Consider the following 72,089-nt stretch of genomic DNA (forward strand, 5'->3'; position numbering starts at 1 on the left):
TCCCTAAACCAAAGGTGGGAAAAGGGGAATTTCTACACTTGGTTCAGACCAATCAGATTCATGCTCTGGGGCTGAAAGCAGGGTCCAGAAAAAAACTGGTTTTACACAGATGAGGGAGAGGGCACAGTTATCGGGTGAGCACCCATTCCATTTACTCACAAGGAAACTGAGGCCCAGGGAGGTGAGGTGACACACGTACAGTCACACCACCACTTCTGACAGCCCAGGCCACGTTCTTCTCTGAGATAAGGTCTATCAGTGCAGGAACTGACAATGCTTTCTCTTCCTGGAAATAGGATTTCTCTTCCTCCTTCTCTTGTAGGACTCCTCTACTCAGGATGCAGTAGGAAAGAGAAAGGCCCCGGTTATGACTCAGTGGTCTTGTCCACCAGCCCCAGCCCAAAGCCACACCTCACTTCCCCTTTCGCTTCTTTCCATCCCAGTGGCCCCAGGGATGCTACCATGATATAATTCCAAGTTTTAAGATAAAACTCACAATATATTGAGTTGTCTCCTGTATGTGTGGCACTTCTTGGAATAAATGATGACTTGCTCCTAGATGGTTCTCAAAAACCCTGTTTAATCTGTAATGTTTCTGAAGTTTAAAACTATGTGTATGTGTGTATATGTGTGTGTATATATTTATTTATATATATACACATATATATATACCTACTGTGTATATAAATGTGAAAGTATGTATACACATGTGCACACATACTATGTACATAGTATAAAGGTATGTATACACACGTGCGCACGCTATGTACATAGTATAAAGGTATGTATACACACGTGCGCACACTATGTACATAGTATAAAGGTATGTATACACACGTGTGCACACTATGTACATAGTATAAAGGTATGTATACACACGTGCGCACACTATGTACATAGTATAAAAGTATGTATACACACGTGCACACACGTACTATGTACATAGTATAAAAGTATGTATACACACGTGCATACACGTACTATGTACATAGTATAAACGTATGTATACACACGTGCACACACGTACTATGTACATAGTATAAAAGTATGTATACACACGTGTGCACACGTACTATGTACATAGTATAAAAGTATGTATACGCACGTGCGCACACGTACTATGTACATAGTGTAAAAGTACGTATACGCACGTGCACACACGTACTATGTACATAGTATAAAGGTATGTATACACACGTGCGCACACTATGTACATAGTGTAAAGGTATGTATACACACGTGCGCACATGTACTATGTACATAGTATAAAAGTATGTATACACACGTGCACACACATACTATGTACATAGTATAAAAGTATGTATACACACGTGCACACACGTACTATGTACATAGTATAAAGGTGTGTATACACACGTGCACACATGTACTATGTACATAGTGTAAAAGTATACACACGTGCGCACACTATGTACATAGTATAAAAGTATGTATATACACGTGCTCACACGTACTATGTACATACTGTAAAAGTATGTATACACACGTGCACACACTATGTACATAGTATAAAGGTGTGTATACACACTTGCACACACTATGTACATAGTATAAAGGTGTGTATACACACTTGCACACACTATGTACATAGTATAAAGGTATGTATACACATGTGCACACACACACTATGTACATAGTATAAAGGTGTGTATACCCACGTGCGCACACTATGTACATAGTATAACAGTATGTATACACACGTGCACACACGTACTCTGTACATAGTGTAAAGGTATGCATACACGTGCACACACGTACTCTGTACATAGTATAAAGGTGTGTAGACACACGTGCACACACTATGTACATAGCATAAAGATATGTATACACACGTGCACACACGTACTATGTACATAGTATAAAGGCGTGTACACACACGTGCACACATACTGTGTATGTAGGTATACATGTCCTTGGCTCTTCCTCATCACTTCTGGTCTGGCTCTGGCCTCTCATTAGTTCTAGGTGGGCCCAAGTGAAGAAAGCCGTTGACTTCCTCCCTCCTGAATTGTCAGGGGAGCCTGACTCATGGGTCACCAGCCCTTCCTTGTATGTCAGAAAGGAACCTGTAGGCCTCTAGCATACAATGAGAGCTTTATTTCCAGGCCAATCAGTGGTTTCACGCCTTAAGGACTTCACACCACTCCTTCAGTACTGGTTTCTCTGCCTCATTCTGTCATCGTCAGTTATTCTTATTATTAAGATCTGTTTGGGGTTGTTTAAAAAGATTGTGCCCCAAGGAAGATGACATTAAGGATGCAAGTAATTGAAAAATTAAAAACAAAAGGAGAATATCTGTCTGACATTGATACTGTCCATGTTATTTCTTTTTTTTCTTTTTTTTTTTAAAGAGGATGTTGGGGGTAGGAGTTTATTAATTAATTAATTTATTTTTGCTATGTTGGGTCTTTGTTTCTGTGCCAGGGCTTTCTCTAGTTGTGGCAAGTGGGGGCCACTCTTCATCGCGGTGCGCGGGCCTCTCACTATCGCAACCTCTCTTGTTGCGGAGCACAGACTCCAGATGCGCAGGCTCAGTAGTTGTGGCTCACGGGCCTAGTTGCTCCGTGGCATGTGGGATCCTCCCGGACCAGGGCTCGAACCCGTGTCCCCTGCATTAGCAGGCAGATTCTCAACCACTGTGCCACCAGGGAAGCCCTCATGTTATTTCTTAAGCTTATCTAGAGGTGACATAAATTGATCTTTCCACATATGACTTGTCTCTTTAATGCAATTTTGTGAGGAGGGGGACTAACAGCATACAATCTCCACTCTTTTCCAAACATTCATCAGAGGTCATTTTCAAGTCATGTGAAAGACAACAGAACCAGTTGGTCAATTTTAAAGGTTTTGAATTGATAAAGCTAAAACTGGTGGATGCTGGGCCTAATGCAGTCTACCTATAATTTTAAATTTAAGCTGCTATTCAGTATCAGAGTTTTACAGACCAGTTGTTGATGTCTGTGTTCAGGGACAGGAGTTCAGGCAGAGAAGTATCCACAGAACCAACCCAGAGAGAGAGGTTCTTACATCTCTGAAAACTGACATTTTGGTAAAACTCTACCCAGATAAACAAAGCCCTGAAGCCCTTTGGTGGCATTTAATTCCCTACTTCTCATTCATTCATTAAATATATACTAATTGGGCATCTGTGTTTTAAAGTTTCCTAAAATTAGGAATAACTCCTTTCTCTGAACTAGACCATCTTTTGACTGTTTTACCAACAAGGAAATAGAAATTTCAGGACTAGAAATAGAAATCTACACGCAAAGATCCATGAAGTGCTTTCACAACCCTTTTAATCCCTTTTGAGAGCAATGCCTGCACTATGGGGGGATGGAGAAGGCTGGGGTGAGGGTGAATATAAAGAAATGAATAGAGAGTTCTGGTTTTGCCGTGTTCAACTTGAGATGCCTGTTAGACAACCAAGAAGTGAAGTCAAGTTGGCAGTTATCTAAGGTTAAGGAAGAAGTCAGAATTACAGATGTACGCTTGGAAACCACCAATACATGTGACATTTAAGCCCATGGCAATGGTTGAAAGGCCTTGGGAAGGCTGAGGACTGAGTTCAAGAGCATTCCAAGAAAGACTAGGAAAAAGAGACCAGAGAGATCAAAGGAAAATAATGTAAGTGTGGTGGCTGGGAAGTCAAGTGTTTAAGGAGATGTAATCAACTGGTTTGATGCTGTTAAGAGGTCAAGTGAATGTGGATTGAGAACTGTCCACTGGACTTGGTCAGATAAAAATGGTGCAGGATGACATTGTCAAGGGTGGTGTCTACAGAGAGGTGCAGGTGAAAACCTGATAGGGACTGAGAAGAGAATGGAAGATGAAGAGCTGGAAACGTCAAATATGGATGATTCTTTTAAGAAAGTCTGCTATAAATCCAGCAGAAACTACCTCTAGGAGATGGTGTCTCTTACGAGGGCATGATCCTTCAATTATTCCTTCTAATCTGAACAGCTGCTTTCTTAAACCAGCTTCCTCTTGTTCTGTTTGCCAGGATAAGGCACTCTTTTTTTTGTTTGTTTTGTTTTTTGCGGTATGCGGGCCTCTCACCTTTGTGGCCTCTCCCATTGTGGAGCACAGGCTCCGGACGCGCAGGCTCAGCGGCCATGGCTCATGCTCCACGGCATGTGGGATCTTCCCGGACCAGGGCACGAACCCGTGTCCCCTGCATCGGCAGGCAAACTCTCAACCACTGCTCCACCAGGGAAGCCCATGGATAAGGCACTCTTAAACACCTCTCTTGTTGGTGGGTCTCTTCCAGGCTGGGTCCAAACTAAGCAATAAATCCTTCTGGAGACAGAAATCTGAACACAGTGGCTGTCCCTGAATAAAGCTATTTGTCCATCACCCTTCCTGGCTGCAGGGTTTCATTTTGAACCACTTCATGCTTAATGTCAGGGCCCAAGGTAAAACAGGATTGAATTTGTTTACATTGTTGTTGTAAACGAACAAGATTTTATGTGAATTTAAATACTTTCTTTTCTAAATTCAGTTTGAGGTAGAAATTTGAGTTTAGTATTGCTACAGTGCCAAAGCATAAAGTTAGGCTATAGAGTTTATCTTCTTCTAGAAGGGAAACTTCCAGCTGTGCATTAGGCTTCAGGACAGGAAAGTGAAGTCCTAAAGACCCTGTGAATGCTTCCCAGGTGACGTACGGGTTTCGGAAGTGCCGTCCTCCTGTGGATAAGGAAGCAATGAGCGGGTTTAGAGGGACAGGGTTCTTGGACACCTGACAGTAACCACCGCCAGAAAACCACCCAGGGGTGTCCATGTCCCCCAAACCCACCCGCCCCGCACCTTTTATACGAACACAGCTAATGAAAGACCAAAAACTGAGATGCCTTTCTCACTTTTGAGCAGTTGGTCCTGTTAGAAGAAACCTAAGTGTTATTCAGGATTGAATTGAAAACGCAGCCAAAAACAAAACAACAAAAAAATCATGCCCATTATGGAAAGGGAGCCAGGAGTGTAGACCCACAGGAGGCTAGAGCTGAGGAGGGGATGCCCTCAGAAATCATCCAGCCCAGCCCCTCATTTCACAGGGGGACGCTGAGGCTGGAGCTTCCCCAGAAGGCAGCCCCCAGAGAGCAAGATGAGACACCTGCTCTCGGCGTCTCTGTAAAAATCCCATGACGGTCATCTTTCCCTCTTTAAACATTTTTAAAATTGTGAACTATATCGTATATTCCAAAGAACCTACATAACATATGCATACTGTTCCCTCCTTCTTGTCTTCTTTTTTTTTTTTTTTTTTTTTGCGGTACGCGGGCCTCTCACTGCTGTGGCCTCTCCCGTTGCGGAGCACAGGCTCCGGACGCGCAGGCTCAGCAGCCATGGCTCACAGGCCCAGCCGCTCCGCGGTATGTGGGATCTTCCCGGACCGGGGCACGAACCCGCGTCCCCTGCATCGGCAGGCAGACTCTCCGCCACTGTGCCACCAGGGCAGCCCCTTTCCTTGACTCTTCACAAGCCCTATGATTCTCATGGGTAAAATGGAGTCACTGTCCCCAGTGGGCCGGGTGCCCTGCACAGCTGCCTCTTCACCCCTGGGCTTGGCACAGAGGCTCCAAAAGCACCTTCCTGCCCCAGTGCTCTTGACTCCCGGGATACTTCCAGGCTCCATCTCTCCAGCTCACTTGCATCTTCTCTGTGGCCAAACTTTCCCTTCGAATCCACCTGGCACCTCTGCCTTGTGAGCACAGTCCCCTTCCTCACCCAGGCCCATTTCCACTTGGCTCCAGCAGCCAGGCCAAAGCCCAGACCCACCTTCAAGGGTCGGGGGAAGGATGACAATGAACGTCTCACACTCCAGACTTCAGGAGTCTCCATCCTGTCCCCAGACACGCTCCCCCAGCGTGGCCTCAGGGCTGGTCCGGCTGCTCCCTCGGGAGCCCCACCAGGTAGCAATATACCAGAGATGAGACCCTGCTCTTGCCCTTCACTGTTCTAAGCAGTAGAACAGGTCTTTCAGGGCAGTGTTCAGGCTCTAACTGCAGCTGAGGGAACGGTGGCTGGAGATCAGAAGCCACCAGAACGGCCCCTCCAGCGTCACCACAAGCAGCTTCATCTCTTCCACCCCCAGAGATATGCACCATGGCCTGAGGCCCTCCTGCACTTTCTGCTGGGCTTATATTAGCCACATTCATGTCCAAGTTTGTGAATATGAGCTGGGGACAGAAAGGGGTCTCTCATAGGAACACTCCAGGAGGAGGGCAGGCATTGTCCTGGCTGCCCGATCATCAATCTGGAATGTTCTCGATTCTTTACTCCCGTTGCCACATGACTGTGGAGTGGATTCGCTGGGGCAGAGTGTGCTCTCCCCGGGGTAGAGGTACGTGTGGGAGCCCAGGGGTTGGGGAGGAGCAATCAGCCTCGTTGCCCACCTAGTACCTCCGCTTATGCCCTGGTCGGCTGCTCTGGGACCCTCCTGCTCTGGCCTCTACCAAGAGCTCCTTGGTTTTTCTCTCTTTTGTGGAAGATGCCTCTGCAGTTTCCTCTACCACTTCTAGGGCTGCTGCTTCCTTTAATCTGCTCCACTTGAGTTCTCAAAACTTGAAAGATTTGTGTCATCAATTGACCCTTTGTCTTATAGCTCAAATCACTAACTGCTCCTTATACAGACTTGTCAAATTACATCAGCGAGACAGTTTTCCAATAAAGCACTTAAATAGACCACAACTTTGTGTATAATAGCAGAGAGCAGTGAATACATTTCTATGAAAGGAGAAAGCAACAAAGGAAATAGGATTTCTAAATATATATCAGTGTAATTTCAAAACCCATTATAGCAAAGGTTTTGGTTTTTTTTTTTAATACAAAAGTGATACAGTTCCAAAGTGTGTTAAACCCTGCCAATGTACAGACATTTGCAGACACATGTGTGGTACTCAGGCAGGCCTGGGCAACTCTTCCCCAGCATAAGCATCTCACAGACAAAAGCCCATTTACACCAATTCAATATATATGTCAAAGGCAAATTCATTCCTTTGCAGGTTTAAAGAAAAATTATTCCGGGACAGTTTAATCTTGCTCTCCAAGACAGATTCTTAGTGGGTGAATTAACTCTCTTGGAGTAAATTAGACACATTTTGGAAACTGCCTTAAACTCTCATGGGTGTGCCACCTGTACAGTTGCCCAGGGCCCACACTCTGGAAGAGCCTGCTCCTGGTTTAATGCTTTGCTCTAGGAGTCTTGGAATTCTTAATAAGTTTGGAACAGGGGCCTGCATTTTTCAGCTTGTACTGGGCCTCACAAATACTGCGGCTGACCCTGCTTTCAGGTCCTTATAAGAAGAAAGAGGTTCTAAATAGTCCTTTAGTACTCTTGTTCTCTGTCGAATGATTTGTTAATTTACATGAATTCCTGGCATCTGCTTTGGTGACTGAAACCCTCTTCCACAGTATACTGACCTTTTAGAAACCATCTTTCACCTCTTTTAATTGTGGCAGGAATGGTCATGGGAGTGGGCCTGACGTCACTGGTTTTCATGGCCAGTTGGAATATCATATTCCCTCCTCAATTCAAAACACACACTTCAGTTTATGTTTGCTGTCCCAAGCCTGATTTCTGCTGCCTGCCTTCTTCCCAGGAATAAATGGTGAGAATTTGCTCTTTGGGGGAAAATGGCCAGTTCAGCCAACTTAAGTTCATTCGCATTTGTGGCAATGGTTTAAAAAGGAAACCCAAAAGGTAAAAAGAACATGGTAGGCCGTGCAGAGCCTCAAAGGACAGTTGACTTGCAACATGGGGTATGGAGGTGGGACAGGAGATGGCTGGCCACCAGTGGGCGGCTCCAAGGGAGATTGATGTCCCTCCCCTGAAGAAGAGAGAGACAGCTCACCTCCTTGCGGAAGAGTGCCCGTTAAGGATGTGGGATTGTGCTTATGAATATTTAATTTGTGCCTTTTAATGGGTTAGAGTTTATCATCTTTCTTATTTAAAAATAATTCTGACTTCATTCCCCCCAAAAAAGGTAAATGAAGGCAAAATAGTGCTGAGAAAGCATCTCACAGGGCTTCCTCATCATTTTGCTTGTTTTAATGCCCAAGTCTCAATGCTCCTTGGGTACACTTGAGGTTAAAAAGATTCTCTGAAGTGCTCCACCCTTCCTTGCCCTCCTCCCACAGTTCCTGTCCTTCACCTTTTACTGGAAGACCATCTGAATGATGAATTACCAAAGAGAAACTGGATTAGTCCTGGATCTTTAGCCTTCCCCACCCCAAATATTGAGTATAATTATCGAGACAGTTCATCTCATGGATGACGGTGGTGCTGGTTCTTCCTCAACAGCAATAAACGGCAAGAGGTAATTAACCTGTTTGCCAAACTGGTAACTCGTGGGCACAACTACCTTCTGAAAGTCACTCAAAGAGCGACACAAAACGAATGGAGAATAAGCACTTCTAGGATAAACTGCCAGTGGTGAGAAATATTGAACAAAAGACAATATTTAACCCTCTAAACTGTCCCACCATGACCTGGCCCTAACTTGGGCTCAGCAAGTCAATAGGAGCTGACATTGATGCGGTTCCCTACTGATTATTATAAGGTGCCTTTCGGGACATTATCCTATCTTCAAGTCCCTGATCTGGGAAAATGCAAAAGGGTGACTTCCCACTGGAGAGACTCATTACAGACTTGGAAAATATATAAAGAAGATAAGAGCTTTATTCATATAAACATAGTGTCTGAAGAGGCAGTGACGGCTTGACAGTAATACCAGCGTTACTGCGGTCACTCCTCTTCTGCAAAATTGCCTAATCACTGGGGTTTCCTCCACCCTTCTTGGCTCCTTCCCCCTGTTTTCTGTACTGTTCTTCCACGTTTAGGCTCTAGCCCCTCAGTCTGTTCAGTGGCTGACTTCCCACCCCTCCCCGCCTGGACCTTAGTGTTTGGTTCGCATTGCTCTCATCCCATGCAGGACACATCTCTCATGTCCAAGCGAGGCCTTTGACCACCCGGATGACGTGGGCCCGGCCTCATCCCCCTCCTCTCTCTGCCTCACCTCCGAGCGCTGATAACACTGCCCACAGTGGGTAGCTCTCCGTACACACCGCGGGTTTTCTCACCTCGAGCCTCTGCCCTCAGTGTCCTTTCTACCTGAGCTGAAGGTCAGCACGTAATCTCCCTCAAGGACCAGAGAGTAAATATTTGAGGATTTGCCAGCCACACAGTCTCTGTGGCAACAACACAACATGCAAGCAGCCACAGACATAAATCAGCATGCTGGGTTCTAGCAAAACTTGATTTAGAGACACAGAACATTGAAATCTCATGTCATTTGCATATGTTGTGAAATATTCATCTTCTCTTGATTTTCCTCGCAATCATTTAAAAATGCGAAAACTATTCTCAACTATGGGTTGTATAAAAACCAGGAGCTGCCTGGATTTGGCTCACGGGATGAAGTTTGCCAATTCCTGACCTAGATTAGATTAGCTCTTCACAGCCATGTCAGATGGTATCTCCTTCAGGAAACTTCCCTGAACTTTGGGCATGTTTGACAAAAAAATCCTTCATCTGTGCTCCCATGGGACCCAGTTCATATTTTTTTCAGTTCTTCCCATAGCATTTTGAAATGACCTGCTTCTGTGCCTGACTTCCTACTAGCAACTCAGTCCCCTGGGACAGGGATGGAGTCTCCCTCCTCCTGGGCTCCAGGGCCCAGCCTGGTACGCCCAGCCTGGTACTCCCAGCTGGGTCAGGGCTCAGTCTTTGAGAGGTCACTAAGTGGAGCTGGGCATTCTGGGGTGACGTCTGAACCATCTCCCCTGATTTGCTTGGGCCCTGCAGGGAAACAGACCACTGTAAGTAAGAAAGGGGCATGTGGACTACACTGTGGACCAGACTGTTACCTGATCTGGAGAGAAGGAAGCAGTGATTATGGGAAAAATGTGCAAGGTACTTGGAACATATGAGAGCTCTGGAAAGAATGGACCCTTGAAAGGTGGGGCGTGTGAAGGGGAGGGCATTTCCCTGCTACAGAGCTCTTCTAAGGGCCGGAGGTGTCCTTCCGCCTCAGAATCACCAGCCTCACCCCAAGCCTACAGCTCAGAATGGCCAGGGGAGCTAGGGGATCTGCATTTTAAACAGCACACCCATCCCCCAGGGGATTCTTCTACACACTGCCACTAGCGGACCATGTTGTACTGCTTGAGCACAGACTACCTGGCTGCCTCTGAAGACTGATTCAGGCTGCATGCAAGTTGGGGAATGTCTTAGTCCCAGCTGCTATAACAAAATACTATAAACTGGGTGGCTTCTAAAGATCGAGCATTTATTTCTCACAGTCTGGAGGCTAGAAGTCCAAGATCAGGCAACAAGCATGGTCAGGCTCTGGTGAGGTCCTCTTCTGTGTTGCAGATGGCCAGCTTCTCACAGTATCCTCACATGGTGGAGAGCAGAGAGGGGAAGCAAGCTAAGGCACTAATCCCATTCATGAGGGCTCCACCCTCATGACCTCATTTAAACCTAATTACCTCCCAAAAGCCCCACCTCCTAACACCATCACATTGTGGGGTACAATTTCAACATATGAATTTTGGGGGGACACAAACATTCAGTCCATTACAGGGAAATTAGGGAAAACAGTAGTCTAGAGCCCATGTAGCTTTAGCAGGGAGCAAACACACTCCAAGTGTTTCCAGAGGTCACAGACAGCTCAGGCTATCACGTGGACATAAAAAGCACTGCAGACCACTGGGCATCAATACAGGTGAGCTGAGCAGATGTGGGCAGTGGCTGAACTGCAGCTGAAGTGGAGGGCAAGACACAAGAAGGCATGGGGGAGGGAATGGAAGGGGAGGGGATGGCGGAGGAAGGGAGAGTTTTAGTGTGCTAAGGCTGACATAACAAATACCACAGACTGAGTAGTTTCAACAGCAGATATTTATTTCCTCATAGTTCTGGAGGCTGGAAGTCCAAGATCAAAGGGTCAGCAAGTTTGGTTCCTTTTGAGGCCTCTCTCCTTGGTTTGTAGATGGCCACCTGCTGGTCATGTCCTTACATGGTCTTTCCTCCGTGCACACGTGCCCCTGGCATCTCTTTGTGTATTCAAAATGTCTCTCCTTATGAGGACACCAGTCAGATTAGATTATGGCCATCAAGAATCTGCAGGCCAGTAGGACCCACGGGGACTATGTGCCAAATTGGTGCTAAGTACACAGTTGTTGAACTGCATTCAAGTGACTTCAGGCCAAAACCCAAGCCCTCACTGCCCAGGCTCTACTATGCTCCAACACTGCCCCTCCGCCTCTCTTGGGGCCTCAACTCTTAATAGAGAAGTGTGGTTGACTTCAGGTAGGCATAACAGCCAGAATGATTGAGATATCCAGCTTCTGGAATTGTACCAACCTGATTCCAAATACTGGACTCTGCCATTTAGTAGAACATGATCAAGCTGCTTAAACTCTCCAAGAGTATATTTTTTCATCTGTAAACATGGCAATAATCTCAAGTATGAGATTCTTGTGAAGATTTACATGAATGATAGTCTACTTAACTAAATGATCTCTTCTTCTCAAAAAGAAAATCAATCTAGTTAAGGTTATTTATGCATTAATGAACTCAACCTGGTTGAAGTGGCAGTATTTTTATGAAAAAGGCTGGATCCCCGAATGGCTGTATGGAGCAGGGCTCCCTCCCTGTCTCCTGAGAGACCCATGTTGAGCTGTGATGAGAATGAGAAATAAACCTTTATTGCGTTAAACCACTGCACATTCAGGTTTTTGTTACTGCAGCCAGCATTTCTTTTTGTGACAAATGCCAAGCACAAATCCTATGTAAATCTTTGCCATTCTAGAATTGAACGTAATTTTTACAACACTGAATCCATGTCTACGTTCTTTCATATTTGTGTTTTCTCATAGGACATACCATTTTTTAAATAATAAGAGCACCAAAGCCCCAGAACATGGTGCTAAGGTGCAAATGCATAATGTCACAACTTATTACATGACACCTGGATCAAAAAAACAGGAAGGTAAGGTTTAAAAATAAAAGTAAATAAAGGGTTATTAAAAATGCAATACTATATAAAATTGATTCAGTGTATTCAAAACTTAAAAGATCTCTACCTCTTCATAAATGTCAAAGGACCACAAGGCTCTTTTTTATCCCAAGGACTGAACCAACAACAAAAAAAATTCTTTAACCATATACTTCTAGAATTAAAGGTCATCTCTGGAGACTTCAATAACAGACTTATAAATAGTTTGTAAAGTGTTGTTGGCATAATCAAGAACTGTTTCTCAATCCTTTTCTATAAAAAACTAGACCACACCCTTTTTGTGTGATTTAGACTGTTACTTTTTGTCTTCTCCTTGTGGAGAGTGAGTACCATAAGAAAATCGAGGAAAGCATGGTCAGTGTGTCCACTTTATCCCACTCATCTTCCATCCTCTGGGGTCGGGTCTGCTGTCCCTACATACCACCCGCTCCAGGGGTCACCACCACCTCAGGGGGTGTCTCCTTCAATTCCATGAGATCCCAAACTCAAACACTTCTTGGGACAGCAGCAGGGTCCCAGCCAAGAGGTGGACCTCCCAGCCCCCAGGCTGTCCTGGCTTCCCACTGCTACCCAGGTAGCCTCTTTCTGGCCACATTTGCGGCACTGTGACCTCAGGCTAAATAAATCTCATTTCTCTCTTCTTGCCTCTAAGTCTCTTCCATTAATTCCCTTTATTGGCTCTGAACTTGCTCCAAACTTTTCCTCAGGCGGCCTGACTGTGTCTAGCTCTAGAGGGGGGTGCTGGCTGGGGTGGGGCGTAGACTGGGAGATGGCGTATCTCAGTGACCACAGGACAGGCTCACTAACATGCTTCAGATTGCTGCTTCAGATTCTTGCTGTGAATAAAATGTTTCCCTCCTCTCTCTCTCACTCTCTCTTTTTTTCAAAAGACAAAGACAAATAAAGCTGAGTAAAGAGAGCAAACATTTGCTTTGTGTCTTAAGACATTTCTTTAACACCTTTCCAAAAGCTAAGCCCCTTAACACATGCAAAATAAAATGAGGGTTAGGGGATTGCTAGAATATAAAAGAAAATTTTCAGTACATTAAAGATAGTAGTTTTCCTCTCCATCAGTATGTGTAGAGAAGAGAAGAGACTCAGGCCACTGATGTAACTGTATGAAAAATAAAGGAATGTGTGGCAAAGGAATAGTCAACATACTTAAACTGAAAACAAAGGAGAGTGACCATTTTTACAGCCCCGCCTTAGACACTGAACAGTTGATTTGGATGACTAGCTCTAGCACATCTGTATTTACATGATCTGGAAGACATAAATTACTAACACACAGGAAAAGTCTGGGGGGAGGCGGTGGGAGAAGTAAACTGTAGCTCTTTAAGTATCTGATGAAGTTATCTGGTGAGATTCACTGTCCTCACCTATAAGCAGGTCTTGATCCAGCACGCGTGTGCCCTCTAGTGGATTCACAATAACTGCCTTGAGCTGGAAATGTCAATAGATTCGGTTCAGAAAGGTGCTTTGAATTTCCCATCAACTACAAAGAAAGGGGGTTGAAAGAGTATTTCTATGGCATCCACATGTAACTATTTCCAAATTACGTAAGCCAATTATGGAGTGAAAGCTCATGAACTTCACACAAAGTCCCGATTTCATCATTTAAAAGCATTCACTCAAACGTCGAAGTGTGTATTGTGTCTGGACACCAAAGACACCAACCAGCTCTGTAGACGGTCCCCGACCTCCAGTTTAACTGCTGAGTAGAGAAGCTACAGACTTCTCTTTCCTTCTGTTTATAAGGTACGAAGAAGTAGTGATAGTACTAGCAACAACTAATAAAGATACAGAAGGGTCCCCAAACGCAATAGCCATCCTTTGAATAACCAAAGGCTGATGTTCTTCACAAAGCAACAACATTGACTGCTGAATCTCTTGCTCTGAAGTGGTGATGATGTTTGCTAACTTTTGCTCGAACTGTGAAGCCTCCCCACACCAGCTCTGGCTCTCTCTTTACCTGGAGTCTCCCGCTCCCTCACCTGTGTTATGGAGGTCATCAGTACCCGCCTAAAGTTGTCCCCAGCCCTCAGATTTCCCCAGTTCTGCGAAGTTCTCGGATCATCCATTTACACTCTCGACTGGGAGGTTCTGTGCCAACCGCGGTGAAAGAGTCAGAAGAAACTCAGGGAAGAAAAAACAGAAAACTTCCAGAGTTCATTTTACAAGTTGCTGTGGAATGATGACGCATTTCATACAGATCTATAAAAATATATGAATGTACAGAATGGTAAACTAGCTGAGATGAGAAGGAAGCGAGGCTGGGGCAAAAGCCTCTGCATCCTTGGGAAACATTGGTAAAATTGAAAGGTGTCTAATTTTTAAAACACAATCTACTCTTGAAACTAGACTATTCCAAATAGTTGATAACATTTATCAGTTTATTTACTGTTTTTGTTGTTTCTGTTGTGGTTGAGATACAATTCACATTATGTAAAATTGACCATTTTAAAGCATTTGGTCATTCACAGAGTTGGGCAACCATCACCTCAGACTAATTTTAGAAGATTTTCATTACTCCCCAGAGAAACCCCATACCCCATGCCTCCCTCACTCCCTGTCCCTCTTCCCACGCCAGCCTCTGGCAACCAATAATCTACTTTTTAGCTATACAGATTTGCCTATTCTATATATTTTATATAAATGGTAACATACAGTATGTGATCTTTGATGTTTGGCTTCTTGCACTTAACACGTTCAAAGTTCATTCACCTTGTAGCGTTATAGTCCTTAATTCCTTTTATGGCTGAATGGTAGATAGTCCATTGTATGACTATGTAACACATCATTTATTATATATTCAGTAGTTAATGGACACGGGTTGTTTCTACTTTGGGCTTTATTATGAATAATGCTGCTATGAACGTTCATGTCCAAATTTTTATAGAAACATATGTTTTCAATGCTCTTGGGTGTATACATGCATACATATATACATATGTAAAGTCAAGTCTAATCTGGAGCCAGAAAGCCAGTCACCATGAGCTTTATGAAGTCATGACTTTCATGTAGAAAAGAGATGAAATGGTATTGTAACGTGCCACTGAGAACATCCATTTCCTTATTGGCATCCACAGATTTCTGCTGGTGATTAATACCTTCCCTTCAAAAGTGACTCACAAGGGAATAATTGTCTCGGAGAAAGGAGCAAATGAGCTGGGACCAAGGAGGGTCTTGTGAGGTCTTACACATGCGTTTCTAATGCTTTTTTTCTTGTATTCAAAGAAAGGATGCAAAATTACAAAATGTAAATACTCACTAATACAAAGTGCTGGATTCATGTGCATTTTTATGTTCTCAATACTAGCCTACATTTTTCAAATGACCAAAATAATATTTCAAAAAACAAATTCATAGATGTTTGGACATTTTGATACACGTGAAACCACTGATGCCACAGTTCCTTTTGACATGGCTAAAGGAGGCGGGTCACAGATTTCATATTTTATCACAACAAAGTTAACATACATCAGTAAAAACATAATTAAAAAACCACTTCAGAATGGTTACCATAATGTTCATAGTTTCTTCTAGGAGAGCAATTCACCTTCCAGCGCTAGAGGAGAGAGGGAATACCTAGGGTTGCCTGGGCTCCGTGGACTCCACACAGGAGCCTCAATAAAAAGCTTCTGTTTGAAGAGCTAGGCCATTAGGAAATGAACTCATACAAATTCTTAGTGCTGCAAATGTACTGCACATGTTGGCAACTAGGAAGAAATAAAGCAAATGGTTCACAAAGATTATTTCTAAGTTACAAGGTAACGGGAGATATCTTTTCCTACTCTTTATACATGTTCCAAATTTTCTACAGAAAGAAAAAATTTATTTTAATATATCCTCTTTTGTCTTCCACTGTTTTAATATTCATCTAGAAGTTTATATGCTCTAACACAGTGATACTCTTAAACACTATTGAAGTTGCAAGCACTTGATTTTTTTTCTTTTTAAACTTTTAATTCATGCTAATAATTTAAGGATGGGCAGGTACTATTAAGCATTTTTTTAATCATTGATTTTAGGTGGTAGCCATAGGAGCCTGGCTTGAGGGAAAGAGAAAATTCACCATTTCATTCAAACAACTGGTTAATTTGAAAACTAGTGCTTAGAAACTGGTGATAGGACTTAAATCAACCAATTCTTTTAAAGTAAAACATTTTGGCTAAATTAAACTATTTCTCCCCCTTCCCCCTTCCCTTTCCATTAACTTTAGAATATAGATACAACTTTTATTTATTTATTTGAATTTTATTTTATTTTTTTATACAACAAGTTCTTATTAGTTATCTATTATATATACATCAGTGTATACATGTCAATCCCAATCGCCCAATTCATCCTACCACCCCCACCCCCGCCACTTTCTCCACTTGGTATCCATACGTTTGTTCTCTACATCTGTGTCTCTATTTCTGCCTTGCAAACTGGTTCATCTGTACCATTTTTCTAGATTCCACATGTATGCGTTAATATATGATATGTGTTTTTCTCTTTCTGACTTACTTCACTCTGTATGACAGTCTCTAGGTCCATCCATGTCTCTACAAATGACCCAATTTCATTCCTTTTTATGGCTGAGTTATATTCCATTGTATATACGTACCACATCTTCTTTATCCATTCGTCTGTTGATGGGCATTTAGGTTGCTTCCATGACCTGGCTATTGTAAACAGTGTTGCAATGAACACTGGGATGCATGTGTCTTTTTGAATGATGGTTTTCTCTGGATATATGCCCAGGAGTGGGATTGCTGGGTCATATGGAATTCTATTTTTAGTTTTTTAAGGAACCTCCATACTGCTCTCCATACTGGCTGTATCAATTTACATTCCCACCAACAGTGCAAGAGGCTTTCCTTTTCTCCACACTCTCTCCAGCATTTGTTGTTTGTAGATTTTCTGATGATGCCCATTCTAACCAGTGTGAGGTGATACCTCATTGTAGTTTTGATTTGTATTTCTCTAATAATTAGTGATGTTGAGCAGCTTTTCATGTGCCTCTTGACCATCTGTATGTCTTCTTTGGAGAGATGTCTATTTAAGTCTTCTGCCCATTTTTGGATTGGGCTGTTTTTTTAATATTGAGCTGAAGAACTGTTTATATATTTTGGAGATAAATCCTTTGTCCATTGATTTGTTTGCAAATATTTTCTCCCATTCTGAGGGTTGTCTTTTCGTCTTGTTTATGGTTTCCTTTGCTGTGCAAAAGCTTCTAAGTTTCGTTAGGTCCCATTTGTTTATTTTTGTTTTTATTTCCATTTCTCTAGGAAGTGGGGCAAAATATCTTGCTGTGAATTATGTCAAAGAGTGTTCTTCCTATGTTTTCCTCTAAAAGTTTTATAGTGTCCAGTCTTACATTTAGGTCTTTAATCCACTTTGAGTTTATTTCTGTGTATGGTATTATTGTTTATCTTCTCAAAGAACCAGCTTTTAGTTTTACTGATCTTTACTCTTGTTTTCTTTGTTTCTATTTAATTTTTTCTGCTCTGATCTTTATGGTTTCTTTCCTTCTACTAACACTGGGTTTTGTTTGTTCTTCTTTCTCTAGTTCCTTTAGGTGTAAGGTTAGATTGTTTATTTGAGATTTTTCTTGTTTCTTGAGGTAGGATTGTATTGCTATAAACTTCCCTCTTAGAACTGCTTTTGCTGCATCCCATAAGTTTTGGATTGTCGTGTTTTCATTGTCTTTTGTCTCTAGATATTTTTGATTTCCTCTTTGATATCTTCAGTGATTTCTTGGTTATTTAGTAACGTATTGTTTAGCCTCCATGTGTTTGTGTTTTTTATGCTTTTTTCCCTGTAATTGATTTCTAATCTCATAGCATTGTGGTCAGAAAAGATGCTTGATATGATTTCGGTTTCCTTAAATTTACCGAGGCTTGATTTGTGATCCAAGATGTGATCTATCCTGATGAATGTTCCATGTTCACTTGAAAGTATAATCTGCTGTTTTCAGATGGAATGTCCTATAAATATCAATTAAATCTATCTGATTTATTGTGTCATTTAAAGCTTTTGTTTCCTTATTTATTTTCTGTCTGGATGATCTGTCCATTGGTGTAAGTAAGGTGTTAAAGTCCCCCACTATTATTGTGTTGCTGTTGATTTCCCCTTTTATAGCTGTTAACATTTGCCTTATGCATTGTGGTGCTCCTATGTTGGGTGCATATATATTTATAATTGTTACATCTTCTTCTTGGATGGATCCCTTGATCATTATGTAGTGTCCTTCCTTGCCTCTTGTAACATTCTTTATTTTAAAGTCTATTTTATCTGATATGAGTATTGCTACTCCAGCTTTCTTTTGATTTCCATTTGCATGGAATATCTTTTTCCATCCCCTCACTTTCAGTCTGTATGTGTCCCTAGGTCTGAAGTGGGTCTCTTGTAGACAGCATATATATGGGTCTTGTTTTTGTATCCATTCAGCAAGCCTTGTCTTTTGGTTGGAGCATTTAATCCATTCACATTTAAGGTAATTGTCAATATGTATGTTCTTATTACTATTTTCTTAATTGTTTTGGGTATGTTTTTGTAGGTCCTTTTCTTATCTTGTGTTTCCCACTTATAAAAGTTCCTTTACCGTTTGTTGTAGCGCTGGTTTGGTGGTGCTGAATTCTCTTAGCTTTTGCTTGTCTGGAAAGCTTTTGATTTCTTTGTCGAATCTGAATGAGATCCTTGCCAGGTAGAGTAATCTTGGTTGTAGGTTCTTCCCTTTTATCACTTAAAATATATTGTGCCACTCCCTTCTGGCTTGTAGAGTTTCTGCTGAGAAATCAGCTGTTAACCTTATGGGAGTTCCCTTGTATGTTATTTGTTGTTTTTCCCTTGTTGCTTTTAATAATTTTTCTTTGTCTTTTTTTTTTTTTCTGCCAGTTTGATAACTATGTGTCTCGGCATGTATCTCCTTTGGTTTATCCTGCCTGGGACTCTCTGTGCTTCTTGGACTTGGGTGGCTATTTCCTTTCCCATGTTAGGGAAGTTTTCGACTATAATGTCTTCAAATATTTTCTTGGGTCCTTTCTCTCTCTCTTCTCCTTCTGGGACCCCTATAATGCGAATGTTGGTGTTTTTAATGTTATCCCAGAGGTTTCTTAGACTGTCTTCATTTCTTTTCATTCTTTTTTCTTTATTCTGTTCTGCAGCAGTGAATTCCACCATTCTGTCTTCCAGGTCACTTATCCGTTCTTCTGCCTCAGTTATTCTGCAATTGATTCTTTCTAGTGTACTTTTCTTTCAGTTATTGTGTTGTTCATCTCTGTTTGTTTGTTCTTTAATTCTTCAAGGTCTTTGTTAAACATTCCTTGATCTTCTCGATCTTTGCCTCCATTCTTTTTCTGAGGTCCTGGATCATCTTCACTATCATTATTCTGAATTCCTTTTCTGGAATGTTGCCTATCTCCACTTCATTCAGTTGTTTTTCTGGGGTTTTATCTTGTTCCTTCAACTGGAGCATAGTCCTCTGCCTTTTCATTTTGTCTGTCTTTCTGTGAATGTGGTTTTCGTTCCATAGGCTGCAAGATTGTAGTCCTTCTTGCTTCTGCTCCATTTTCTGGAGCTTTGTTGGAAGATAGCTGAGGACTACAGGGATGCTTAGGAATCTTCTCAGGACAAGAGTCCTTGTGTTGTTCACCAGGCTCTGTTCCATGGTCCTTAAGTGTGTTAACTCCAGAATCCTTATAATAATCCTCTGCAGTAGGGATGCTATGATTCTTTCCACAAATGAGAACACTCGATGGAGAGGTCTACAGGAGCACGTGGTTAGGAAGTGGGCCTGGAACTTGGACCCAGGTTGCTGGGCTCTGGGTCCTACACTCCTGCCAGCCAGGCCCACTGCTTCTTCAGTAAGATGGGGAAGTTCATCGGCAGTTTCCATGGAAACTTTGGGGGCAGGAAGTGAAAAGCATCAGTTCCTCATTGCTTTCAGGGCTACCAAGGACATTCTAGTTTTTACTTTTAATTTTAAATGTGCTATTTTCTTTTCTAGAAATATTAGTAGGCACCAGAAAAAAATTTTTTCCCTGTTTGAAAAATATTTTTTTTATTCTTCTTAAAACAAAAATAGGGAAGAAAGGAAGGAGAGAGGAAGGTAGAAAGAAGGAAGGAGAGAGGAAGGTAGAAAGGAAGGAAGTCTCAGCCAATGAGAAGCACTGGTGGGAGTTTGGAGGGTCGGAGGAAAGACAAAGTCAGAGTACTTCTCTGTCTTTGTCTCAGACGGTGTCCTGGCTGTGGACGCAAAGCCCTGTGGTCCCTACCTGGCAGGCCATCTGTGTTCCCAGCTTCCTCCAGGTGGTCCCTCTGTGGAGACCCCTCCCCAGCCCCCCAACTACTGGGAAAGGGAGGGTAATGGCTCATCCACCATTGCCTCAATGTCTCCTTTGGTTTGTCAGTGCACCCATCAACTTTGCAACCAATTTTTTTTTAATCCCTTTATGGAAACAAATGGTCTCTGTTTACCTGGCTGGACCTGTCTAATACACCCTGTAATACCTTTCTTGGAATGCAGCAGCATGGGTGGCATCCATCCCTTCTAAGAGCAGAGAATGGGTGTAGGAATAGCCTTTCAATTCCTTTTTCAGTCCAAAAATCTATATTAAACTTGGTGTTTAGTAAGCCCTGAGTTCCCAGTTTGTGAACAGAAATTAAATTATAAGCTCAGAGTGCCAAAGAGTGAAGAGGTTGCACTTAGTTTAATCCCATCCTGCCACCTGCCTTCCAAATACCTACCCCTACTCTGCCCATAATTATGTGGGTTTTGTTGTAGCTTATTTCTCTCACCACCAAATCTGAGAGACCCAGGCTCTTCTTTTTATTCCAAGAGTGCAGAAGATATTTTGGTGAAGTCTCCCAATCACCCACTGATAGCATCAAATTGCAGGGATTCCCTGCAGTGTGAATCCTCTCAGACAATAATTACCAAGCAACTACCATAGTCCAGGCCATGTGCCAGGTGCCCAGGGGACAGCAAGCTGAACTAGGCTTGGTTCCTTCTCTCTGAGAGCTAAGAGTCTAATGGAGGGCTTGACCTGAGGAGGAGGATGGCCAAGTGCCATAGGAAGGGACACCATGGATGCTCGAAAGAGGGATGAGCCCAGCCTTGGTCTTTGCATATGGGAGTCTGATGGGAGAATCTGGGGGGACTTCTTCAGCAAAGTGACGGAAAGTTGGGCCTTAAAGGATGGGAGGATAAAGCTGGGAGAAGGAAATGGAAAGGTTGTCTGGGTCTGAGCAGGGAGGGTAACCATGGGGGATTGAGGGCCCAGAAAATGGTCCAATTTGACTAAGCAGCAATGGTGGGACACCCCAGTGCTGGATTCTTGGGCTAGTTCTCTTTCATATACTCTGAACAAAGGCTCAGAAAAGCACTCTCTCTCTCTCTGTCTCTGTCTCTCTCTCCAGGCATCTGAGTCTGGCAGAGCTGGTCCTCGGGGAGCACAAGACACGTTACTGCCTCTGTGACTCCCACTCCCAGCCCCTCTCTGCCCCCATCCCGCGCTTCCCGCTCCCTTTCTCCAACTGCCCGTCTTCAACCCCACTTTGGGGGTTTCATTTTCTATCCCTTCAGTGGCGCTGCTGTCTGCTTGCTTACTAAGTGATATATCCACTCCAGACTGAATCTAAGGCAGAGTGCAATGAAAACCAAATGCAAATCGACTAGAAAGAAAGGCCAGAATAAACACAAACTTCAAGACTTCAAGCTAACAGTTTTCAAAGCTGAGTGTGGGTCTGAGCCATCCTCCAGGGCTCTGAGGCTCAGCCCAAAGCCCATCTCTGCCTCACGAGGTCTGCCTCATGAGGACGCATGGGGAGCTGGAGGGAAGGTGTCTGGGCATTCCTTCTCCACCTTTGAAAAGTTGGTGTCATCTCAGGGCTTACACAGGGAACCTCTGCTGTGTCAGCATTCTCTCTGCCAATGGAGTGTCCTGTTCCCCCCCCCCACCCTGTCCCCTCTGTCACCACAGCCCCTGTCGTCCCCAGCAGCTCTTGGAGTAGATGCTAGCCTTCTGAAGAATCTTCAGGAGCCACACCTCCTACCTCCACTGGGCACGTGTGTCCGGCTCGCCCCAGCTCAGGCACATGGAGAGCCCACTGGCTGTCAGTGTGAATTCACTCCAGACTTGCTTCCTGGGTACAGAACTTTGGACCCATAGCTCAAGGGACTGTGCTTCCAATAGCTGCTTCCTCTTTGGCGTTAGGGAGTAGCGGCCTGAGCTCAAATCCCAGCTTCGTCCTTAAGACATTTTGTAACCCTGGACAAGTTACTGCACCCCTCTGGGTCACCATCTCTTCAGCTAGTCAACAAATATTCATGTTACAGCCACTGTTCTGGGCACTGAGGACATAGAGGTGAGCACGAGAGATAAGACGTCTTAGAATTTAAGTCTGGTCGTGGGAGATGATCAATAAATGAGTTTTAAAAATCTGGGGCAGGGGAACCTTAGGAGAACAACTTAGTTGAAATATCTAGTTGAAATATGAATGCCCTTTGACCCAGCAATTCTCTGCCTAAGTATATACCCTCGAGAAATTCTTAAGACATTTACACAAGGAGAAAGAATGAACATGAAAGAATTTAAATGTCAGTTTGCAAGAGAATGAATAATGTGGGACTTATTCCTACGGATGGTGCAGAGTAGTGGAAAGAAATGAACCAGAGTTGCACATATCAAGGTTGACTGTCTCACAGACATACCGTTGGCTTAAAAAAGCATGCCACAGGGCTTCCCTAGTGGCACAGTGGTTGAGAATCTGCCTGCCAATGCAGGGGACACGGGTTCAAGCCCTGGTCTGGGAAGATCCCACATGCCGCGGAGCAACTAGGCCCATGAGCCACAACTACTGAGCCTGCGTGTCTGGAGCTTGTGCTCCACAACAAGAGAGGCCGCGATAGTGAGAGGCCCGCGCACTGCGATGAAGAGTGGCCCCCGCTCGCCGTAACTAGAGAAAGCCCTCGCACAGAAACGAAGACCCAACACAGCCAAAAATAAATAAATAAATAAATATTTTTTAAAAAAAGCATGCCACAGAAAAATATGTAATGTGCAATACCATCTATGTGAAGTTAAAATATGCAAAATAATGTTACATATTATTGAGTGACAAAGCATTTTTTAATGCACGGGAATGAATAACATCAAATTCATTACACAGGGAGGTTAGTGCTTCTGTGGAAGGAGAGAAGAGGATGGAGGTGGGGAGGGGGAAGTAGTGGGCATCAACTGTGCTGATGATGTTCTGTATCTTAGCCCAAAGTTGTGGTTACGTTGTTATTCCTTATAATATTCTTTAGATCATGTGCGTATATTTTAAATGTTGCCTTAATTTTAAAAACTTATTAGATAATGACAAGTGTTATGAAGAGAATAAAGAACGACCAATGTGGTGGTATTTGGATTGGATGGTCCAAGAAAGCTGCTCAGAGAGGTAAGAGTTGAGCTGAAAATGTGACTGGCATGGAGGAGCCAGCCGCGATGATGCCTGGAGCCTTTGAGGTCGAGAGAACATGTAGTGGAAAGTGTCAAGAACCGTGAAGGGCCTGAGCGGGTACCCTTCTTGCATGCTAACAAGGTAGCCTGCCAGTTTTGTGGGTGCTGGTCGAAGACCCGAGGCATCTGGGTCTGATCAAGAGATTTTACTATTCTCGGCAGCAGGCAGAGTGACATTCGTGCTCACAAGGGTTCTCAGTGCTCACTTCCTGCAGGCAACACAGAGGTAGAGTGGGTAAGACTTGCTGATGACTCTGGATGAGGGGGATAGGAGAACGACAGAAATTTAGGATGCTTTCTAGATTTGGGGCTGCATCTAAAGGAGAATGAATTGAGGATCCTAGCAAGGGGCAAGAAAGATTCAGAATAATTACTTTGAGCATGGAAGCATCTAAGATGCTTAATAGCCATCAAAGATGAGATGCCTAGTAGACATCTTAATAGATGCTTAATAGACATCCAAGAGGAGGTGCAGAGGAAGCAGTTGAGTGTAAGTGTCTGGAGTTTAGGGAAGAGGTCAAAGCTGGAGGTAGAGACCTGAGAGGCACTGGCAGAGGGTAGGTACTTAGAGCCCTGGGATAGAGGAGCTTGTTAGAGAATGCTGTTCATGTTTACCAGCAGAACCACTTGGAACACTTGTCAAAAACATAGATTTCCAAGTCCCATTCAGATCTTGCATGTAAGCTTTTTTTTATAATGTAGATATATTTTTTGCATAAATTCAGTGTTTTCCCAATATTTATTGTGTGCCTATTATTTCAAGTACTGTGCTTGATTGTGATGAGGGAAGCTATATCAGTGTCCTGTGGTCATAAAGAAAGGCCAGGAGAACCACTGAGATTTTGGCACTGATTTCATGAACCCTGGACCTGCTTCCAAACTTAACATTATGAGGGAAAAATACCCCCCTGTTTATTTAAGCCACTATGGTTGGGGTTTTTTGTTTCTTTCTTTCTGCCAAAAGCGTTCTAACCTGATACACATGTTGTATTATTATATTTAATAAAGTCTAGTACATTTAAATAAAATAAAACTAATCACTTCGGGGAAGGGGGGCTTTGATTAATGCTTGATTAACTCAAATTGAATAACCAAGTTCCCTTAAACCATCAGCCTCCTTGACAAGCATCATTTATTAAAATCTCTTAAACGTTTTAAACTCCTTGTATGGACCTAATCATAGCTGATCTTCTGTTTTAGCACTTCATATAACTGACCTGGCAAGTTTACCGCCAATTAAGCCAAAATGTTCTCATATACTCAAACTGCTCTTCTAAACCTAATAAGTTAAATTTATAAATACAGTGAATCTATTTGAATACTGTTAATGAGCTAAGTCAAATTTTCTTACACCTTTCAACATAAAATTAGAAGTCTAAATCAAGTTCACATTTTAAATTGGAATCATACTTTTAAAAAAACACATTTAAATTACTTAAATAAGAAACATATGCAAGATTATTCCTGACATGAGAGTATCAATATTATGGGTTTGATTTATTTCATCACCTCCATATTCGATTCTAAACATTCTCAGATTTGGGAAGTCACTTATTCAACAAAGGAACAGATTTTCGACCTCAAGGGAGTCCAAGTCACTCGTGACCACAGCATGGTGGAACCTCAGAGAAGCTGAGGGCACCGAGGAGCGAAAATCAGAAGGAAAGCGAGCCCCCGACCCTTTCTGTAGTTGCTGTGACAACAGGGGACACCTTCAGAGGCATTTGATTTTAGAAGCTTCATTCCAGTTACCTCTCAGTTATTATTCTTTATTTTTCATTATTAGAGTAGAAGGAAGGTGGCAACTCCACCTCCACCCAGGTTAGCTAACTTCCTCTATTACTTTATTGGCTTCTATGTTTGCTTGGCCCTCTGCAGACATTGCTGACATATTTCCATGTTGCTCTAAGGACGTTTTAATGCTGTTGAATTTAATCCTGAACATTTGGCTCTGAACCATGATTTTGAAGTCATGAGACTAACACAAACCATTCCCCTTCCTTGTGACTTTTCAGGAATTCCCAGAATGAGATCATAGCATCTCACAGTTCATTAGAACCACTGGATTTAACTCACAGGATCTCTGCTCCAGGTACTGTTCTTCCTGGAGCCTGTACGTGCTGGATGTCAGCTGAGGCCACCCAAAGGGGATGCAGATCTGGTCCCAACCTCAGATGCATCAGCCCATTCAGCCCACTGCAGCACAGGGGGTCTCCTCACCATCCCCACCTCCTGTTCTCTTTATTCGCTTCTCTCTAAAAGGTAGAGAAGTTCCCCCTTTTTCGAACGTCTGGTCTTTTGTGTGTGTGAAAGTGAGGCCACCACATTAGAGCTGGAGCAACATTTGTTTTAGATTTTTCATTATTTATAGATATGTGTGGATTGAAACATTACAATTGGTCCCATTTCACCAAATTCTAAGGGAGTACTCTGCAGATATCTGGCAAAATAAGTTATATTCCTCGTGCCTCTAAAGAGAAATATTCATTGATAACTATATTTTCCTTAGGTTATAGATACTCCTAAAAATGCTTACAGAAAATTTTTTTAGTATCATATCAGTTCAAATACTTTTTAAAACTCCAATATTTAGAGAAATTCACTGTTAATCATCTTTCTAAGGTGAATAATCACTTGTAATTTGTACATTTGGCTTAAAATGGAGGATACTTTGTTGGGTTTGAACTTGAGCAATAAGCCTTTTTTCCAATTTCTCCAACCAGAGAAGTCCCTCTTCCTCCATAGAGATAAGCAAATAACGTGGAAATAGGGACTTTCCTTCAGTACTTCTGAGATAGAAGTTTCCACTTTGTAGGCAGAGGCAGGAATGTTTAGGAAGAAGGGAATTTTAGTTTCCTTCTCTATATATTTAAATTGATTTTCTTGGCCCAAATGGTTGCTATATTTAAAAGCTGTATCAGACAAATATCAACCAATCTTAACGTTTACCTTTCAGAAGAGAACCTTTATGCCTTTCATCATCCTAATTCTAATTTCATCCATTTCTTCAGCCTTCCTCTCCGCACATTTTTTGTTGTATCCAAGTTTATTTCCTAAGTTCCAAGTTACTTGTTTGGGGGAAAGAGACTTTTAATGCTTACTCCCATCTCAGTCCCCTCTTTTGCCAGACACAGGAGGGTTACATTTCCTGACCTTCTGATGAGGCCATGTGACTTAGTTCTGGCCAGTGGGTTGTGAGGGTGAGGAGGTCACTCCTGGGCCAAGGTATGTAATCGCTGGGGTGAACACCTCCAATTTTCTCTTCCCCCATTGTAATTTTTAAATAAAAATGTTTAAAACGCGTGCAAACAGTAACTACCCGACTGCATATCGAATTGATAGCATTAATTATAACAGAGGGAAAAAAAGCCTTTCAAACTCCCAGTGGTGTCTGCTGAGAAGCTCTCTGACCTGGTGTGGCTGACCCTCTCTGGGCCACCTCCACCTGGCCTACAGCTGCCGCCCAAACCCCAGCCAGGCTCCTCCCCTGCAGGGAGGGGGACTCTTGCCCATTCTTCTTACCTTTGCCCACCTGGAACCTAAAGCAGGGCTGCCTGACAATGACAGTGGTATCAACCATGACCACCACAATATGACATCTATCATTTAAAAGTGCTGTGTACCAGGCACTGGGCCAAACCCCACAAGGTAAAGATGATTAACCCCATTTTACACGTCAGATAATAGCCTTAATTAAGCAGCTAGTTCAAGATCACCAAGGAAATAAGAGTTTTTTCCCCTTAGATCCCTGGCAGAGCAGGGATATAAACCCAGGCTGGGTGACTCCTAAGCTCATGTGCTCAACCATTATACCCACTGTCACCACTGTCTCTTGGACGTGACCTTGATGGTGATACTGACATACGAAGCTACGTTGTCTCCTCCCCTCTCCCCAACCTGCTAAGAAAGGTCTCTCCTCACCTGTCATTATTAGGCTTTTATTACCAGGATCAGAATAATGTATGGGGGAGGGGGAGTGGCAAGAACAGAAAGCCAGAGAGGCCAGCTGGCTTTACAATGGTGACAAGTGAGAAGAAAAAGAATATGGAATCTAAGGGGGAAAAAAGGGTCATGAAGAAACTAAGGGCAAGACGGGAATAAAGACACAGACCTACTAGAGAATGGACTTGAGGATATGGGTAGGGGGAAGGGTAAGCTGGGATGAAGTGAGAGTGGCATGGACATATATACACTACCAAACGTAAGGTAGATAGCTAGTGGGAAGCAGCCGCATAGCACAGGGAGATCAGCTCGGTGCTTTGTGACCACCTAGAGGGGTGGGATAGGGAGGGTGGGAGGGAGACGGAAGAGGGAAGAGATACGGGAACATATGTATATGTATAACTGATTCACTTTGTTATAAAGCAGAAACTAACACACCATTGTAAAGCAATTATACTCCAATAAAGATGTTTAAAAAAAAAGTTAGCTCAAAAATCTCCCCCCAAAAATTAAAATAAAATAGATACAGAGGCCTGAGAGGAGCAAAGTCTATAAGAGAGCCTTCATGGGGTGAGTTTGTGACAAAATGTTGAGATGATTTACAAATGGGGACAATATATACCTTGGGGGCAGCTGTCATATGTCGGTTAGATATATATTTAGAGAGAGAGACAGATGGGAAAGAGGGTTTTCAGTTTTGGAATCTTCCTTTGCTGCATTCTCAAGAGAAGGCAGTAAAGATATTAATTGCTGATCTATGATTATTGCACAAACAAGAACCATCTGATGTTTCTTTGAATGCAACCCTACACATAAGTGGGTCAAAGGGCTGGGCTGTAGCCCCATCACTGAGAGATCTTCAGGGAGCAGTTATTTTGTTGGCTCCAGCTCCCTCTGCCCTGGAACCTTAGTGAGAGTCTAGGACTTGGTATCTGAGGGGCAGACTCTAAACCACATTTATTTATTTATTTATCTTTTTTTTTTTTTTTTTTTTTTGTGGTACGCGGGCCTCTCACTGTTGTGGCCTCTCCCGTTGCGGAGCACAGGCTCCCGGACGCACAGGCTCAGCGGCCGTGGCTCACAGGCCCAGCCGCTCTGCGGCATGTGGGATCTTCCCGGACTGGGGCATGAACCCATGTCCCCTGCATCGGCAGGCAGACTCTCAACCACTGCGCCACCAGGGAAGCCCTGAACCACATTTAGATTTGCCCCTTTTTTCTGACGCTGATTGTCATCATAGGATCTTACTATACGTCTCCAGTCTCTCTTACCTGAAAATAAGTTTTCCAAGGAGCCTTTTCCTTACTATTAAATAAATCTCAGTTTATAGACCTCACTATTAAATAGACTCTGAGGTCCCATCCAGAGGCTCCCAGAACCCACCAGAAGCAGCCAAGTCATCCTAAATCCTCAAAACAGCTCAGGCTCAAGCTGAGATGACAGAACACCTTTCTTTTACATTTTAAGATGACTTTGTGCATTAAGGACAAGACTCTTAAAGGGTGTCATTTTATTTTTTAATTTTTGTGGTCAAATGTGCACAGCACATGGTAGTAATCATAGTGAAAATAACACTAAAAATAATACCAAGAGCCCCAAATTAACACCATGTGTCACCTACCCTATGCCGGAAACTACGTGTGAATCATCACACTCAGTCTCCACAGAAGCCCTGAGGTAAGCACTGCATTTATCCTCATTTTACAGCTGAAGAAAACGGGGCTGAGAGATTCAGTTCTCCACAGCCACCCAGCTGGGGAGCAGCAGAAGGGAAACTTGAATCCAGGCCCATCTATGCTGTGCTGTCCAGATTAAGAATTACTAATAATTCCATCCCCCAAAGAGAAAGCTGGCTGGAGCACCCCCCAAATCTGTACCTTTGCAAGTGTGTTCAGCATCCATGAGAAATCAAGGCTGTGTTTCTGGGTGGCATGATTAGAAGGTGACCAGATCAACCCTTTGCTCAAGGGCCCTAACCCATGTGATAGGACTTCCACTTTCCTCTCAAGTGGTTCTGTACTTGAACAACTGCATTCAGACCCCCACCAGTGGCCGGATTCCTTCTCCACCCCACACCTGGGGGCAAGGTTCTCCCGTACCCGCAGCTCCTCAGCAGGGTGCCCTAAAACTAGCAAAGAGCTCTATGGGCTCAAACAGCTTCAAAACATTAGAAATAGAAGTTCATAAATATAACTTCAATTTCTTTGCACCGTGATGCCAAAGTGTTTATTGTTCTGCTATTGGAACTCAGAGTATCTTTTTCCTATTAAAAACAACTTGAGGGCTTCCTTGGTGGCGCAGTAGTTGAGAGTCCGCCTGCCGATGCAGGGGACACGGGTTCGTGCCCCGGTCCGGGAAGATCCCACATGCCGCAGAGCGGCTGGGCCCGTGAGCCATGGCCGCTGAGCCTGCGCGTCCGGAGCCTGTGCTCCGCAACGGGAGAGGCCACAACAGTGAGAGGCCCGTGTACCACAAGAAAAAGAAAAAAAAAAAAAAAAAAAAAACTGGCAGAATATCCATAAAGCTCAGGAAAAGTGCATCTCAAAAGTACATCCTTGCCTAAAAGCCACCAGAAAGCAAGGGGCAGAAAACCGTTTGATCAGTCTAAATTTAAATTTAAAAATCATCACATAGCTGATTTCTTGGGACTATATTCAATTTTCTGATGACTCTTTCCTCTTTGAGTTTTTAAAGAGTGAAAGAAAAAATCACCCGTGATTTTTCTGGAACAATTAAAAAACTTTAAAAACCAAGGGCATATTCTTAGCAAAAATATAATGCATTTCCAAAGTGGATAAGAAATGGAAGAGAACATACCTATTCATCTCTTACTCGGTATGGTTCAGCTAATCACACTATCGGAAGCAGGGCTTCTCAGACTCAAAGTGCTGTGGAAAGTGCAAAGGTTTCTTCACACGCAGAGAGGCCAGCCCTGTGGAGTGGAGTGCCAGGGAGATGGGACACCCAGGGAGAGAGCAGCCTGTACTCCCAAAAGGAACAGGAGAAAGGAGTGGGGGGCATCACCTTCCAGCATGTCCCTGCCTGTGTCCTGCCTACACAGTCACCATGATCTGATCCAGAGGTTTCCGTGAGACGTCAGGCACCGTGGCCTCTTTGCTGGGGTACCCCACAGGGAGCAGTATCAGCAGCTTTTCATTTGCAGGGCGTTTCAGAAGCACCCTCAGACGGGGGCCACAGTTGAGAGGAGTGGTCGTGACAGTCACCAGTCCCGCGTTCTATGACAGGAGAGGAAAAGAAAACGTTTTAAAGTCAGAAGGCAAAATCCCAGCTCTGCTTCTAGCCTGGGCATGTTCTAGTCCCTGTAAGATTTGCTTGTCCCGTCATTTCCCTGAAGCTGGGCGGCAAAGAGACGACCAGCTTGGGCCATGGTGTCTTGAATCTTACCTGCCCTCCTCGACCTCCCCAGACCCCACCTTCTCTTAACCAAACAGTGGGAAGCTTCTCAGAGAAGAAAATACCAGTCATTTTTCACTGATGCTTAAGAAATGGGAATGGTTATTTCATGGAAAGAAATTTGGGGAATCCAACTACATCAAAGGAATGGAAAAACAAAAGGCAGTTCCTGTGGCTATATAACCAACCGTGGAAGCGGAGCATCCTCCCCAGCTGAAGATACCTATGTCCAGTGATGGAGGACCTAGTGGCCAAGGGGTATGTAAGAGGTAGAGGAAATACTCCACCAACCTCTTCCCAGCCCGCTCGAATAATAAACATCCAATAAAAATCACGTGGAGCTTCAAGACACTTTCCCAGTTGGCCCTCTCTATCCCCTCCTGCTTTTCCCGTCAGATGCTCATCGCTAAGCCTGGACCAGAAGGAGGTTCTGGAACTGCCTTTGGGAGTCGAGCACGCCTCCAGTCTGTGTGCAATCTGCCCAGACAAGGGCTTCCAGAAGATTCCTTCCTCCGTCACAAATCAAGACCTACACTCAGACTTATGCCTTACAGAAAGCTAGAGGGCAGCAAAGTCCACAGTAAAGTGGGAAAAGTTGCTGATTGAAATGCACAGAAGCCACAGGTGAAGGGAACCCACGCCAAGCCTAAGCTGCCTCTTCAGGAGCCCTATCTAGGACGGGGATGGTGCCCTGCGGTCTGACTTAACACAGCAATTCCTTTATCTGTTACAGAGTCGGGAGGTAAATAAGATGCCAGCTCCTTTGCAACAGTTTTTCAAGTCATCTAAAAACACATTCCTCTTTTATGTCACGATGACTATTTTGCAAGTTTTCAGCAAACACATTTTTCTTTGAGATAACGAAGAAGCACATAGTTTTTTGGACTCTACTGTCCCTTGAAAGTAGGCTCATTCGCTCTTATAATCCTGTTTGTTTTATTTATTTCACGTGTTTACTGTCACTCTCTACCCTCTCCCAGGACCGCAGTCCCCACCAGAACGTACAGTTCACGAGGTGACTATTCCTGGTGACTCCTGGGATCTGCCACATAGAAGGATCTCAGAAAATATCTGTTGAGCGAATGACTTGAATCATGTGAAAGGCAGACCTCAGTCCTGCTCTGTTTCACGCTTAGCATGGCTGTAGCTACTATGCAGATGGAATTTTTTTAAGCACATGGACATCTTTCTAATGCAATACGATGTAAACTCAACTTCTGAGGACAGGAGCTCTATGGTAGAGTTCCCCTTATAGCTATTGAATCATCCCACTGGCTCAGACAGCAGGAAACACAGCTGAGAAGCCAGGCCCTGGAACTTTCAGGCTCTGAAGCTCTTCATGTGTATTTACTAAAGCCCTTAAAGCTTCATGTCATTACAGATGAAGGCAAACACAGCGACCGTTTTTTGACGCTTAAATAATGATATAAGTAAATTTCCAGGAAGGATGCCAGCTTGTTTGAAACATCATCCTCACCAATCCAGGTTTCCAGAGGCAGTTTTTACATCAGAGTTCCCTTACTGAGGAATTCCTGTCCCTGAACTAGAAACTCAGCTGAAATTTGCAAATAAAACCACAGTTGGCCCCCAAGTATTAAGTCTCTCTCTTGGGCCCAGTGGGAGGGTGACATACCTGCAGGGCAGCTAGGAGGATGCCACAAGCGATGGAAACACTGATCTCATTGTAGTAATGGATCTTTTTCTTGCCCTTTGCAGCAAAACCGTGTACTTGTTTGAAAATGAGAATCAAAACAGGTGCTGTGTCCAAGTACTCCTTAATCCAGTTGGTCCTAAAGGGGAAAAAAAAGATATTCAGAAGAATATTTTCTCTTAATGGTTTTTTTGTTCCCTGTTTACCACCTTATATACATTAAAAATAGAAACATTTACTTGTCTTTTATGTTTAAATTGGAAAAGAGTAGGATTTTTGTTCACGTCATGTTTACCTTTTTCTATCCAAAGTCAGTAAACAGGTATTAATAAGGGCCTAATATAGCAAGACACGTGAAATGCTGAAAGATAGAAAGATAGATCCTATAACTCAGAGGGCAGTAAGCCAAATCTAAAACCTGGTAAGTGTTATTAAAGAAATATAAGACAAGGGCCTTAGGAGTCCAAAAATAAAATGTTAGTTTTGAATAAGATTGTCAGAATATTTCCAAAGTTTCTCTTGAGGCGGGGCACTGAAGACCAGCTAGAGAAGGGGCATTGGGAAGGACAGCCCAGGGAAGACATGAGAAAAGGGCAGAGTCAGAAGGAGAATGCTTGGCCGGACAGGGAATTTCAGAAGCCTGGTAGGCTGGAGGATGGTGTGCGTGGTGCGGCACGGGTTGGGAGGCTGGCAGTTTTCATACAGATTTTGCAGGGTCCTGGACTTTGTTCAGCGGGTGATGGAAAGTTATCAAAAGCTTCTGAGCAGAAGCATCACACAATAGGATCTGTTTCAGAAAGAGACGGATTGGTGTGGGCAAAGGACCAGCTCAAACGGGACCAGATAGGAGACAATGGCAATGGCCCAGGAGAACTTGGGGAGTTGTAGAGGCAGGAGCTGAGAGATCTGGCACAGGAGTGCACAAGGGAGAAGAAGAAGGTGACGGTGAGCTTGAACCGAAATTCCAGGTAGGCAGATGGTAACGTTCTTAGCCTAGTTATGGAGAAAAGGAAGGAAACTTTTGTGGGAGTGGGAGATAACTCACAGGAGGTATAAATGTTAAGTTTCCATTTTTATTTTCCAGATAAGAGCATATCTTTCTCTGTTTCATTACCCTGCCCATACATTTTGGCAAAAGCTTCACTCTAGCACAGATATTCAAAGGAAAGATACTCATGCAATGCTATATATTGGAATTTTTCCTTAGGGTAAATTATGTCATCAATAAGCAAGAGATAGTCACCACTCATTTCATTCTTAGCCTAGTTATGCTTCCTTGTTTTAAAACACATTAAACCCACGTGTGTATTTTCTACAGTTCCTTGTACGCTGCTAGTTTCTATACATTACATTCTCAAAGCTACTTTACCATACTTCAACCAGCTTATTCACATTTGACTAGTATCAGTTCTTTTTCTCTTTACAAAGCAGGAGAATGTTAATAGTTTACAAAAAAAATCTGGAGTCAACTAGCTTTGCCACGTTGGGCAACCACTCACCTTCTCACAGCTCAGTGTCCTCAAATGTAAAATGTACTATTGTACACTCACCTCAAATGGTTACTGTGACAGTAAAATCAGTCCAATAGATCAAGTGCTTAGAATAGTACCTAGTACATAGTACCATGTATGTGTTAGCTAATATTATTATTATTACTATGTATTATTTTACAGTGAATAATTCAAAACAATTGTTAAATATGAGGTGAAGAATAAGCAATTTACTAAGTCAGAGGCAGGTTAGTAATTTTTACTAATCTTTGTACTTATTTTGCCTAGGCATACATTGGTAGCTAGTATTTTGAGTTTGTTCAATTTTACAAGAATGTATCATGACATCATATTAGAGCTAATAAAAAGATAGCAACGTGCCGAGGCCTGTTAAGAAAGGACAATTAGCACCTTCCACCTGGGGTGAAGGGTCTCACGCCAGCAGCAGGAGAAGAAGGCTTGATGGGTAGGTTGGACCAGATTGTACATCAAGCCTTTAATGACAGCTATGAGTTTCAGAGTTGACTCAAACTGGCTATCAGGACATATGTTCATTTGTGATGCAATTTAACAAACAGTTATTTAATTACCTACTATGCATCAGCACTGTGCTAGATGCTACAGTATAAGACTTTTTTAAACTGGAGGTCCCTGGACCCTAGAGACACTATATATATATATGTATGTATGTATATCTGTGTGTGTGTGTGTGCGCACGCATATTGTCTGCAGAGAAAGTCTATACTGTTAACTGGATTCTCAAGGGTATCTTGGTGTACCACAAAGATTTCTAAAGTATGGCCTATAAAATGAGAAGAAAAGTAGGCCAATAATTAAATAACTATGTGGTAATGGCTATTGTAAACGCCGGAAGGTGTGTATTAGGTGCTTTGGGCATAGAGACAAGAGACCAACTGATGCTGCCTTCTTTGGGGAGTGACGGGGCTGGCAGCGTTTTGCAGGTGCTGCACACACAGAGCACAGCATGTCTCTAAGAAGAGAGACTCGACTTTACCCATCCGTTTTGTCTCATGAATATGCAATGAGATTTATATATTCATTATTAATATCCTGCACTTATTCCACAACACAGCCATAAGTTACCATGCCAATTGACATCAATTTCAACAGGGTTTAAATATCTCAGGAAAAAAATTGTCCTTTGGGGCAAATAACTGAGACAGGAGTAGGACTAAGAGGCCATCCTTCTCACCACCCAGCCCTGGCTACCGGAGAAGAAGTCCCACTTTACCCCACAAGACGGAGATCCCACTGCCTTTTCTTAGGCTTGTGTCACAGTGGGTATTGGATGGCTGGTGCTGGAACTGGCCGCTAAAGGCCCAGAGCTGAGAGCCAGAGGCATGAGTACCTCTACATTCTACGTGCCAAGAACTCGAGCTGGCTTCCCCTCAGGGCCTTCTGAGAGGTCTGTGCCCCATCCCTCCACATGCTCAGCCTGAGAAGGGGTTAGAAGGGAAAGAGATGCCTCTGTGGGGAGGGCAGTATTTGTAAACAGGACCCTGTGACCAGCGTTTTAAAATGACAAGGCTGAGCCTGAAAAAATTGGAAGTGACTGTTTTAACTACAAAAATGACTGAGAAATTATGGAATCCATCCTAGATATTGTGTAGGGTGACTGGTCCTCGATGGGAAAAGTGGGATTAACAAGCATAGTTACTTGTAGTTTCCAGAAAAAAAATGAAACCTCGCACGTGTCTACCCGAATACGCTGAAGTCTCACGGTAAAGCCAGTTACACTGAATTCCAATCTGCTTCTTTCCTGGAGATAAAGAAGCCTGCAAAGTTACTAATGCCTAATGAACATTATACCTCTACTAAATTTGGACTTTTACTAAACATGTACTAAAATGAAAGCCTGCTGAGTGAGATCATGTACAAGACTATTGATAGGAAAATGTAATTTACTTCACTCAAGATCCTGAGAAGTATTTCACAATTTACTAATAATTATTTGGGTCATAGCCTATTTACTTACCAGATTCATATGGCCCTTACTATGTGCCATCACTGTTCTAAGTGCTTACAAATTCATCTAATTTTCATAATGAAGTAGATACTAGACTTATTCCCATTTTACGGATGAGGAAACTGAGGCACAGATAGGTTAATAAGTGGTAGACCTCATATTTGAACCCAAGCACTCTAGCTTCTAAGGCCCTACTCTTAGCCTCTATCTTATTTAATCCTGATACCAAGTTTTTAACATTATCGTTTTGGGTGAGAAAACAGAAGTGTGATGGTTGGTTTTATGTGTCAACTTGACTGGGCCACAAGGCACCCAGATAGCTGGTTAAACATTATTCTGGGTGTGTCTGTGAGGATGTTTCTGGATGAGATTAACACGTGAATTGGCAGACTGAGTGAAGCAAATTGCCCTCCTCAACGTAGGTGGGCATCATCTAAACCGCTGAAGCCCTGAATAGAACAAAACAGGTGGAATAAGGGAGAATTTTCTCCGTCTGCCTGACTGTCTTTAAGCTGGGACATCAGTCTTCTCCTGCCTTTGGACTCAGACTTGGACTGCAACTTACACATTGGTTTTCCTGGTTCCTAGGCCTTTGGACTCAGACTGGAACTATTCCATCAACTCTGCTGGGTCTGACTCTGCTGGGTCTTGGGACTTCTCAGCCTCCATAAAGACTTGAGCCCATTACTTATAATAAATCTTTTTCTCTCTATGTTTCTATCTCTCTCTGTCTCTCTCTCTCTGTCTCTCTCTCTCTCCATTGATTCTGTTTCTCTGGAGAAACCAGACTAGTGCACTTAGAGGGAGTAAGCAAATGCCTAAGGTCTTGCAACTGGAAACCCAGAGTTAAGATGTGAACCCAGATGGGATTCCAGTCGGCATCCCTCACCCCTGCGCAATACGTGTGCTCAAGGCAATTTAGCGGTGAGGCCCGATTTAATTTCCATTATTTCTTCCACAGGTAAAATGAGACTTTTTAACACCTAAAACAAAACCAGAAAACTGAAGTCATAGTTATTTCATTTTAGGAAGCCAAACCAAACATGCCTAATTCTATCCACTTTCGTACCTCAGTTTCTTCAGGTCTGAAACCCATCGAGGTCCCATCCTCTTCAAGTAGTTTATTTCCTCTTCCTCCTCAACGATCTCTCGAATCTTATGCTTCACGTCTGGGTCCTTCACAACCACAAAGGTCCAGGGCTCTGTGTGGGCCCCACTTGGGGCTGTTCCTATCACCCATTAAATTAAAATCAGAAATTAAAACTGCAAGAAAAATCTGAGTCTGTGCATTAAGAATAAATGTAACTCAAATTTGCTCAAAATGAAGTTAGATCACCTGACACACAAAATGCCTGGCAGTCGCCTCTGGGATGTTGCTGCCAGGCCCGTTTTGTTCAGCATCTCTGTCAGGGTCTCCAAACCAACTAACTGAGATCAAAGCCAGTAGTTCCTAGGTTTTCGGAATTTATCACTGCTTCTCTAATCATGTGAGAGAAAACATCCCTAGGAACTACTCTGTGACCAACAAGGGAACACAGATGGGAAGCTCTGATAGCCAAAATCCTCCAAAATTCTGTTTGTTTTGATATTCTTGAAAAATGATCAAGTCATGAAGTTTAATGGAAATGGCAAAATTTAAATGGCAAATGGTTTCAAAGCATCTCCAAAAGGCAGTTGAGCTATAAATTGTTTAGTGCCTATAGCGAAGTTCTGAGTGTGGCACTGTGGGGTTTGTGGCCCTGTTGTGAACACATGAGAACTCTTGGCCCTGGGCACTCAGACACACAGCAGAGTGTCTTCCAGCTCTCACAGGTTTTGGGAAACCTCAGCCCACCCTTGGATCAGTCCCAGTATCTCGGACAAAGCTTCATAGTGCATCACGGGACCCAAGGAGCTTAAGTTCCCTTTAAGATTCCAGCCGGCAGCACTTCCCTGGTGGTCTCGTGGGTAAGACCCTGTGCTCCCAATGCACGGGGCCTAGGTTCAATCCCTAGTAGGGGAACTAGATCCGACATGCATGCTGCAACTAAGAGTTCGCATGCCACAACTAAAGATCCCACATGCCACAACTAAGACCTGGCACAGCCTAAATAAATAAATATTAAAAAAAAAAAAAAAGATTCCAGCCATGGCCTGGCCCAGCTTCTGATCTGGGTGTCACCCCTCTGTCTTAGAAATGGCTGTTTCTAGAAGTAGACCATGGTGACCCACTGGTGGTATATTTCAGAAGCAAGTATTCCTTTCTTCCTAGTGAGTAGTTCAATGGCATAAACTCTACAGGAGGGGTCTCAGGCCTGCCAGCCTTGATGAGTTTGCCATCCACCAGTCCCCGTGGTAGAGAGGGCATGAGTGAACTCTGAAAGGCAAGTCAAATCTAAACATAAAGCCCTAATTTCTGAACAGAGGGATTCCAGTTCACTTTGTACACGTCGTCTGTTCACTAAATACTGGTGTCACCAAACACAAGAAATAAATTGCCCCTTAATGTTTTCAATTATGCCAGACCTCTCTGAATGTCATATGCACACACCCACATATTTAGATACAGATCTATACACAGAAGAAATTTAGTAACTTCTATTAGTTAAAGAACTCACCAATCTAGTGTATTTGTGTTCTTAACTGAAATGAACTGTTTTATTCTTACTTCCTTTTAATTTGGGCAATGGGTTTATAAGAGTCATGCAATAATTTCTGCAAATGAACTTAAATGTGATTTATATAGGAATAAGAATCCAATCAGGGGAGACTCCCAAATAGGGGGCTTTCTCATATCTCCTCTCCCTTTTTCTATAATTCTCATCTATTCCTCTGGGAATAGATATTAATTTACATTGAAAATGCATTTGGGGGACTTCCCTGGTGGTCCATTGGTTAAGAATCTGCCTTCCAATGCAGGGGACGTGGGTTTGATCCCTGGTCCGGGAACTAAGATCCCATATGCTGTGGGGCAACTAAGCCCGCGTACTGCAACTACTAAGCCCCGGTGCCACAACTGAGCCTGCTCGCGGCAACAAAATATCTTGCACGCCGCAATGAAGATCCCGCGAGCGCAACTAAGACCCGAAGCAGACAAATAAATAAATAAATAAAAAGCAAAAGAGGGGGGGAAAACGTTTGCCTTGCTTTGATTACTTTGCGAATTCACATGAATAAACTTTGCTAGTTCATTAGAACACAGTACTAGACCATCATGGTGTGTAATATAAGACATTCGGTTCCCAAAAGAGAAATGTATAAATGTGAGTAAGTGAGTGTGTGTGTGTGTGTGTGTGTGTGTGTGTGTTTTAAGGGGAGGTGAAAGCAAGGATGCTTCTTTTCTGATGTATAATAATGTGTTCAGAAATTTTCATTCTTCAGCCATTTTATAATGTTGAATAATTTCGGAAGTTTTGAACTGATGTCACATCTGCTCCCGAGAAGTCTGTAATAGTTAAAAGTTTGTAGAGGGCTTCCCTGGTGGCGCAGTGGGTGAGAGTCCGCCTGCCGATGCAGGGGACGCGGGTTCGCGCCCCGGTCCGGGAAGATCCCACGTGCCGCGGAGCGGCTGGGCCCGTGAGCCATGGCCGCTGAGCCTGCGCGTCCGGAGCCTGTGCTCCGCAACGGGAGAGGCCACAACAGTGAGAGGCCCGCGTACCGCAAAAAAAAAAAAAAAAAAAAAAAAAAAAAAAATGTTTGTAGAAAGTGGAAATCATCCTGTGCCTGGCAGTCAGTCAACACCTGGGTAAGACTTTACAGGTAAACGTATCATTCCAGGCTTTATTACTGTGTTTGAACTTCAACATTGCTCCACTATTGTCACTTGTAGCGGATGTTCTCAAAGACCCACTGTGCACTTACAGACCTGCTGCTTTGATGACATTATCAATCACTTCCACTGGGACTTGCTCATTACTTATGAATCTAACAGACCGTCTCTTATTGAGAAGTTCATAAAATTCCTGGGATCTCTTAAGCATTTCCTTCTCAGGATACCGGGTGTGGGAGAATGGGATGTGCTCCACCTCTTCCTCCGACACTTGCCATTCGTCAGCGTCTGCCAGTAAGAACAAGGAAGATAGCAAATTAGAGGATCTCTCTTGGTCCTGAAGGGGAGTGCAATATGCCCCTCCCCCAAAATATGTCTCTTTAGCATAAGAATTATTTTGAGTTGACTATTTTTAGGAAACGCAGACATAGGAGAAGTTCTGAGAACCCGAATAGAAATCACCCTTTTGTAAGAGACATTTACATTTATAAAGGAAATCTCTATTTGGAAGTGTTTCCCCCTCTGTACCAGGAAGAGAGGATGATTCTAAATCACAAGAAACTCTTGTCAACAGAGAAGGTGTGGACTTAAATCTCTGTAACAATCTTACCCTCGTTTGCTCTGCTTTTCCTGACAACCTCCCCTAACTGGCTCTCCCCAGCCCCCAACGCCTTTCTTCTGTCTTTATCCGAAGATGGATTAAGGTGATGGCTAAGGCTGTTTGGGGGAGTTACTCAGTTTTCCTGGGTCTCTCCCATGTACACAAGAGATATACATGTTATCAAACTTCTGTTTGTTTTTCTCTTGTTAATCTGTTTTTATGATGGGGGAGTGGTGTTCTCAGCCAGAGAAAATTATTTTTACTCCCTTATAATCATAAGGTGGTCACTGGGGAGAAGGAAATAAAGTTCTCAAAATATCTGTAAGGATATGAGCTCAAAAACATCAAGAAAAAATGAGAAAAATAGGTCTACAGAATCCTTAAACTCTGATCTTGACTGTCCTTCAAAGCCCAGACTGGTTATAAATCAAGAAAAAGAAAACTTTTACGTACATAAAGATGAAAAATGTAAATTTCTGTTAATGGTGAACTAACTTATTTGAAACAATCTCCGTTGGCTGAAAACCACTAAGATCTTCTTTTTTTTTTTTTTTTTTTGACCAGATCTTAGTTCCCCGAACTCGTGCCCCCTGCAGTGGAAACATGGAGTCTTAACCACTGGACCACCAGGGAAGTCCCCTGAAAACCACTAAGATCTTGAAATAAATAATTTTTTATAAAGCCGTTTTAAAATCATTGAGTTACTGACAGCATAGTAAGAAATTCCCAGGCCAAAAGTGAAGGGAAAATATGATCCTGCAGAGGTAAATAAGCACAGAAGCTGCATTTGTCCTGATAACATCTGCCAATCCCAATATATTTGAATTTTTATTTTTATATTTTCAGGGATCAAGAGGTACAGAAATCAAAGCCCAGGCCCATACATGGTGGGAAGTCTAACAAGCTGGGACCCCAAGACTACATCCATACAAAAACTGAGCATCATAAATAAATCAGGGACTTTCCTGGTGGTCCAGTAGTTAAGACTGCACTTACATTGCAGGGGACATGGGTTCCATCCCTGGTCAGGGAACTAAGATCACTCATGCCGCATGGCACGGCCATAAATAAATAAATCAGCCCCCAAGAGTTTATAACATTTTGATGGGTCCTGCCTCAAACTTGAACTTGGAATAGTGTGGTCCTGCCTGAAAATACCCCCATTACCCAGCAGAAGCAAATGCCAACATATAAATAATTTTAAATACAATTGTCAGCAACACACAAAAGACAACCAGACATACAAAAAAAAAATATCTTGAGCAAGAAACAGCAGAATAGGTTTTTAAAAATAGAGTCAGACACCAAATTCTGCAAATATTTGAATTATCAGACTCAAAAGATAAAACAACTATGATTACTAGGTTTAGAGGGAAAAAAAAAGACAAACGTATATAAATCTGTACGGTACAGGAAAAGATGAAAAGTGACATAGAAAATATTTTAAAATAGAACTTTTAGAACTGAAAAATAAAATAATAGAATTAAGAACTTGGTGGGTGGGTTTAATAGCAGGTTAGACATGCCTAAAGAAAGAATTAATGAACTGAAGACAACTCAGAAGAAAATATCTAGAATAGAGCAAGGAAAGACCAAAAGATAGAAAACATAAAAGAACGATCAAGAAAAAATAAAGCAGAGCGAGAATGTTCTAATATACGTGATGATAGTGATAGCACGAGATGGGAAAGAGGATGTGGCAGAGACCATATTTGAAAGAGAATATCTGATATGAAAACCTGATGAAAGATGCCAGATCTACAGATTCAAGAGGCCCAGTAAATCCCAAGCAGTATAACAGAAAAGAAACCCACACCTTTTATAATCAAATATAAAATCTTAAAATCAGCCAGAGGAAAAAAAAAGATTCCCTTAGGAAGAGGCCCAGATGGCTTCATGAGGGAGTTCTACCAAACACTCACAGAACAATTATTGCTAAATTTTCTCCAACCCTTCCCAAGAATAGAAATAGAGGAAACATCCGCCACCAACTCATTCTATAAGACTAGCACACACTTGCTACCTAGCCTGACTAGGACATTAAAAGAAAGAAAAGCTACAGGCTCAACTTTCTCATAAATATAGATGCAGAAAATCCTAACCAAAATATTAGTAAACAGAATTCAACAATATATAAAAAAAACAATACACTTCGGTCAAGTTGGGATTACCCCAGGAATGCAAGGTTAACTTAACATTAGAAAAGCAATGTTGTTTGTTACATTCACAAGCTAATAATCACTGTAATGAAGAAAAGGTGTCTGATAAAATTTGGCATTCATCTCTTAGTAAATTGGGGTAGAAAGGAACTTTCTTAACCTGATAAAGTCTAACTATGGGGAAAAACACCAAAACAACCCAGAACCAACTACATAGTTAGTGGTGAAACATTGAAACTCTTCCATCAGATATTGAAAATTAATGAATATTGCCTGTTCTCACCACAGTTCTAATTATGAAAGACTAATTTTTGAAGCTTTTAGAAAAGAATATAGGAGACTATATTCATGACCCTGTAGAGAAGAAGGATTTCTTAAACAAGATACAAAAATATTAACCATAAGAAAAAAATCTGTTCAATTTATCTACAGCAAATTTATCTTTACACCTGCCTGCTTCTGCCACTTCTGGTTTCCCCCATTTCCTTCCTGTTCAGAGAGCTGTGGAAACCCATTATCTGTAGCTCAAGATCTTACAGAAGATGAAGATGCAATGGAGGATTCAATAGGTGAAGCTGAAGCTCTACCTCTGAATAGTGTATTTCTTCATTCCTTTCAAACCCATGAGTAGACAATACTTTTGATCTGAACTACAAAGATTTAAATGTGAACTACAAAGATTTCAACTGAAAGAAATTCTAAGATGTTGTATTCAAAAAGTTAAAAAGTGTTAGAAATAGGAATGCTTTGAATGGAGCATATTTATTTATTTATTTATTTATTTATTTATATACTCCTTGCTTATCTTGAATTAGTCTTGGATTCCTGGTTGTTGTTGGACTTCATCAACTCCTAGAATCTAAGAGGCAAAAGATACCAAAAAGAGGCTACTACAGAAAGTGGACCATGGTACATCAAACCAGAATGAGTTGAAGTGAGTTGGACTTTTCAGGGAATTTTAATCACATAAATAGGGTTTCACCAAGAAGTCTGCCCAAGAAATAGACACTGAAAATATCAGTGGAATCTAATGAGTAGATGGTTGTTTTACACAAAGGCTGAAGACTTTCCTAAATCTGCTCTCATATTTTTCAGCCTGATGGGGACAGGTGCAGAGAAGCCATATCACCAGTAGGAGGCAACTCCTACTTAGATAAGAACAGATAATCAGAGTCCACGATGATAAAATTGCTGAAAATGCCCAGCACTTACTTTCATTAAAGTAACAAATTTAGATTGTTTTAAACCATTAAGGTTTATTTGTGTGCATGTGTATGCCTTACCTGAATTATTATTGTACTACCTAAACTGTGTCTTTAGAAAACTGAATATAATGCTATCATATATCTTCATCATTCACAACCACCCAAAAGCCAATGAATATTTGCCTGATATAATGTATATCCCATGCCTTCAACTGTGTGATAGGAAATAATTAGTTGTTACTTCCTTCTTTGAGTAGATACAAATCCACTTTGATGCCATAGATTAACTGATGTTTTGGTTATGATTCTGATTCTTGTGACATTTACTAAAGGATTTTCACTTCCAGTAATGGTAATTTACATAATCTACACCAAACCTCCAAAGTAAAGAAAGCTAAAATCCTTAGTAAAATACATTTAGAACATTTTCTTCTAAGTACTGAAGAGCTAATCTGTGACTGTAGAACATCACAGTCAAAATCTGAGTGAAGGTTAGTACCCACAGAGGTAGATCAGCACTCAAATGTCCAGAGAATATTTTCCAATTACCTAGAAACTGCCATGAGGCTGAGCTGAGATAAAAGGATGCTGACCAAAGTCAAACCCCCAGGACCATCCAGGGCCTGAAGATTTATGTTACAATAGTAAGAGTAAAATGTAAGTAATCCAGCTCTGGTGCCTTAGAGCCTAAGGTAATATCCTGTGAGTGATCCAGGGCACCGTAAACATTGACCTCAGATTAAAGTTGCCCCAGAGTGTTAGAATGTTGCTCTTCTGGTAGCTGAAAATGTGAATATTCCCTGGAATAAGTAACAGTATCCTAGACCACAAAAAAAATTTATATGTAATTTTCCAATAGAATGACCAGCAAAGAAGTAATTCCCATAAAATTCAAAATAATAGTTACTTCTATAGGGTACGGAAGAGGTTGTTACTGGGAAGGAACATATAGGGGTTTATGGAGTACTGGAAACTTATATTTCTTGATCTAAGTGATAACTATATAGATTTTTGCTTTAAAATTATTTGTTAAGCCATTCATCTATCTTTTATACATTTTTTCTAGTAAGCATATTACATTTCACAATTAAGGGTTTTTTTGTGGGGTTTGTTTTTTTTTTAATGAGAAGGTCATAGAAGCAAATTACAAAAACACCCACAAGGGTAGATCAACTGACTACAACTGTTATATTGATATAAGAACATCTGAAAAAAAAGAAAGAAAAGACACTTGACACTTTCTTAATGAGATAAGAGGATGAGAGATGAACCATCTGGGGAAGGTGGGACAAAAGTAGAAATAGGAATGAATGGGCACAATTAACTTCTCCTGACCACGCAGCAATCCTGCATGGAACCAGAACTATAGCCTAGGTTTCTTAACTCCTTAATCAGTGGTTTTTCCCCCAATACAGTAATCCGTAATCCTCCCTTATCAGAGGTTTTTCTTTCTCAGGTTTCAGTGTCCCTTGGCCAGCTGTGTTCTGAATATATGAAATGGGAAATTCAAGAAATAAACAATTCATAGGTTTTAAATTGTGCACCATTCTGAGCAAGATGATGAAATCTCATGCCTGTCCTGCTCCATCCCCCACCCACGTGAATCAAACCTTTGTCCACGTATCCACCCAATTAGTCACGTAGTAGCCTCTCGGTTATCGACTGTCAGGATACTGCTTGTGTTCAAGTAACCCTGATTTTACTTAATAATGACCCCAAAGCACATGAGTAGTGATGCTGGCAAATTTGGGTATTCTCTTACTGTGTCTGATTTAAATTAAAGTTTATCATAGGTACATATGTACAGGAAAAAACTTAGGGTTTCAGGCATCCACTTGGGGTCTTGGAACGTATTCCCTGAGGATAGGGAGGATTGCAGTAAATGTCCAGAAGGCAAGAGGGAACGCTCGTGAAAAGGGGACTTCAAAGAGACTGAGAACCCAACTACAATACCAACAGGGACCACGGTTAGCTCACAGCTAGTACTGAGAAACTTCGTTTTTTATGCTTTACTAGCCGGGGCAGTGGGGACCCACACTGTATACATTTTTTTTTAACTTTTATTTTTTTTTGGAGTACAGCCAATGAACAATGTTGTGCTAGTTCCAGGTGCACAGCAAAGTGACTCAGCCACACACACGTGTATCCACCCCCCCTTCAAAAGCTCTTCCCATCCAGGTGCTCCCCATGCCACACAGCAGGTCCCTGCTGGCTTGAGGAAGTGGGTGTGATGGGAGAGTGGCAACTAACAGCTATCAGCTTCCTAGCAATCCACTCTGAACCGAGCCCAGATGTCGTCGGTATCAACCCCGATCCTTATCAAATGTGTCAGCAAAGACTTCAACACCAGTGATACTCCCACACCATTTGTCATGAAGTCCGGCAACCTCCGCAGTCAGTAAGTGGAAAATGAGCCAACGCATGCAAGGTCTCTTTAACTTTGGGTCCTTCAGCATCTGTGTAAACTAAAGGCAGCCAACCGTTTGCTAACACACATAAATATGGAATTTAAGAAAAAAAAATGTCATGAAGAACCTAGGGGCAAGACAGGAATAAAGACACAGACCTACTTGAGAATGGACTTGAGGATATGGGGAGGGGGAAGGGTAAGCTGTGACAAAGCGAGAGAGAGGCCTGGACATATATACACTACCGAACATAAAATAGATAGCTAGTGGGAAGCAGCCGCATAGCACAGGGAGATCAGCTCGGTGCTTTGTGACCGCTTGGAGGGGTGGGATAGGGAGGGTGGGAGGGAGGGAGACGCAAGAGGGAAGAGATATGGGAACATATGTATATGTATAACTGACTTACTTTGTTATAAAGCAGAAACTAACACACCATTGTAAAGCAATTATACTCCAATAAAGATGTAAAAAAGTAAAATAAAATAAATAAAGGCAGCCGAGGGGCATGACTTGGCAGTTTCTGCAGCAGCTAAAGTCCAGGGGAGGCGCTCCTACTCTAGCGGAATGAAGGGACCGCTGCCTGAGCTTTATCAGCACAGCCTTATCTCTGAGCACAGCAGACAAATGGTCCCAACCACCGCTGGGCTGGATTGCCCAGAAGGGCTACCCAAGCAGAGCACAGGGGCACTGCTCTTCCTGGAGCCTCTCCCAGGGCAGAAAGTCTACACTTGGCCTGGGGAAAGGGGACAGGCTGAGCCAGCTGGGAAAGAAGCTCCAAGGGATCTCAGGGCAGTGAACCGATAAAAAAGGCACAGCTCTCTCCTTCCTCTTGAACTCCTGACTGCCCCCAAGGCATAAGCCCTCACCGGAGGAAAGAGAGCAGCCTCTGTTCCGCAGCTGTCCCGCCTCCACCCCTGACCAGCCAAGCAACTCTGGGGGACGCATTCAAGCTGTGGAGCCCACGTATCCTAAAATAAACGCACGCTACTGTGGTCTGCTTTTAATGTAAGTCCTGTGCTGCTACACATGGGGTTTGCTATTGACACCAAGACCAACACGCCTTTTATCATTGCTTTAATGCCAAGGAATCCTAAATCGCTCCATAGTTAGGTTTAATGACCAAGTAATTCTAGGCCACGTCTATCCTTTAATGTTTAACTTAGAGGCATTTTTCTGGCTGCATGTCTACGGGAATTGCTTTTGTGTTTTTGCAGTTCTACTTCAAAATCTTTGCAAATGGGCCAAATGTTTTCCAGCTATGAAACTACAAGGCCAGTTTGTGTCATGTCACCCTTGTTCCCTCCCTGCAATTTTGGGGGACGCTTGAGCACCAGTATTCATAAGGCTCAGGGTGACACGGCTCTCACAGTAGACAGATTCTGAAGGTGGCAATGAGAGCAGCTTCAAGGCTCAACACTGGCTCAGGGAACTCCTCCCTCCCACTGTCTCGGTCATCGCCCTGCTTCCTACATGGGCCTCTCGGCCATTCAACTCCCTGACTGCAATATAGACTCACTACCTCACTAGCAGCAGCAGGGGTGGTTGGGGGCTGGGGAGTCTGCGGATGTCCAGATGGAAAGGCCTTGAAGAGGGCAGCGCTATCCCAGGTGAAGTTGACAGAACTTGTTTTCTGAGCCCCTTTACCTCTCGTGGTGTCCCCGGTGTCCCCAGTGTTCAGTGCTGAGCTTCACTCTCCCCAGCAGAACCCACCCAGACTTGATCCTAAGAACAACGTCTCCGTTCAAGTCCTTTCCTCTCCCTAATCTTCTCTCATCTGAATTTGAATTTACCTGTCCTTTGTCCTAGAACCATAATGTCTTACAGGAGTCCTGGTAGACCAGCCTTTTAAAATTAGCCATGCAGAAGTATGCACACATAGGTGTGCCAAAGAATGATGAAATGCAAAGACGAAACTGAATTTTTTGCCTCCTAAGGCAAAGGAAAACTGTGCTGGTCATGCATGCTGCCCTTACATAGTGCTTTTGTCAGTGGTGTGCTGGTAAACCAGCTCTCTGAGAAGAGGGAAAAAAGAGCCCTGGTTTATAGCACTTGCCAATTTTCATAGAGTAAACACTCCCATGATGGCCTGATCTCAAGCTATTGGCAATTGAACAAATGGCCCACAAATTTCCTGAACATTTATCAGTTGGCTCTCGTTAGCCCCATAGGCTAGCTCTTGCACACCACTTGGTTGGGAAACATGGAGTTCAGGCATTGGTGGACTTCCAGGCATGTAAGGGGGTTGATATCATCTGCAGGAACAGTGTTACTTGGTTGAGACTGTTGTTGACTGGTTGGCCCTCAGAGGGGCTGGTCCTGGAGTCAATCCATCTCTGATTGGTTGGCTTGTTAAGCTTTTATTGAGATGTGTTGTCATTGATCCAATGAACAGGTTCGAAACAGCTGCCTATGGGTATGTAAAAATCTGTCCTTTGCCAAGTCCGAGGGAACAGTTTTCTTCTCAGGTGTTGCCCACACCAGATAAAAATTTTAACAAAGGCTTTTTTAGTGGTCACTGGGACAATCAAAATTTCAGTTAGAATAATAGCTTCTGGATGGCTAGTGAAGCTGAGTGAAGAAAATCCCCACTAACTAAAATGGACACATCTTAATAAGATGTGCTTCCTGTATCTTTTTCTCCTATTTCCAGTTCCGTGAGCTTTCATGAATCTGGCCCTGACTAGAGAATTTTTGTTCAGTATTTCCCATTCATTTTAGGGAAACAATCTGAGGTTTCCACTTTAAATACCAGTCATTTCTCCTCCTCAGACCTCTGCTACAGATAAACAGGGAACTGAAATGTGTTAACAGGATGCCATGTGTGACTGGTCTCCAGAGGAAGTCTGTGTCTGACTTCTAATCCGCATGTCTTCTCTGTACCCCCGACCCTTCCCCCCGCCCCCAGTCCCCCCACACAGGCTGATTCCTTGATCTATGAATGTCGAATAGAAATTCTTTGTGAATCAGAGCTGGCGGAGGCTAGATCGGTACCCATATATTCCTTAACTCACACTAGAATGGCCCACAATACTTATTTTACTGTTTTGTCCCTGATTGTTAATTTTCAAAATGGTTTGAATCTGGTATCTATTGGCTGTTATCAAAACCATCTCATGTTTCCTTGGTAATAAAATCCCTTCTCTTCTCCAATTATACATCCTCTCTTAGACTGTGTCCACCCACCCAGTGGTTAAGAGCAGGGACTTGGGTGGCAGAGGAGACTGAGTTTAAACATTAGTCCTTACCTACCACCTGTGTGCCTGTGTGACCTCAGTAAGTATCACTTATGTAAACAACAAAAATCCCAACAAGAGACTGTGAACTCTGCACTCAGGGAAGATTTGCTCATGGCTGCCGAGCAGCCACTATGTGTTCAATTCATTTCTCTGTGTGAGGAAGAGGGAGTGGAGAGGCAGAAGATTAAAAGTGAATCATTAGGTGGAGAAGCAGAACGGGGCCATACAGCTCTGCTCTCTGTTCCCAGCCTTCAGGCCCAGCCCCAGGTCCCTGGTTCCCCACCAGCCTTATCAGCCCCTCTGTATCCCTCAAACGCTTGGGTCTTCAAATCCAGCGGCCTTTCCTCGATACACACTACCTCTGATCTCTCAGGGAGTGTTTAACCCTGCTGGCCATCTCCTGCCCCCTCTGTTCTGGGTCATTCTTTTGGAAAAGCAGCCTAGCGAATTGCCTGTAGGCCTGGACTCTGGAGCCAGCCTGCCTGGGTCCTGACTCTACCACTGATTGCTTGGGCAGGTGACTTAGCCGATTTGAGCCTCAGTTTCCTTATCTGTAATACGGATATGATCATAGTGCCTGCCTCACTGTATTGTTATGAAGACTAAATGATTCACCATATGTGAAAGTGACATTGGATACCGGAAGCGCTACGTGAGGGCTTGTTATTACTATCCTGGCGCTCCTTTCCCGCGCCTTCTTTTCTGAGTCCATTCCTTCTGGCAGTTCCTCTTATCTGAAGGTGTCCCCTGCCAAGCTCTAACCTCAGCCTTCTCTCTAGCAATACCCCCCAGTGAATTCATTAGTTTTCCAAGTTCCAAGCATCACCCCTATGCTGGTTACTCTCCAGTCAGTGTCTGTGGCCTGGATCCCTCACCTAGAAACCTCCCTGCCTTTCTGCTTCAATCGGTCACTATCCTCTCAAATCCAACACGTCCTGTACTGCATTCAACAGCTTCCCCTCTAAACCGGATCCCCTTTCCCTCACCCATTTATGACAGTTGTTATTCTGATTCCTCCAGTCTCCAAATCGTGCCCTCTTCTTCCTCTGTTGATGTCTAATTTATTACTAGACCCTACTGTTCTTCCTTGACCGTCCCTCTAATTCACCCCTTCCTCTGCATCGCACTGGCACCACCGCCCAGCCCATCATTACCGGAACAGGTCCTTACTCAGCTTCACAGTGGGTCTCGTACTCATTCGACGGAAGTGCTTCTCAACTGGCATAACTGGCATTCGGGGTTAGTGGGGGAGAGTAAGAGGCTGCCCTGCTAGGAGGCTGCCTGGATTTGGATCCTCCTGGGCAGTACATTCAGCACTGCAGGCTCCCAGGACTGAGTGCCAACTCTATACCCCACCCCCCAATCCCGAGGTTAGGACAACTCAGAACACACACACACACACACACACACTTCCAGGTGGCCTCTGTTGGAGGGAGGGAGGGTGGAGGCATTACTACCCCAGCTGAGAGTCACTGAGCCTCTTCCAAGTCGAATGCATCCCACAAAACCACCTCATATAAACCTCAAACGCAGATTACTCAAAGCTCCTCCAGAACATCTCCCTTCCTGCCTGCCTCCTTCATCACCTCTTCGTTCTCAGGTCAACCATGCCCCGGCCCGCCCTCAACACCCCACTTCGTTTTCACCCCTCCCCTGGTCAGTACAGTCCTTCCATCTTCTTGACATCTTTCCCTGGGGTTCCGGACTCAGGCTCTTTCTGCTCCTCTTAGCCTCCTAACCTTTGTATTCATATCCTAGTAATCCCCCAGACCTGGTTCAGCCTTTTTCTAGCTGCCCCACCAAACCCCCAAGCCTTCTCGAAACACCTTACAATCAGTTCCACCCAGTTCGTCTCTGTTTTACTCTCTATCGTTTGCCTGTTTATTGCCTTGTCTACTGAATTGGACACTCAGATTGGAGGACAGCAACCACTCTTATCTGTGACCCACAGGGCTGGTGCAGTGAAGGGTAGCGAGCCCCTAGGGAGATGCCCCTTTTTTATTCCAAAGTTCTTGATCAAAACCTGACCACTTGGGCTTCCCTGGTGGCGCAGTGGTTGAGAGTCCGCCTGTCGATGCAGGGGACACGGGTTCGTGCCCCGGTCCGGGAAGATCCCACATGCCGCGGAGCGGCTGGGCCCGTGAGCCATGGCCACTGAGCCTGCGCGTCCGGAGCCTGTGCTCCGCAACGGGAGAGGCCACAGCAGTGAGAGGCCCGCGTACCGCAAAAAACAAACAAACAAACAAACACCTGACCACTTAACCCGCAGCCCCTCCCAGCCTGTGATGTGCCCCTTCAGAAAGATTTTAGCAGCCTCAGAGGACTGGAGCCAGGGGAAATGTCACCCCCTCAACAGCTTTTTACTGAGGACCCAGGAATAAAGGGAGCTTGGTGCCAGCAGGTGACAAGCTGACCACCAGAGAGAAATGATGTCTCTGTCACACACTGATTTGTTTGCATGACAGAGGTTGATGATGAAACTGACCTGCCTATGTTTCTTCCTCTCCATAAACCCCACCATCCACTTGCCCTCATCATAAAAATACAGACGTTGGAAACCAAGCAACGTGGCCAGTGCCTTTACCTTCTTCCACCTGGTGGACGTCAGTGCTGTCTTTCAAGTCTTCATCCACCCAGGGGTGAACCTCGGCCCTGGCTCTAGGCTCCCCCTGCCTTCTCTGGGAGCCTCCATCAGCATTTTTAAAGATCCACACCATCCAAAGGCAGACAACTGCTACCAAGACTGAAGTCAGAAGAAACATGGTGCTGAGGCTGATTCTGAATGGGGCCGATACTTCCGAGGCCGGTATTTAAACAAACAGGGACAGGAGTGGGGAATGCCGGGAGACGGAGTGAAGGAAGGAGAGGGGGGCTAGGGGAAGGAATAGAGTGAACTCGCTGACTCTGCAAGGACTTTGCAAAGGAGAAAAGATCACAGCCGTGTGTCTCGGGTGTGTCGTGGCTCTGGGAACGCACCGGTCCGTGAACTTTTTTAAACTGTGTGCTCAATCAATATATTCTTAGACAATAATTGCCAGGATGTGAGGAGACACGTTAATGCACTAGATCTTACCAGCAGTGGTGGAAAGTGTTTACTCTTCCTCCTGTAGGTTTTCTCTGAGAGCAGTGTGTCTTCAACTGGCCCGAAGCTAGGAATCACCTGCAGTTGGCCCCTTCTCCACCAATCTCCCTGCCCCTTTTGAGCGATTACCAAATCTCCTGGGATCTTGTCCTGAGGTTTTGGAGACGGGGAAGGATTGCCTATCTCAGGCCTCTCACTCACATTTTGCCTTATACGTATCTACATTATTTGAATTTTTTTCAAACAGCATGCACTAGTGTTTTCTACTTTTTTATTGTGATAAAATATAATAATATCAATATAAAATTTACCATCTTAGCCCTTTTTAAGGGTCCAGTTCAATGGCATTAAGTACATTCACAATGTTGTACTCCCATCACCACTCTTCCCCAAACTGCTTCATCGTCCCAAACAGAAACCCTCTAATCATTACGCAATAACTACCCCCTTCCTCTTCCCACAGGCCCTGGTAACCTCTAACCCACTTCCTGTCGCTATGATTCTGACTATTCTAGGAACCCCCGTAGGTGCAATCATAGACTATTTGTCTTTTTGTGAGTGGCTTGTTTCACTTAGCAGAAGGTCTTCAAGGTTCATCTATGTTTTAACAGGTATCAGAACTTCATTTTCATGGCTTAGCAGGGGTTATTTATTTTAGTAACTAAAAAATAGATACTAAATAAATACCTTGTGATATTTTAAAAAGATCGTTACCATGCAGTGCAATGAATGGTATGATAGATGCGCACTCTGGGTCCCTCATTCTGTCTGAGACAGGACAAGACCCCACAGAGGACATAAAGCTTTTACTGTCTTGACAAACCCAGTGTGACCTGGGACAGTGCTACTCAAGCAGCTTGTGCCAAAATCTAATCAATGCATTCTTCCTTTCCTTGACAAACTCTTTCCAAAAAAATAAATAAATACAAATAAATAAGTCAGCTGGCCTAGGCAGTATGTAGTGTAGTGACATGGTTGCTTTGTCTGAATTTCCGTCCTAGTGTGTGCTCCGTGCCTCATTTTGTGACTGGTTAACAAGAGTGGATGGACTGCCGGTCTGCAGACCACATGGTGAATAACATTAGTCTAGAAAACGCACTTTCCCAAGACACACATATGACTTTTAACTTCCATTGCTGGTGGTGGATCTGATTAGCCCTGTCCCCGTGTCCTTCTTGCTTTCATAACATCCCACAAGTGTATGTGCAGGGAAGTCAGATGAGGTGAAAGAGAACTTTCCAGGAAAGAGACTTCCTGGCGTGTTGAGTGAGGGAACACAGTTTCTAATGATTCACATGAGCAACCTTCATCAAGCATTTCTCTCACGTGCTCATTTAGCAAGTGTTATATCAAGTATTCAAGCTAAAGGCTTGAAATTGGATGTGCCTATGTCTGCAGCAAAATCTTATCTCAGTTCAAGTGTGAAGTTGGGGGAAAATCTTCAAAATATTTTTAAACCTAATTGGCCTCACCTATACACAATCCATACCCACTAATAACATCAACACCATCAAAGGGTATTTATTTTATATAGATCTAATGCCCAGAGGGCTGTGTGATGCAGAAGTTTATGTTACTATGTGTATGCACTGTGTTGATTCCTTATCTACTTTATCCCCTTGAATCCACAGGACGAGGCACTTTAAAAGAAGCTCCACCGCTCCAGCGATTCCACTACTGGGTATACACACAAAAGAATTGAAAGCAGGGTCTCAAAGAGATATTCGCACACTTATGTTCATAGCACCATTTTTCACCATAGCCAAGAGATGGGAGCAACCCAAGTGTCCATGGACAGATGAATGAATAAACAAAATATGGTATATAGAGACACTGGAATATTATTCAGCCTTAAAAAAAAAGAGGGAAATTCTGACACATGATGCAGCATAGATGAATTTTGAAGACATTTGCTAAGTGAAAAAAGCCAGTCACGAAGAGATAAAACTTGTACAATCCACATATATGAGGTATCTAATGTAGTCAAATTCATAAAGACAGAAAGTAAAACGGTTGCTGACTGTGGCTGGGAGAGGGGGAAAAGAAGAGTTATCGTCTAATGGTTGCAGACTTTCAGTTTTGCAAGACGAAAAGAGTTCTGGAGATGGATGGTGGTGATGGATGGCGGTGATGGTGGCACAACAGTGGGAATGTACTTAGCACTGCTGAACCCACTTAAAAATAGCAAAGATGGTAAATTTTATATTGTGTATATTTTACCAAAAAATGTTTTAATTAAAAAAAACTCCACTGCCCTGAAGAAAATGAACAGGTTATACACCATAGCTAAGGCACAGTGAATGAGTTACAACAAGGTCCTCAAAGTGTGGTCCTGGGTGCCCGCCATCAGCATCCCCAGGTGATTTGTTAGAAATACAGATTCTCGGGCCCTACCCCAGACCCACTGAATCAGAAACTCTGGGGGTGGGCCCAGCACTCTGTGTTTCAAGAAACCCTCCAGGTGACTCTGATGCTTGCCGAAGTCTGAGAACCACTGGCCTCAAGAAAGCCTCTCTCCTCACATTCCCTACTTTACCCCAAATTTAGATTCTCTATGCTCAAGTCCTCCCCCTATCCAAAAGAGCAAAGTATTGTAAACATCAAATGTTTATTGAAACATTTTCCTACGTGGTGTCTCAATAAAGCACAGAATGCTGCACATAATAAACTCCCAATAAATATAAATTCAAAGTTTTAAGAATGGAGGTGATGTTTTAAAAACTATATTAAGGATGATTAATCTGGTCACAAACTCAGGTGTCAATAAAGGCTGTGACCAGGAAGCCCAGTCAAAGAAGATATAGTATATATAGAGAATGGAATATTACTCAGCCATAAAAAGAATGAAATAATGCCATTTGCAGCAACATGGATGGACCTAGAGATTATCATACTAAGTGAAATAAGTCAGTCAGAAAAAGACAAATACCATATGATATCACTTAAATGTGGAATCTAGAAAAAGGATACCAATGAACTTATTTATAAGACAAAACAGACTCACAGACATAGAAAACCAACTTATGGTTAACAAAGGGGAAAGATAGTGTGGGATAAATTAGAAATTTGGGAGTAACATACACACACTACAATACATAAAATAAATAACCAACAAGGATCTACTGTATAGCACAGGGAACTGTACTCAATATTTTGCAATAACCTACATGGAAAAAGAATCTGAAAAAGAAATATATATATGTGGGTATGTGTGATATATATGAATCATTTTGCTGTACACCTGAAACTAATACAACATTGTAAATCAACTATACTTCAATTTTAAAAAAAGAAGAAGAACCATTGCAGATGTTCAGATGAGAGCTAACTGAGGGCTCATCAGGGGAGAAAACTGTGGGACTGGGAAGAGGAAATGGTGGCATAAATGTTGGAGGTGGTGGAAGTGACAAGGTCCAGGCATGGGGGGTTATAGAGAGGAAATCAAAAATGACATCCCTCCTTCTCCAAGCATACCCCAACCTGTATTTTGTTTCACTCTTTACTTTCTCTGGGGAAAAGAGTTCGGGATTTCATGGGGTTTGTGATATTTAACCCAATGAGCATTTAAGTGGAGAGACTGGAGGGAGAGACTCTTCTAGAAAGAGCTCTCAGGAAAAAAGCTGAAAAGAAAATATGGGTCTCACAGAGCTGGGGATTGTTCCAGAGCGTGATTCATCAAGTGAGACTGTCTCTGCCCCTATCAAAACATGACTCCTGTGACTGGGGGATTTCCCGAGTGTTTCTTTTCCTCACCCAAGCAATATCCAAACAGCACTGCTCAGTCATGGATTGGGGCCCACAGAAGAAAAATTACAGGAATTCTCCAACCACTGTATTATATTATCATTGGAAAACAATGCCTTTTTATGAATGAGCTTAGCCACAAACAAAATGGCATCCATTCTAGACAAGAAGACAAAAACACTGTGGTGATATTAGTCAAAAACATTTTTAATAGAAAAATGCCATGTTCCAGAGCAACATTATTTAGCATTTATCAATACTGTATTTGCTTCCTATAAGATTCATTATTGCTTTTCCACACCTTAAGAAAATTATCATCTGAACCAGTGGTGGTTTCTCAATCTTATTTCTCCTCTAAGAATAAATTACAAGGCAGAATTTTGACAAAACAAGGTGGCTCTTAAGAAAGGCATTTAAGGGGGTGCCTGGTGCGTTCATTTTCAAGGTCTGCTGTAACAAAGTCCCACAAACTGGGTGGCTTAAAACAACAAAACTGTATTATCTCACAGTTCTGGATGCCAGAAGTCTAAAAGCAAGGTGTCAACAGGGCCGGGCTCCCACTGAAGGCTCTAAGGAAGAATCTGTTCCAGGCCTTTCTCTTCACTCCTGGTAGAGGCCAGAAAGCCCTGATGCTCCTCGGCCGGTCGCTCCAGCCCTGCCTCTGGAGTCACACAGCATTCTATCTGTGTGTCTTCACCTCCTCTCCCCCGAGGGTCTCTGTCTGTGTGTTTCTCCTCTTCTTATAAGGACACGAATTATTTTAGATTTGGGCCCACCCTAATGGCCCGAAATTTATTTATTTCCAAATAAAGTCACATTTGCATGTTCCAGGTGGACGTGAACATATCTCTTTGGGGACCCAGTTCAACCCATAACACCTGATAAAATGGAAGTGAAGATACTTTCGCCTGTTTCCTGTGAGTATCACCAGTTAACTGTGAAATATTAATCAAATCATAGTGAGTCTCCAGGTTTTTAGTCTTTCTGATTGTAAAGTGGGCAGAGCAGGAGAAACTGCATTCATTTCTCTCTCTCCTTGAAGGCAAAGGTGTTCCCTCAAGCTCTCCGTCTGTGATCAGTTTCCTGTTGGGGGTGAAGGCTTGTCAATGACTCACCTGTCCAGCTGGGACACTGAGATTGCTTAATACAGACGTTGGAAGACAAGAACTTTTTTGTTTTTTTTCTTCTATGTCTAGATCTAACCTTGGACTCTGGAAAGGCCAGAGGTCCAAAGGTTATGTATTTTAATTTTCCTTATATTTAATTTTTTTGATTAGATAGTAATGTAAATTACTGTAACTGTCAACAGCTGCTGGTCAACTCTTTCTCCCATCACATTACTCTGACTTCCACCTCTACCCCTTTTTCCACTGGGAGAACCACGGGGAGAGAGGACAGGATCTCTCCTTCTGATTACATTGGATCCACCCAATAATCCAGGATAATCACCCTATTTTAATATTTCAAGCATAAAAGAATATTTCTGCAGGCAAAGAAAGGCATTCAAATCTTTTCTGCAAAATAATGATTTTAAATCTCTTTAATTCTGCATGCTAAGCCTCAGTGTGGGCTGTTTCTCTACTCATTAATAGATTAAGAGAGTTATGGTACTCTTGTTTTATGAATAATTAATCTAAACTAAGCCTAAAGCTGACTGCATAATATTCTTTTTTAAAAACTGTGGTAAAATATACATAACATAACATTTACCATTTTAACCATTTTGAAGCATACAGTTCAGTGGCGATAAGGACATTCACATTTTTTAAAATAAATTTATTTATTTATTTATTTTTGGCTGTGTTGGGTCTTCATTGCTGCACGCAGGCTTCCTCTAGTTGCGGCGAGCGGGGGCTACTCTTTGTTGCGGTGCGCGGGCTTCTCATTGCAGTGGCTTCTCTTGTTGCGGAGCACGGGCTCTAGGAGCGTGAGCTTCAGTAGTTGTGGCACGTGGGCTCAGTAGCTGTGGCTCGCAGGCTCTAGAGTGCAGGCTCAATAGTTGTGGCACACGGGCTTAGCTGCTCCGCAGCATGTGGGATCTTCCAGACCAGGGCTCGAACCCATGTTCCCTGCATTGACAGGCAGATTCTTAACTGCTGCGCCACCAGGGAAGTCCCGGGGGCTGATTTTTAATGAAACATTGTATAATACAAGTAGCTAATTTTTCTGAAACTTCTTTCCCCCAGTTAGCATTACAATTACTCTTAAATTCTTGTATTTCCATTTTAAATGTTTCTCTAAAAAACAAATAAATTTATTTATTAAATAAATAGTGGCAATGATTCTTTAGCGAAAAAGAATATAACGTACACTAGCAAATGTGAATAAGAAAAACACAATTTAACAAAATAAGAACTAAGTTCATATCTAAAACAATTACAAAGGGACATTTTAAATTACTTCAAGCTTTGTGCTTTGTGATCATGTAGAGTGGTGGGATAGGGACAGTGGGAGGGAGAAGCAAGAGGGAGGGGAGGGGCTTCTCTGGTGGCGCAGTGGTTGAGAGTCCGCCTGCCGATGCAGGGGACACTGGTTCGTGCCCCGGTCCGGGAGGATCCCTCATGCCACAGAGCGGCTGGGCCCGTGAGCCGTGGCTGCTGAGCCTGCGCGTCCGGAGCCTGTGCTCCGCAGGGGGAGAGGCCACAACAGTGAGAGGCCCGCATACCGCAAAAAAAAAAAAAAAAAAAAAAAAAAAAAGAGGGAGGGGATATGGGGATATATGTATACATATAGCTGATTCACTTTGTTATACAGTGGAAACTAACCCAACATTGTAAAGCAATTATACTCCCATAAAGATGTTAAAAAAAATTACTTCAAGCTTTATATGATTCAGTGTGGATACATTTTTAAACTTGAGAAAATGGTCAATTTCTGGGGAAAAAACAAGCAAGATTCTAAAGCTGACTAAAAATATCAGTGACTGTGATAAAAAATTAAAAACATTGTCAAAGACTGCTATGTTTAAAAAAAGATGTATCCTACCTCAGATGGTGACTTTTTCAAACACTCAAATAACAATATTACCCAGGCTAAATAAAAAGTCTCAGAGTATACGTAAGCATGGAAATCTGCTCAATTTATTGAGCAAAAGTAGTAATAATCCTACTAACAAAGCTCAAAAAAGATAGCAGACCAAAAAAAAAAAAATCAATCAAATTAATCAATATATTTTAAATATATCTTCACTAAGTACAGTCAAATAAGATTTATCCAAGTGATGCAGAATAATTAAATATGAAGATGCCTAAATATACTCTATTACAAAAATTGGTCAAATTTCAAAATTATGTAATAGTCTTCAAAGATTTCCAAAAGCTATGTGATATTATTTAATACCCAACCTGATTTTTAGGAACTTCTTTAGAAGTCCTAAAATATTTCTTTAACATGGTCTAAAAAATCCACCTTAAACTGAATCAACAATATTCCTAATAATAAACACCAGAGGCTATATAATTAAAATCAGAAATCAACATTAAAAAAAAAGAAGGAAAAAGAGAGCTCACTCTAGAGCATTCTTGTTCTGGAAACTCTGGTCAAGATATTAAGAATGAAACATGTTAATAGACTCTCTAGATCATCAAAACATGGGTGCCACATTCTCCAATTGAATTTTACCAATAATAAAACTAGTATTTTTGTTCCCATTTATCTAACTCCTGAGTCTATCTCTGAACTCCAAGCAGCAGAGAGAGAGGTGATTAATTATCACACTCAAACCCCAAGAGTAGGCATATTTTTCCTTCCAGTTTTATTGAGATATAACTGACATACAGCACTATATAGACCATATAAAGACCAGAGCATGGCTAGTTTGGTCCCAGAGGTTGAGAGCAGCTAAGGGAGTGGCTGCCTCTGAGGGTTTGGACTTTGAGGCAGCTTCAATCACAGCCGAGGCAAAAGGCTCTTGTTTTACTTGATAAAAACCCTGCTTGTGCGGGGAAGGCAGAACCAACCACAAGATGGCAGGCATGCACTTAAGAGAGGGTCTCAGCTTCAGCTGAGAGCAATGCTTGGGCTCGGCAGGGCTACGCCCCCTATGCAGCCTCCTCAAAACGCAGGCGCACTTCCTCTCCTGGTCTCCTGGGCAGCAGTTTCCATGGTCTCCGGGAAACTGAAATGGAGGAACAATGGTGTCAGAGCCTGAAAGGCACGAGAGCCGTGTGGAGGGCAATACTCAAGATAAACTGGAGAACTCCACGAGCGAGGCTTCCACAGGGCTGAGGGCATCATTTCACAAGTATGTTCCACAGGTGATGAATTCCACAGTATCCTCTTCAATCAAAACGTTCTCTGGACACTTAAGTCGGGGAAACGTTGTATCCTCTCTTCGTATGAGTTAAATTGTGTCCCCCCACCCCCCCACCCCCGCCCCAAGAAGTTTGCTGAAGTCCTAACCCCAGTGCCTCAGGATGTGACCAGATTTTGAAATAAGATCATTGCAGATGTAACTAAGTAAATTCAGATGAAGTCATACTGGAGCAGGGTTGCCTCCAAATCCAATATGGCTGATGTCCTTATAAAAGGAGGGAGACTTAGAAACAGATACACAGGGAGACAGCCATGTGATGATGCAGGCAGAGATGAGAGTGATGTGTCTACAAGCCAAGGAGCAAACACCAGAAACTAGAAGACACAGGAGGGACTCTCCCCTATATGTTTCAGAGGAAGCACAGCTCTGACCCCATCTTGATTTCAAATTTCTTGCCTTTTCACTGCAGACCAGAAATTTCCATTGTTTTAAGCCACCTAGTTTGTGGTACTTTGTTACAACAGCCCTAGGAAACTAGTACACCAGGCATCTCCTTAAATGCTAAGCCACCAGTACCTTTCAGAAAGGAATATACCCCTCCAGGGTCACAATGTACGCAAGGCATCCTGAAGGCCTAAGACATCCACAGTTTGAGACACAGTAATCTAGAATATCACTTAAAAGACACTATTCTAAGAAAAATATGTTCTAATTCCAATCTTTATCTTCTTTTTGTCTGGATACTCTATTTGCTGTATCATTTATGTCATTCCACAGTCAGGTGTCTGACCAGAAAGGAAGAGGTTAAACACTCAGATCAAATTTCAGAGAAAACTCCAGAAAGCTCAGAGGTTTGCATTCACAGCATGAGACCAAGCTTCCTCACCACTTCAAGGTTCATTTGACAGTAATGATTTCTTCCCTTCTCCTTTGTCACCTGCCAGAGAGGCTGCCCACCCCATCTGCCTGTTGGCACAAAAGAACTCACCAGAGAAGGCCCTCATTGGACGCTATTTGTGTTTTCACCTCACACCCCTAATGTGGGTGGGAAGAAGAGCAGGAGAGAAGCCTTGTCCCTTTTCCAGAGACTGTATCCTTGTGAATGGCAACAGAATGAGAACAAGAAGCCGTAACCCTCAATCCCAGTGGAATAAAATTAAATCACAGGGTAAAGTGGTTCAACAAGACTGATAGAATCAAACTGTCTTTTAACTAAGATGCTTCCGGCTCATCCCTCCATCTGTTTAATAGAGCATCGACATCAGTTACCACTGCTCTGCAGTAAAACAAGGAATAACAGAGGGATGCTAAAAGCATGATGGCCCCGGGAGAGGAGGAGAGCGTTGCTGAGCAGAAGTGTAGTACCAGGGGCTCCTGTGGGGGATGGTGGTGGCTGCCTCACCCAAACAAAGCCATTTCTGCACACGGACTTGAGATGGAGCTGGTATGATGTGAACTTATTTCCTCGTTTCTCCTTGGTGGGGGGCGGGGGAGGGGCGTGCGGGGGTGTGTGTGTTACCATAGTTACCACAGAACTCAAGACACTGCAGAAAGCTGAATCTCATTACTGACAGGGAAAGGTGTGTTTTGAGGGTCAAAAATACTGGCAGGAAAGTTACTGAAGGAAACGTGGAGATGACTTCAGAGAGGAACATAAAATCCAAAGTCACCGCAACATCCAGAATTCGGACCCTGTGATACCCTCTCACTGCTCACACTCTAAAATGACAGGTTTCCTAAGACAGAATTACAGGTGGAGTCAATAATCGTGGTTCTACAGGATATAACAGAGCTTCCGGCCGTATTGTGATTAGACAGGCAACTTGCCAGCAGCTCGCAGCTAAGCCAGAGCGTAATTTTGCATTTAGGCAGCACAAATTGCTTAAAGAGGTTTGGAGCTACTGAGAGATTTTGCTGATTCTCTAGCGATTTTTCAGCCTATCTGTATTTATAGGAAAGAAATGAAATCTCCCTGGAAAGTATTATCCTGTATTCCTCATTTCCACATCGGAGAATGCCTTCATGGAGGTCAGTGGGAGGGAAAGGTAGATAGCCTCACTTCCCACCAGCCAGGGTCACAGAACCTCAGGGATCCCCTGGGTAACCCCAGCCTCTCGCTTTCCCATTAACACGTGGCTCACAAGGGTTGCACCGGTAGCTACCTGCAGATCTAAAACATTAACCAGATGTCCTGAAGGTTCTCCCCACCCAGCCTGGAGTTAAATTCCTGCTCAACCACTTACAGAGCGTTTGACCTTGGACAAGTCACTTAAACCTCTCCAAGCCCCTTTTCCTCACCTATCAAATGAGAACCACAAACCATTTTCTTTCTGCCTCACAGGTGGTTGTGAAGCTCAAGTGAAATATGTAAAAAAAGTGCTCCTAATTGGCAGACATATTTGCAAAGGGAAGATATTATAGGACTTCCCCTCTATGGGTGGGACTTCTTCTGCTGACATGAATGACAGGATGGCAGCCCCCAGGGCCCTTGAGTCCCTGTCAGGAAGATGCTAACAAAAACACACCACGACCTTGGGCCTTTAATATTTTTTTTAATACTTAATTGTGCAGAGTTTGACATGGGTTAGGAATATCAGACTGCCAGGACAGCAGACACACCAGAATAAGTTCCAGCAGATTTATTGTCAAACCCCCTGAAAAGAAACATGGCACCACTTCCCCTTTCCCACTTCCTTCAAGCTCCCCGGGCTCTTCCGGTCAGTCCCGACCACTCACCAGCACCTACCAAAGGGTAAAAGAGAAAGTACCAGGAGCACATAAGAGCATCTCCCACCCCATTATTCCCATTGCTTATTCTTTTAGCCAGACTTGCATGTTAACCTAAAATGGAAGAGCAAGGACAGTTCTGTAAGATATTAACTACCTTCCTTCTATTTCAGTTTCCTCTCTGTAAAATAGTTCCATTAGTAGTTTCCATTTTCAAAACATGTTGTGAAATAATGAGGAAGCATTATTATTTGTGTCGTCTTTTACTCCAATGGCTGAGTCAAGATTAAATGTACTTAAAAACGGGGGGTGGGGGTGTGGTGGTCATCTACCACAAGGCCTACCATAATAGGTAATCAAAAAATATTTACTGAAGGAATAAATGAATGGATAATATTTATGACTTTTAAAATATTTAGTATGACATAGCAAAAATAAACTCAAAATGCATTAAAGACCTAAATATGAGACCAGATACCATAAAACTTCTACAGAAAACACAGGCAGGGGCTTCCCTGGTGGCGCAGTGGTTGAGAGTCTGCCTGCCGATGCAGGGGATGTGGGTTTGTGCCCTGGTCCGGGAGGATCCCACATGCCGCGGAGCGGCTGGGTCCGTGAGCCATGGCCGCTGGGCCTGCGCGTCTGGAGCCTGTGCTCCGCAATGGGAGAGGCCACAACAGTGAGAGGCCCGCGTACCGCAAAAAAAAAAAAAAAAGAAAAAAAAAGAAAACACAGGCAGAATACTCTTTGACATGAATCATAGGAATATTTTTTTGGATCTGCCTCCTAAAGCAAAAGAAATAAAAGCCAAAATAAACAAATGGGACCTAACTAATCTTAAAAGCTTTTGCACAGCAAAGGAAACCAACAAAATGAAAAGACAACCTACTGAAGGGGAGAAAACATTTGCAAATACATGACCAATAAGGGGTTAATATCCAACATATATAAACAGCTCATACACCTCAACATCAAAAAAACAAACAACCCAATTAAAAAATGGGCAGAAGAACTGAATAGACATTTTCCCAAAGAGGAAATAGAGATGGCCAACAGGCACATGAAAAGATGCTCAACATCCCTAATCATCAGGGAAATGCAAATCAAAACCACAATGAGCTACCACCTCACCCCTGTCAGAATGGCCCTCATCAAAAAGAACACATAGGGCCTCCCTGGTGGCGCAGTGGTTGAGAGTCCGCCTGCCGATGCAGGGGATACGGGTTCGTGCCCCGGTCTGGGAGGATCCCATATGCCGCGGAGCGGCTGGGCCCGTGAGCCATGGCCGCTGGGCCTGCACATCCGGAGCCTGTGCTCCGCAACGGGGGAGGCCACAACAGTGAGAGGCCCGCATACCGCAAAAAAAAAAAAAAAAAAAAAAAAAGAACACATAAACAAATGTTGGCGAGGATGTGGAGAAAAGGGGACCCTCCTGCACTGTTGGTGGAAATGTAAATCAGTACAGCCACTGTGGAGAACAGTATGGAGGTTTCTCAAAAATCTAAAATGGAACTACCATATGACCCAGCAATTCCACTCCTGGGTGTATATCCAAAAGAAACAAAAACACTAACTTGAAAAGATACATGCACCTCAATGTTCATAGCAGCATTATTTACAATTGCCAAGATATGGAAGCAACCTAAGTGCCCATCAACAGATGAATGGATAAAAAAGATGTGGTTATATTATACAATGGAATACTACTTAGCCATAGAGAAGAATAAAATTTTGCCATTTGCAGCAACATGATGGACTTGGAGGGCATTATGCTAAGTGAAATAAGTTAGAAAGAGAAAGACAAATACTGTATAAAATCACTTATATGTGGAATCTAAAAAATACAACACACTAGTGAATATAAAAAAAAGTGGACTCGCAGATATAGAGAACAAACTAGTGGTTACCAGTGGGCAGACGGAAGGAGAGAGGGGCCATATAGGGTAGGGGAGTAAAAGATACAAACTACTAGGTATAAAATAAGCTACAAGGATATATTTTACAACATGGAGAATATAGCCAATATTTTATAAAACTATAAATAACTATAATAACTATAAATGGAGTATAACCTTTAAAAATTGTGAATCACTGTATCACACAACTATAACTTATTTAATATTTTACACCAACTATACTTAAATTCAAAAAATCAATGAGAAAAAAATTTAGTCGTGAAACCATTTATTTTAAAAATTTTTACTTGAAACTCCAATATCTTGCACAACTGATTCAGCCTCTTTTATTTCCCTGCAGAAATTCCAAGGCCCCTCCCAGGAGCTCAAGAACAGGTAGAAAACCACAGCTATAGAACTTTATATTGATAGAATCATTAACATTTTTATTCTTATATTTTGACCTTTCCTCCATAAGGAGACGCCGAATTTTAAGGAAAAATTGTCAATTGGATCTGTTCAAAGAATAATATTATTTTGTTTATACTTCAGACATTTTCATCAAATTAGACTCTAAATTCCCTCATAATAATTACCACATAGTTATGCACAAATTCTATGTTCTGTTTAACATTCCTTGAAGTCATTTCATTTAGTTGAGCTTGTTAGTGGACGTGATTGTCAGAAAAACCAAAAAGCAAAAGGGCCCCATCCTGTGCCCAATTTTACTAAGATTCTACAATACTGTATTGATCTAAACAAGAAGCAACCCTGTTTTTCCTATGGGTTCCAAATGCAGCCAGGAGACTTGGGTACAACTTCTTAATATGGATGAAAATATTTGTATATTTTTTGTGTCTGAGTAGGAAGCTGAAATACATTCTTATGCTATTTACTGTAAGGAGCTATGCAATAATCTCTTTTTTTCTGGAAGGGAATTTACAGGGCCCCTTATCCATGTCTCACTCAAAGCCACAGCAGTCAACCCTGGACATTTAAAGGAATTACAAATTCCAAATTCCACTACAGACTCTGATTTTCTTGACAAAGTATGTTAATTTAATGGAAAAGAACAACATAATCTCTTTGAACCCTTCCAGACAGCTGTTGCAAATGAGGTTGTAAAGAGAGAAGAGTTGAGTGCAGTAGAAATGGAGATGCTGGCAGTTGGCTAAGCTCACTCAGTAACTAAGAGGTTTAAAGCACCCTCGATTCCTAGCCTCAGTCAATCTAAAAGTTGCTACATATCATAGGCTTTCCAGATCACTTGCAAATAATTTTAACTCTGGAGGTTACATCTGAGATAAAGGTCCACCGTATTTTTTTTTTAATCATCTGAGACCCCATTCAAGGGCAGTCATTCTCACTAACCTCATCATAAGGCGTCATCCATCGGACAGTCAGTAACTGTCTATTGGGCCATTCCAACATCACAGTTGCTAATTCCAGAGCAAGTAAAATGTCCCTCTCAGAATGTGGCTCCAAAGTTCCAGAACCCTCTTTAAAGGTCAATGTCATAAAATTCTGCTCTTTATCCCACAGATGTTTATTGGCATTCCATCAGTGTTTAATTTCTTGAATTCTACTTTAACTGGAAAATTTGAAAACTGTATAATTAAGTGATAATAAAAATAAAACATATTGTATATACCATAGATATAGGGGTTTTGATTCAGAAATGAGAAAGAATAAATATAAATGAGAATTCTCTACCACTTTCTGAGTTGAGGCAAACCCTGACATTGAATGAGAAAAACACCACTGTAACTGGAGTAGGAATTTTATGCAAGCTAATAAAATCCTCCAACTTCCCCAGCAACACCAGGAATAGAAATGTATTCACTTATCTGGAATGATTCAGGAACTCTTTCTCATACTGAATGCTTTAAATAAAACGTTTAATTAATCTTCTTATTCATTAAAATTTGTAGCACACGCTCCACTGAAAGAATTTGAGACAATGTCCAGAACAACATAAGTACAGAGAAACAAGATATTAAACATAGAAAAAAAGCAGATTGTACTTAAAGTAATATATATTCAATACTTGCAACTCCCAGAATGAGGCAAGTTGGTGCCCCTTGATAAAAATACTGGTTTGTGAGTTTTCTTAACTGCTAAACCAAGTAGAAAAGCATACAAAAATATACCAAGTCGTTTCTATCTAGAGGTAGAGTTTTACACATTCATCACATTTTTGAAAATAGGTGAAAGATGCATGTGACATAAAATTCAAAAGGAAAAAGGGTCACATGAAGAATGTCCCCTCCTCAAAGACAACCATAGCCAACCAGTCCTGCCCAGTGTCCCAGAGGCATTCTATAATTCTATAAGCATGTAACTATAAAGTTCCTCCCTCCCCCACCTCCTTTCCTCTATTTTATTTTGGTAGCATTTGCAGCAACTGATTCCCAGTTAATCTGCAGATTTCACACACTCCACTCTGCCTTCCCTGGAAATGGGTCTAGTGGCCAGGGGCCTCCCACAGTGAATTCGGGGAGGGGTCCGGAGAGATGCTGGACCACTGATCCAGCTGTCGGTCCACCCAGGTCACCGCTGAGCTGTCCCTCATCTTATTCACAGGGGACGACATAATCTGCAGGCTCCGCGGCCATTTCTACTGCTCCCTGGCCTCGCTGCGAGACTGTCCAAGGTCCTCCCTGCCTGGATCAGTCTCTCTCTCCCACCTCTGGGTTCTGCAGAGAGATCAGATCCCTTGAGACAGAACCCTCAACACCCACCATCCCGTCCCCTTCCCTCATCTCCCTCTTCCTTCCTCGGCCCCAAGGAATTCTTTTCTAGTTTGAGGGAAGGAGACTTGCTTTGTCACAGATTTCTCTAAGCATGTTTCCTGAGCTCAGTGTCCCTTGAATTCCTCAAACCTTTTTAGGGAAACAAAAGCCAGAAGGAGACTTGCCTGTTCTTTTCTTTTTTTTTTTTTTTAAGGAAAGTCAGTTTAATTATTCTTACACCTGTCCACTCCCTCTTGGGTCATCAACGCTTACGTTCTACAGGCACACTCAATGACCTAAGGTGTCAAAGGGAGTTCCCGTGAGAACTAGCCCAACAGCTACCTGCCTTACTTGCCTGTCACTGACTAGGCTCTCCAGGTAATTATAAATGCAATAGAATTCTTGTGACCCAAGAACGTCCTCTTGGACTCAGAAGAGTAAGAAAACATGTACAATATAAGTGTGTAAAGCAATAAATTCTAATCAGTGTTGCAGAAGATACTGTTATTGTAACAAGAGTTGGCTCAAACTAACTTTCTAAAAATACTTGTTTAGGATATCGCCTGTTATTCTTTGCTTTCTGCCTTGTCACATGCCTCTCCTGAAGGATGAGGAGAGATCTAGTCACTTGAATGGAAGCAGAGGGGCGCAGCCTATTGTCCATTCACTCCTCAGGACGGTCTTCAGAGCCCTCATCCTCCAGCTGCTGCCCCACTCCACGGGCCTGCACCCCCTGCCCGCTCCTCGCACTGCAGCCACACTGGTCCTCCCACTGTCCTGTGTACTAACTGGACCGCTCATTCCACAGGGCCTTTGCACATGCTGTTTCCGTTATCTGGAAGACTCTTAACCTCTTCTCTAGTAACTAATCCCTTTCAGTGCGAGTGTCACTTCCTCGGCAGCCTTTCTGGGCCTATTTGTCCCTTTTTAAAGAATTTCATGGCACAGTGTACCCCTCCTGGAAGTCATTGTCCTTGATACTTAAGAGTCATGTACCTACTTCCCCCTCTAGGCTGTAAGGTCCATAAACCCTGAGACCATCTGGCTTTAGTACCACCCTTGCCTAGCACAGTCAAATCTGGCACTCAAATAAATGCTGAACTGAATGAATCTGGCACTCAAATAAATGCTGAACTGAATGAAGAAGTAAATTTAGGAAGGAATTCAACAAATCAAATCAATCAATAAATGCTGAATGAATGAATGAATGAATGAGCTATACTGCCTCCTTTATCCTCAGGTCTCTGCGAACCCGTACAATTTAGCTTTTATCTTTATCATCTATCAATGAGATACATATTTTCTACTAAGTGGTATTATAACCTTCTATATCACATTTCTTTAAGCTTCCCATCTTAGCTACCCTTAAGTGGTCATGCTCAGGGGCTTCTTGCTAAATGTTGGATTCACCATTGCATTCATTCATGGGTGCTACAGTTAGCCAACCCCTTTCAAATAATTTCCTTCTTTTCTTTTCTTAAGCTTTGATTTTAAGTGTGAATCATGCATCCACATCTGAAATCTTGAATACTTTTTGACCTTGCTTTAGCCTGTAGTCTTAAGGGTCATGGGAATGAGACATCTGAATTGCATGCACTTTTCAGCTAAAGGAAACTAACTTTTGCATCGAGTCTTGCAGCTCCGGAGGTTAAACACAGTGAATGACCAGCTTGGTTGAATGACTGGCGAGCCTGGGGGTCACACTAGTGCAATGAACTAGTTCACTCACCCAGCTGATGTGCACCTTGTCTGCAGCCACCTATCAGGAAGTTCTCCAGTCCTCCAACCAGTTATCTGATCCATAAACATCAATACTTCTCAGAGACCAAAATTACATTAATGAACTAGAATTTAAGAGACCTTTGGATAACTTCTAGAAGTGATGTTAGGCTGGATATTTAGAGGAGAGGTGGTGACCCCAAAATTTATACAGGAGAGAGTTAGGGTAAGCAATCCAGTTGGAAGACAAGGCTTGATGCTGCTTTTACACTGAAAACATCAGATGTCTACATCATACAATGGGGAAGTGGGTTGATGAGGATTGTGACAGGGAAGGTTACAGGCACCCCCCCCCCCCGCATTCTCCAGCTCTTGGCACCAATGGGCTTTGACTTCTTGTTGTCTCTACTTATCCGTGAAAACAAACTACTGATTTTTTTCTGTCCTGCTACCTGCCACCCTCCCAGAATAGCGGTAACTTTTGATAATGTCATTGCTACCTTGAACCTTCAGAGTTAAGACAATCTCTTTAACTAACTCTACAGTGCCTAGCACCAGAAACCAAAGGTGCTCAGGGAATATATCTTGATTGTGACAATATATAGTAATATACAAAGGTTTCAAAATGGGATCTATATGCATCTTTTTTCACGCATATTGGAGCAATACATGTTAGTTTTGTGCCATTTCAGATTTCGTGCTTTCAGAAATAGTTATATTTTGACAGTTCATATTTTATTAGGTTTAATCTCCCTCCCTCCACCATTATTCTGGTGTACCAAAACATGACTGAAAAACATTTTTAAAAGACTCTCCTCTTGGGCTTCCCTGGTGGTGCAGTGGTTGAGAGTCCGCCTGCCGATGCAGGGAACACGGGTTCGTGCCCCGGTCTGGGAAGATCCCACATGCCACGGAGCGGCTGGGCCCGTGAGCCATGGCTGCTGAGCCTGCGCATCTGGAGCCTGTGCTCCGCAACGGGAGAGGCCACAACAGTGAGAGGCCTGCGTACCGCAAAAAAAAAAAAAAAAAAGACTCTCCTCTCCACTTTAGAAATCAACTCACTAAAACCTCTGAAGCCAAACAGTAATATTTTCCACAGATTCTAAAACAGCTGTGGAAACAATACTAGTGATAAGTTGCCAGGGTTCCAAAGAGGGAAAGATTTTCCATTTGACAGCGAAGAGATAATTCTCTGAGACCTTTAGTAACTTTTCATGATGACCTTAGATTTGTAGATACCGTTCGCAAGAAGCACTGATCCTGCAATTCAGGTAAATAGCCACTAAGTGGGCCGAGGGGACTAATCAGGACCAAGTCAATGAAATCTGAAATGAAATGCTGAAACGCACTTTTCATTTCCCACTATAGAACCTCCTTTTAAGACAGTTGACCCTACATGGTTTTAGTAGATGCTACCTAAACAATGACAGTTCCTATCCCAAAGTGTTACACAAGATGAAGTGTAATATGAACTTGGAAGTGTGATTGTACTCCTATCCTCCCAGCTAGAGAGGAAATCCCGGGCAGGACCACCTCTTGTCATCCTTGTGTCCCCAGTGGCATCGACGGTGCTGAAATGACTTTGCCTGCCCTGAAAGGTACTTGGTAAATGCTTGTTGAGCTGAGGTCTTCATCATCAAGGGGAATCACGTCGTAGCCATAAGATCCTGACTTGGTCACGTCCAACCCATCCAACTTCTCTCCTGGGTCCATCCCTTGGAGCCGCATCTTTCTGGACTGACTGGAGTGGGGGACCCCTCCAGGCCTTGGAAGCTGCCCCTGGGAGCCTTAGGGGAATGAGAAGCCTATGAACTTGGCAGTCAGAAGACCTGCGCTGGGCTCCTTAGGTGTGTGACATGGGTGCAGCCAGAGGCAGGGGCTGTGTCTGTACCTCACTGGCTTTCAGTCTGAAAATCTACTCCCGCAACTTAGACACACAGAAGGAAATGTTACTGTTTTCTGTATTTAGCCCATGACTATTGTTCTCCTGATCTCCAGCACTATTTACTTGGAGAAAGAAAACAACCACTGAAACTCCAGCCCAGTCCAAGTACAATCTGGTGCATTGGCACAGAGCCTTGCTACTCAGAGTTTGGTCTGAGTGTGGTCTGAGCCCAGGGACACCGGCCTCAGCTGAGAGCTTATTCAATCGCAGGTCCCACCCAGGGCTAAAGAATCAAAGTCCACATTCCATAAGATCCCCAGGACACCTTCAGCATATTCACTTTGAGAGACACTGACATAGGCCTTCTGGGGTCAATGTCAGCCTCTCCTAGGTAAAAATGCTGGTCTCTTAGGTAGTCCCCTCCCCTGCCTCTCTCCCTTTGCCCTGGGGGCATCTGGCCATGGGCATCTTCAGGTATGAGGTCTCTCACAGGGGGCCCTGTCCTACCAGGCCTCATCCCACATCACAGTACAACAGACGCTCAGGACCTGGCAAGACTCCCACTTGGCCCAGTTTATGGCCACTCCTCAGCCCTGACACTGGTCCCCTTGCCCCAGCTTTAGAACCTCCTCTGGCAGGACCTACAGGTGACTCTCAGCTACTTGTGGATCTTGTCTAG

General features: G+C 42.9%; 1 protein-coding gene across 1 annotated transcript; it reads right to left on the reverse strand.

The window, feature by feature from the left end:
• Window positions 1-29,342: 29,342 nt before the first annotated feature.
• IYD (iodotyrosine deiodinase) lies at window positions 29,343-52,371 on the reverse strand. Its single transcript, XM_082634321.1, has 5 exons — window positions 51,956-52,371; window positions 39,859-40,050; window positions 37,084-37,243; window positions 32,520-32,676; window positions 29,343-30,708 (listed from the first exon to the last, which is right to left on the reverse strand). Exons 1-5 carry the CDS (start codon window positions 52,131-52,133, stop codon window positions 30,526-30,528), a joined length of 870 nt encoding a protein of 289 aa, XP_082490447.1. The 5' UTR covers window positions 52,134-52,371; the 3' UTR covers window positions 29,343-30,525.
• Window positions 52,372-72,089: the final 19,718 nt, after the last annotated feature.

The sequence above is a fragment of the Mesoplodon mirus genome (genome assembly GCF_964341445.2).
Source record: "Mesoplodon mirus genome assembly, chromosome: 10".
Classification (NCBI taxonomy): Eukaryota; Metazoa; Chordata; class Mammalia; order Artiodactyla; family Ziphiidae; genus Mesoplodon; species Mesoplodon mirus.

Coding starts and splice junctions, on each gene's coding strand:
- IYD (XM_082634321.1), bottom strand. CDS start 52,133: ATGTTTCTTCTGACTTCAGTCTTGGTAGCAGTTGTCTGCCTTTGGATG. Junction 37,244..39,858: donor TAATGTCATCAAAGCAGCAG/GTCTGTAAGTGC, acceptor AATGGGTGATAG/GAACAGCCCCAAGTGGGGCC. Junction 30,709..32,519: donor TCCTCCTAGCTGCCCTGCAG/GTATGTCACCCT, acceptor CTCCTGTCATAG/AACGCGGGACTGGTGACTGT.